The 63,539-nt window shown below is 38.8% G+C and overlaps 1 protein-coding gene across 1 annotated transcript; it reads right to left on the bottom strand.

The window, feature by feature from the left end:
* Positions 1–2,893: 2,893 nt before the first annotated feature.
* On the bottom strand, positions 2,894–31,211 carry ifngr2 (interferon gamma receptor 2). The gene is made up of 7 exons (XM_034185993.1): positions 31,054–31,211; positions 27,329–27,443; positions 26,950–27,119; positions 14,326–14,471; positions 11,252–11,396; positions 5,912–6,045; positions 2,894–3,318 (listed from the first exon to the last, which is right to left on the bottom strand). Exons 1-7 carry the CDS (start codon positions 31,094–31,096, stop codon positions 3,217–3,219), a joined length of 855 nt encoding a protein of 284 aa, XP_034041884.1. The 5' UTR covers positions 31,097–31,211; the 3' UTR covers positions 2,894–3,216.
* Positions 31,212–63,539: the final 32,328 nt, after the last annotated feature.

Raw genomic sequence — 63,539 nt, 5'->3', positions numbered from 1 at the left:
TCACCTCTTGTTTAAAATAAGGTTAGCATGTTCAAAAGGACTTCTATTCTACAGACGTCCATCAGACTCACAAAGACGAGCTACATGATTGGCAGTGATGTAGCGACAAAACTAACAAATCACAACACAAAAGTATCCAACGTTTCCTTAATGTCGTTCCTACAACAGAATGAATTTATTTTCTATATACCATTTAACAAACAGTCAACTTACTTCTCTAGAGAAATACTAGTTCGTTTATCATTTACCCCCCACGCTCACATCAAAATACATCTTAATATGATGAGAAATTGTGATTCAGTGTGGACACTGCACAGTATAACTTGGAGACGCGTCATTTTTTTGGACATGATTTCTGGAAACCACATTCCTTGTCCTATTCACTGGCACAATCTGTGCACACAAGATAAAAATACACTAAAAATGGAGATTTGCATGTATATTTCATTTGCAACAACTGATTTCAATTATAAATAGAAGCTGTAAATTTTTGGTAGCGGGGCAATTACACAGGGCGTTGTTCTACTACAATCGCCTACAAGCCAAAAAAAAGTGTCAAAACAGGATGAAACAGCTTAATTCAGCTTGCCTCCAAACAGGCTGGCTTATAAAGTGCAGACCTGGCAAACAGGCTGGCTTATAAAGTGCAGACCTGGTAGGGTTGCCAACTCTCTGAAAAATAAATAAGGGACACCTCACCACCACGGCCGACCGACCATTGCCTTCACCCTTCCCAGCATCTGTGTGAAATGATTTTTAACCATTTGACTGTTGACTTGACCCTGAATTTAAGTAGATGCATACATGCATTTGTTCTGATATGAACACGTGGAAAACAAATTATTTAGCAATTTATTTTTAGTGCAAAATAAATTTTCACTCACAATTTCAATATGAGCATTGTGTCCTGCTTCAAAGCATAAAATAAAAAAATTATTTAAAAATAAATCTCTCTGTAGTGCTATTGCTTAACTTAAAATTGTATAAATTAACAAAAAAACAATTGAAAATTTGCATCATCCAAAACAATGTAACAGTGCACATTTACACATTTAGTGTAATAAAAAGTGCAAAAAATAAAGTCTGAAAAGTAAACAATACTTAAAATACTAGCTGTTGTCACGCACCTTTTCCACCCAGCCATTTTCCTTTTCTCATTCGCCCCTGTATTTTTGCATTCTTTTTTTTTTTTTTTTTTTTTTTTTTTTTTTTTTTTAGGAGTAGTAGTAACAACGTTACAGACATTGCTGTCCGTAGGCATATCTGCAGTGCCAGTGTCGGTGTCTGCATCGATATCAGCCATGCTGCTTTGTTATTGTCGTCCAGTGACCGTCGTCGGCTCATGACGTCGGTATCTTCTTGCGAGCAGATGTCCCTCGACCAATGAGATAAGAGTGATTCTGTATTGTCAACTCGTGTCTGTCAGCTCATTGGTGAAAAGCAGGAGAGAGGCTGGGATCAAATTTACCGTAAGTTTCCATATAAAGCGCCAGTCAATTCCATTGACATTTTACAGACTTTTTGATTCTCACAGAAATACGGGACAAACTGCGTCCCATTTCAGGTCAATACGGAACGCACACTTTTATTTCCAAATAAGGGACGATTCCATTTTTCAAGGGACGGTTGGCAACCCTAAGACCTGGCAACCCACCCGAGTACAAAAGAAAGGAGCCGCACCCTCGGCCAGGCGTGATCAAAAACTGCAACGGGGTGGAGCTTCCATGCTCTAGGACAAATAGCTTTCCAAAGTTGGCCAAAAACCACATTTTAAAATAATAATAATAAAAAAAAAATGCTGAGATTTTGAAATGGCTGTATTTTCTGAAGTATTAAAGCTACATTATTAAAATTGGGGGAACAACTGTGATTTTTTTTTTTTCACATTTTTTTTTTTTGAGGGGATCATATGGGGACCATTGGTTGATTTGGCATGGAATGACCCATTAGAACTCCTTCTGCCAAGAAACCAAAGGTTCTGGTCACCTTGTGTAGTATGTAGAGGGTTTGATGTACGCCGTAGTGTCAACACGAGTCAGATGCATACGCACTACAGCAAACACACGGCACTCGGAGGGTTTGACTGAAGACTGTGCCTCTCTGCTTTAGACGAAACTTTGATTTGTGTTATTTGGTCGTCTTCATGACACATGGTGACACCTTGAGGCGGCTTTATTTAATTACTGCAGTTTGTGGAAGAAATGGTGGAGAGTTGAATGATGCAGGCACACAAGAGGCGGGGTACGCCCTGGACAGGACACCGGTCTACCGCAGGGCCACAGACAGACAGATTCACACCAGCACGCACACACTTACAGTCAATGTATAGTCCCCATTTCATCCAACCTGCATGTCTGTGGAAATGGAAGGAAGGTGGAGCAACCCGACGGAACCCACGCGAACACGGGGAGAAGATGCAAACTCCACACAGAAAGGACCAGGTGGGAAGTGCTTTGTATTCAGACAGTAACAGAACCAAGAGAGCAGTGCAGTCTCGTTTGAACCCTGTGTGATATTGTGGAATTTGACCACTTATGGGGACAGCTGCTCCCGCTGTGCAATATACGTATACACAATGTAACTTCACGCAGGAAAATGATGTGCTGTTTTGTTTTCGTCTGCAATCACCGAAGCAGTCGTGAAAAGTACAGGTTTTTTTTTTCGGTTCCCAGTGGAGAAGGAAAGACCAGGCAAATGTGAGAGGTTGTGTCGGTAAGTGTTAGCTACTGTGGTTAGCTGTGTAGGCTATGTTCTCTCGCCTGGACAACTGCCTCGACACGTTTGAGCTCCAAGTCAAACAAATTGCAGGACATGTCCACTTTCCACCACACTGTCACTTTTTCTTTACATTTTCACTTTGTGTAGAATTTGCCCAAAAACTCAGAAGATGCTGTGTTTCAGACCCCGGAAGTAGAGAAATTACATCATATACGTCATATTTTACCCCTTTAGTGCCCGCCCTCAAACGAGACTGTGCTGCCCAGTGAGTGAATCCAGGACATGTTTTGCCAACCAACATTGTGGCGCCAACATTCAAGGTCACGTGACTGCACGGAGTCTAAATAATAGGTGCACTTTAAGGGAGCAAAACAGCAAATTTAAAGAAAAAAAAGAGAGAGACTTTTAAAAGCCTTCCATTATCATCTGGACTGGTTCAAACCTCAGACGAGCACAGAGAGGTATCGCGCAGAAGCAGGAGGACGGCCGAGCGACACCTCAAAGCTCTTGGACAACGAAGGAGAGCCTGTCATATCGCTCCTCTTCAGGGCTGCCGGCGGCCATGACACAGTAATTATGAGGAAGTGGCTCACGAATAGACTGCCAGAGGAAAAAACACAGGCTTTCAGTCCACCGTATCATACAATGCATGAAAAACATGACAAATGTGTTAATGAGAGGTGATCAATAAAAAAAAAAAGTCTTGCAGACGGTCATCTCTCAACTTACTGAAATTAGAGTCTGCTTTAATAAGCAATTTTTAAACAGTTATTTGGTTTATTAACTCATTACTCATCCATATCTGTAAATTCTACACTGGTTTTGTGTACATTTCCTGTACATTCACACTGTACAAGTGATGATATTAGCTGGAAAAACGTGTTAAGAAAAAGAGATACATTTTCCCAAAATAAGACATTTTTGCTTATGGGAAAAAAAAATGCTTGACATGACTATTTTTCTATTTGGACAAAAATTAAGTCAAATTTTATTTAAGCAAGTCTTTTTTGTACTTTTTTAGATATCAGTTTTTGCAGTGCACAAATTGGGAAACAATGCACGTAAAATTTAAAATGTTTAATTAATCCTCTTGTAATGAATGTCACATTAGTTCTACTTTCTGAGTATGAAATATGCAGTAAAGGTTCTTTCTACTCACTCAAAATATATCTTTCAGGGCTGTGAAATGAAAATTGTGAAATCCGAGGAAAATTCTCAGGGGGTTTGGGGTCTAGGGCCTTGTGGGGCCCCAGAAACCAAATAAAATTTTCATCTACTGATACATTTTCAACATCTCCTGGAAGAACAAATCTCAAAATTAGTGCATATTTAAATGATCCTAGATTCAATCTTTCATTTGAACCATCAATGATCATGTTGAAATAACAGAATATGATGTGGGAGTAGAACCTGGAATGATTTTCCTTTTAATTGTAAACCAAATTTTGCATTAACTCAGAACAATTAAACTACGTGAAATTCATGAGGACTGTTAAACCATGTCAAAAATCACAGCTAAAGCTTGTAGAATATTTTAAAAATCATGGTAAATTATCAATAACATACCTTATAGTAAAAACCAACACATTCTTGTGTAAATTCCCGTAAATCCAGTGTCTTTTTTCCCATGAAAAGTCTACATTAATAAAAACTAATTTACATTGTTGTGTAAATTCATGTTGCCTAAATTCATTCAAAGCCACAATGTCTTTTTTTTTCCAATGAAAGAAAGTCTAGATTAAAGAAAAAAAAAAGGGCACATAATCTTTTATGAAATCCTGTTTGAACAGCACAATGTTTATTTTCCAGAGAGAGAAAAAAATTCTTACCAGTTCACTTTTCCCGTTTATCTTTCAGGTGTGTTGATGAAGCCAGCAACAATTCCACAGATTCTTGTCCTTATGACACTTTTTCAAACCGTCTTTCTCGCCATCTTCGCTCTGTCTGATGTCGCTCCGTGACACAGACATGCTGCAAAATTCTTCTTTTAAAAACTTGAAAGTTCTAAAAGTGTGCGATGTCCACATGCTACGTTTAGCTAAGCTTCGCACGGGAGCCACACAGTGTCACCGCAGCAACCAACCAGTCCCGCTTTACAACAACTGTTGTAACAGCCAGGCTTTGAGTGGCATGTTTCCTCCGCGAATCTCCGCGGATCCAAGGAAACTGATACGTATCTGTAACACACAGATCAGTGTCCGCGGACTTATAAAACTCGCATGATGTCGTAAAAAAAAAAAAAACGCTTTGCGATAAAAACTCAGTAACGATCACGATTAAAGAGTACAACACTAACAACGCCCCCACCCCCTCCCCATGATGAAATCCGCAGAATCCCACGGATCCGCGGAGTTTTCACAGCCCTGATCTTTTCTGTTCTCATTACAATGACAGATATTCGCCCTCATCTAACTTGGGCGAATATCTGTCATTACGGGTGACTGGGCACGGACGCCGTCCCTCTAAAAATACATACCGCCCTCCAAAAGCATGTTGTTGTATTATTACAAGAGGATTAGTTAAACATTTTAAATTGTACATAAATGACTTAATTTTTGTCCAAACAGAAAAAATAGTTGTGTCAAGCATTATTTTTTCCATAAGCAAAAATGTCTTATTTTGGGAAAATGTATCTCATTTTTTCTTAAGTTTTTCCAGCTAATATCAAGCTGTATTTAACCAGGAACAAGGAAAATCAATGGATTTTAAATCATCCAAGCAAAGGAACAAGATTGTTTTCCTTATTTTAAGAGAGAGGCTAATTTTGAAATAAGAATTCTGTCTAGTTTTAAGGCACATTCTGATCATTCAGTGCCTAGACGTTTTTTGACTTTTGAGAATTCTAACAAAGTAAATTTTTCTTACCCCATTGGCAGATTTTTTTTTTTTTTTTTTTGCTTAATACAAGACATTGTGACTGGATTTCAGATTATTTGTCTTATTTTGAGAGGGACAGTTTTAGCAGTGTGACTTTCAGTCAAATATAAGACTATTAAGAACAGTGTTAAAAATATCGCCTCGTCCTCGTGAACCTATTTGTGTATGGTCTCAAGCTGTAACTTACTTCAGTGTTCGATGGAATAACTGAACCTACCAATCACATTTATTTGATAAACCCTGTGCAGGTGTGCACACCAGTGTGACAGAGGGCTTCAAAGCATTAAATATGTTTAACAAGAGTTTGTGTGTGTACCTCTGGCATCTCGAACGGAGGCCGTAAGCACTGCTTGAATCTTTTCTGCTGGAAGATGATGAGGAAAGCCAGGGATGGTATCAAGAGAACCACAACCACAACCACAACAACCACTGTTATCACGGTCTGATTGTCTGGAAACACACACACACATTCATTATACCTCTTATCTCATTCAGAAGATAAAAGAGCTTGCAAACATTTTAAAGGAACATTCCGCTGGTTCTATAAAGTACCTGTACTCATCCCACTGTGGCTTTCACGTCTTTGTAATATTCAAATGTCTTTAAAAACCTGAAAATCTGTGCAATTAGATAACTGTGAAAAGGTGTGACTAAAAAAAACCCTAAATAATCACTCACTGCACTGAATCTGTGTGCACACGACCATTAGTATGCAGACTTTCCCCTCCATGGGTGCTGTGGACTTTATATATTTTTGGCTTAAAGATAAATAAATAAGAACATAGGAGGGATAAATACACACACTGTTTTTTTCTCCCTTCCCGTCTCTCTCCTGTTTGCCATTGATAGTTTCCTCTCTGTCATTGATATAACTGACTATAAACTCTTTTTCAAATGAAAACACTTCAATCCCATCTCATATTTACAACACTTTCTTGATTCTTTTCCTCTCTCGTGGAAACAAACCTTTCATTTTTTGCAGCCCTTTCTAAGGGTCCACCATTATGCTCCTATATAGAATTCTAATCCAATTACATGTGTTCCACAAATCTGATTTGTTAATCGCTTGAGACATCCGACCATAAAATATCACGCAGACGGTGGCAAAATATTCAACAGTTGCACATTTGATGTATTACTCCGCGCCCTGACCGCGTTGCTACGCAGATGTCAAAAATGGCGCTGTCAGCTGAGAGCGAGAGGAACGATGCTGTTGCTACGGTAAATTTCGCTAACCAAATTACTTACAGAAAAATAAATCGTGCAAATGATAGAATTGGATTAGAACGGGAATAACCCTGCTGTGTCTGATGATTTGCAGATGTTAATGTTGGATTTTCGCAAATTGAGTTTTACCGTCTCTGCTAAGACATCACCGATAAAACTCAATTTGCAAAAATCCAGCAGTAACGTCCACAAATCATCAGACACAACAGGGTTATTCCCTAATTACACACACACACAACTCAGTTGGCAGTGGTGATCATCTTTAAATCAAAAACGGTGACCGCCACTAACACGTCGACATCCAAAGTAATGGAGATTTGTCCGTTGGTGTTATTAACAAAATATTTCTAGTGTGGCTTCTCTCTTCATCTTACAGAGACCAGAGGCCAGCAATCACGCGCCTGACCTACTGAATCACTATTAATATATTAATCACAGATTAATAGTGATCAAGAAAACAATGTGTCCAACAGAAAGGGCTGAGACAGTTCATTTATGACAAAGCGTCTATCAGTAATACAGTTAAAGTGGGAGAAAAGGTGAATAAATATGTTAAAGGATGATTTTTGAGTTGCCCCCTAAATTTTCTACTCGTGCTCCTAAAATTTCCAGTGAGCGGCTACAGTGCTCTATATGGAAAAAAAGTTTGTCTAAAGTCCTGGAAACAAATATCTACAATCTGGTCTTGAGTAAATAACAACATAAAACAACACTCAACTGAATTAATGGGCTACAAGATAAACTGTTCCAACAGTTATGTTGCAGGATGTGCGATGTCATGGAAAGCAAATTAAATGCATCATCCTACTACTTTTTTTTTTTGCTGTTGTTACTTGATTTTTTAAAAATAAAGTGTAGTTTTCATCATCCACGGCTAATCTAAAAGAGAAGTCTGTGTGATTTAACAATTTACGAGTCCACTGGCTGAGGGGGTCCCTGTGAGCATAAGATGTCCCCTAAGTTTTTCTTCATATCTTTAAACTAGACCAGGGGTGGGCAACTTGTTCCAGAAAGAGCCAAGAGGGTGCAGGTTTTCTTTGCAACCACTGACTCCACCAGGTGATTTCACTGATTAATATCACTTTGAGCAGATGGAATCAGTTAATCAGTGAAATCACCTGGTATTTGTCTCAAAATTACCAAATTTACTACTGTAAGCTACATTTTCTTGGACATTCTAAGATTTTCACTTTGTACATGTTTTTGTGATGCTCTGACCCCTGGAGACCTCCTTTGCATATTATTTTGCATAATTATATATATATATATATATATATATATATATATATATATATATATATATATATATGTATATATGTTATTGTTCTCTGATTGATATATGTAGAGATATAGAAATGTGTGTCTCCCTGTGGTGGACACAGTTCAGCTAATCCGATAGCAGATAATTATTGAAGCTGATGTTTTTGCTATCAGATTAGCTTTTCAGATAAGTTTTAAAACCATCATCGGACCAATTATCTAACAATAAATTTAGTTCCGATAACTTTCAGTCCAATAACTTTTTTTTTTTTTTTTTTTTGCTGGTAAAGTTTAACGGTCAAAAACGTTTGTAAACCCTAAAATCAAACATTTTAGTCTGTTTGTTGTGCGTTTGTAGCAGAATGGCTGCCTGTCGCTTGATGATGACATCATCATTAAGTGCAAAACATAACTGGCCGGTCGATGCAGGGAGCATTGTGGGTAGTGTAGTTCAGGTTTACTTTGGACGTTACAGTGACTTGTCCACTCGATACAAAAACAAAACAGACTAATTTTAACATTATTTTATTTTATTTCTTTGTGGCTGTAAAATCGTTTAAAAAAAATTTAAATTGAATGCATTCCTCTATTTATTTTCTATTTACTTTAAATAAGATCCATCTCAGCCAATCAACATGCATCTTTAACTCTTTCATTACAGTGTTACATAACATCTGTTTAAAAGTACCTGATTTAGCGTTGTCAGCAATAAACCGTAGCTTTCATACACGACTATTTTCTAATTGTACTGCTCAGGTTCTTCAACAGACTGGACATTCTGACATGTACAGAAACTAATGCAGGACAGCCCCTTTGCACATCTGATGCTGCCACATTTGTTTGCAATTGCAAATGACTGTATATTTCTCAGGAATCGGCTATACAAAAATACAAAATGGACAAAATGGAGCGGAATGGAGCCTAATAATCACGAAATGGGGCTAAAAAGTAACAAAATGGAGAAGACTGACCCAGACTGACTCCAAATATGATTAAATATGATTCAATGAATTACTTTTGTTTAATTAATTACATTTAATTTAATTAAGTGAAATGGGGACTGATAACAAAACGGGAGTTAAATGTAGCAAAATGGAGCAGAAAAGGTTTCATCTCTTGAACGCCAGATGACGCACCTGCCCCTACTGCATGTACTGAGCGCATCTCACAAAAAACAAAAGCTAAACAATTAAAGTAATTATTTGGAGTCAGTCTGGTTCACTCTTCTCCATTGTGTTACATTTTACCCCCATTTTGTGATTATCAGTCCCCATTTCACCCCATTTCGTATTTTAGTGTGGCCTGCTTCCTTAAAGCTATTCCCCTTATTCAGGAAGTCAGGGTGGGCGGCTCCATTTTGTCAAGCAACTTCCAGTTTGCCACTGCGTTGATGATTATCTACATGGAAAAACAGTACGCTAGAAGTGTCCAAACATGAGCACCATTAATTGTTCAGTTCCTGGGTGCCACAACAACTGGAAGAAGAGGAAACTATCGCTTTCAGAACGATGTTTTGAACATGGAAAGCAGAGATCTGAGTGCTGTGGACGAGCATTTAACTTATTCCCTCCTCCATCAAAAGATGAGGATCTCCGGTGCTGGCTAAAGGCGCTAAATTTGAAAAATCCACCCAAACGTCCTGATGTCTGTTCTTTTAATTTTATGGAGAAAAAAAACCCCCAACACCACTAGATCCTTACCCAGAGAAATGATTGGACTACAGCGCTCCGTTGAAGAAGCCACAGCGGATGCTAGTGAGACAAACGGGTAAGCTGTGTTTGTAGCATTCGCTGCTATGTAATTTACTAATTTTCTGGCATTTGATACAACCAAGCACTGCATGAAATAACACCATACGTATATTAACGTTATGTAATCTTGGCATTAAGGTGGTACTACTTGTTGGGTAGTATTTTAACTTGATTGTGCTTTTATACGACATGAAGCTCGTAGTTCCTCATAGCCAAGCTGTCCACGCCGAGTGACAACATAAAGCAGTTAAAAATAATCGAGGGCCACTTTTTCATGTCATCTTCCCACTCTGTTATGACCCGTGGGTGAGCCAGAGTTGTTCCCATTGAGCTTTTCAAAAAGGTTTTGTTTCTACCCAAGGAATGACTTCTATTGTTCTATATTGAAAACACCGTGCAGCGAAGTCCTAAGACGGAAGTGCCTCTGTTGTAAAAGTGGGCGGGGCTGAATAAGGTGAATAGGCAGTAGGGTCTAGTACTGTTGCGTAATATCCCCTCAGGATGTGCTGCTGTATTGCATGACCTGTTGGGGGAAGCTGCTCCAATGATATACCCTTACTGTGAAGGTATGTGATCTCTTCGCTGATTCATTGTTTTATATCAAATGTTAATAAAATGCTTAATATTTGACCTTTTTCCACAGGACAAAAACTGTTGTAATGGAGATAGTTTTGGCTACATATCTTTGAGATCATTCAGATCAGTAAGTGTGTGCTGCATCGACTTTGTGCTGAGCCAATCACACGCATTTCTCAGTGGATGGGACTCCAAACCTGCAGGGAAAGAAAGAGAGTTGCCTGTGCTCTAAAAGGCAGCAGGAGAAAGCTGCTCTGGGCAAAGGGGGTGTTTACTAAATTACACGTCAAATGGCGACCACGATTTTGCCACAATTTGTTGACAAAACTATTACATTGGTGATTTTGGTTGAAGTGGTTCAAGTGGAAAAACCACTGGTGTATCTATCTACCAGGTAAGTTTTGTGGTTGCTGCAGGCTCGGTGGGTTGATGTAGGTTTAAACTTACTAAACTTTCTCTTATTTCCAGTCCTTCCAATATTGTGAATCCACTTGTTTCTAATTGTTGCATTCTTAGGAAAAACATAGAAGTTCACATGTTTATCCCTGAGATGAGTGTGTCTTTGCATCTACACATTTCCCACAATCCCCTGCATGACCAAAATCCAATATGGTGGGTATGCAAGCCCTCTACTGGCACTAGATCCTGTTGAGAATGACCCTGCCCTGCACACACAGCAGTGCAATACTCCTGTAGGTGCTGGAATCCAGGTGATCGCCCTTTTCTTTCTTAACAACATGAGAACAGCATCTGCACCTGCCTGAAAATGTTCAGGACAGACACCACAGATCCTTAACCCAATAATATAATCAAGGGTGGCACAGCTACAAATGTGAACTTACTTTTTGATGCTGGGATAATTTCGCACTGGATGCAGCTTGGTGGGCCAATGGACCTTCCGTGGAGAAGATGCTGCACCTTCACACAGTAGCGCTGTCCCTCCTCCATCTCTGGGATGGTCACCGAGGAAGCAGCATCGATGTGTTTCTGTTGAAACAGTTGATGAATGTTTTAAAGGTTGCTGCTATGGTGACGGCCCTGTAGCCTCCAGCCTTTGGATGGGTGAAGAAACTTTCTAAATTTTCAGCTGAAAAGGTAACACTTGGTGCAGTTTCACACACAAAATCTACTGAAATGTAAACTTGGAATATGGTCAATTTTCACTGTGATGTTAATACAACCCCTGGCAAAAATTATGGAATCACCGGCCTCGGAGGATGTTCATTCAGTTGTTTAATTTTGTAGAAAAAAAGCAGATCACAGACATGACACAAAACTAAAGTCATTGCAAATGGCAACTTTCTGGCTTTAAGAAACACTATAAGAAATCAAGAAAAAAAGATTGTGGCAGTCAGTAACGGTTACTTTTTTAGACCAAGCAGAGGAAAAAAATATGGAATCACTCAATTCTGAGGAAAAAATTATGGAATCACCCTGTAAATTTTCATCCCCAAAACTAACGCCTGCATCATATCAGATCTGCTCGTTAGTCTGCATCTAAAAAGGAGTGATCACACCTTGGAGAGCTGCTGCACCAAGTGGACTGACATGAATCATGGCTCCAACACGAGAGATGTCAACTGAAACAAAGGAGAGGATTATCATACTCTTAAAAGAGAGTAAATCATCACGCAATGTTGCAAAAGATGTTGGTTGTTCACAGTCAGCTGTGTCTAAACTCTGGACCAAATACAAACAACATGGGAAGGTTGTTAAAGGCAAACATACTGGTAGACCAAGGAAGACATCAAAGCATCAAGACAGAAAACTTAAAGCAATATGTCTCAAAAATCGAAAAATGTACAACAAAACAAATGAGGAACGAATGGGAGGAAACTGGAGTCAACGTCTGTGACCGAACTGTAAGAAACCGCCTAAAGGAAATGGGATTTACATACAGAAAAGCTAAACAAAAGGCATCATTAACACCTAAACAGAAAAAAACAAGGTTACAATGGGCTAAGGAAAAGCAATTGTGGACTGTGGATGACTGGCTGAAAGTCATATTCAGTGATGAATCTCGAATCTGCATTGGGCAAGGTGATGATGCTGGAACCTTTGTTTGGTGCCTTTCCAATGACATTTATAAAGATGACTGCTTGAAGAGAACATGTAAATTTCCACAGTCATTGATGATATGGGGCTGCATGTCAGGTAAAGGCACTGGGGAGATGGCTGTCATTACATCATCAATAAATGCACAAGGTTACGTTGATATTTTGGACAATTGAAAGGATGTTTGGGGATGATGAAATCATTTTTCAAGATGATAATGCATCTTGCCATAGAGCAAAAACTGCAAAAACATTCCTTGCAAAAAGACACATAGGGTCAATGTCAATATGAGCAGATCTGATTTGATGCAGGTGTTAATTTGGGGGATGAAAATTTACAGGGTGATTCCATAATTTTTTCCTCAGAATTGAGTGATTCCATATTTTTTTCCTCTGCTTGGTCTAAAAAAGTAACCATTACTGACTGCCACAATCTTTTTTTCTTGATTTCTTATAGTGTTTCTTAAAGCCAGAAAGTTGCCATTTGAAATGACTTTAGTTTTGTGTCATGTCTGTGATCTCCTTTTATTCTACAAAATTAAACAACTGAATGAACATCCTCTGAGGCCGGTGATTCCATAATTTTTGCCAGGGGTTGTAAATAAAGCAGCCTTTTACTTTATAGAGTTCTGCAACAACACACCGTCTTTTCTTTTCCATCACTGATACAAGTACAGCACTGTGTCAACAAACTTAAGCCCAATCAGTGCAATGCGCACACTTTCATCCTCGTGTACAGTGGTGATGGACTGAACAAATCAGGTGAGTTACTTCTATACTGTATAATTAATGGCAAATGAGCTGCATTGATATAGCACCTTTCCATCTGCATCAGACGCTCAAAGCGCTTTACAATAATGCCTCACATTCACCCTGATGTCAGTGTGCTGCCGTACAAGGTGCTCACTACACACCAGGAGCAACTCGGGGGTTAAGGACCTTTCCCAAGGGCGCTTAGTGATTTTCCAGTCAGGCTAGTATTTGAACCAAGGATCCTCTGGTCTCATGCCCAACGCTTAACCAGGAGACCATCACCTCCCCTAATGTATCAATCATCAGTTTGGAGACAGAATATTCACCGGGAGTACATGTAGGCACTGCTATTCACAAAACTTCCTGTAATGGAAACGCACTGGAAGGACGCTAATTTTATACCAGAGTGGCCAGTTTTAAAATCAAATTGTCTTCTCGCTCATTACAGATCATAAATATAAAGCACGATTTAAACCAATGACACAACGTGCCACAGATAACATCTGCGCACTTCTAGATGCGTCTGCCTCAGCATTTAGCATGAAGCTCAGTAACACTGTCGTAAGCTGAGAAGTCAAATGGCAGCAAAAAAAAAAAAAACTTACCACAACATTGTAAGTTCATTCTTTCATGCTATCCTGGACTCACAGTCACCTAAAAAATAATTACAATTTTCCAAATCGGATTGGATAAGTAGCGATTTCACCCTTGATGTCACGGATATGGCTCATCATAGAAATAAGAAGATAACAAGGTTATGGTGAAAGTATTACTTTTTCATGTGAAAACAGCTGAGTGGTTGTCAATAAAAAATTAATTGTAAGGCAAAAGGTAACTGTCTGTACAACATGAAAACAAACCCAGGTCTCAATCATGTTTTGCACATACACACAGTGAATTAATAATGTCAGTAAATAAGGCAACTTCTAGTGCTATAAGGATTAATCTGAACATGATCTGATTGACAGTCACTCTACCCACTGCCCCACAACCCATAACACCCCACTTAGTGACAAAACTGATCCTTCAACACGCAGAATTTTGTGAATCCACGACAAAATGCCATGCCTGACTGACTCAAGAAACATGGTGTGTTTTTGCAGTCCTACCTTCAGTTGCTGTCCTTCCTTGCCGTAGTAAACCCTGTGCTGTGCGTGGTCCGCATGCTCCAGTGCCAAACTGTGATTTCTGCTCAAATGTACTGTGAGTGCACCAGGTCGTGCAGTCAGACTGAACTCAGGTGAACAGGAATCACCTTGGTGGAAAGAACGACAGTGCTGAGTCAAATTCAGGACCAAATCACAGACCTTCAGTGGCAAGGTGTAAAATCCATAAACAATCCTTCAGACATTATGAGAACAAACAACCTGTGCTGACTGAAGCCATTCATTCACTTGTGTCATATTATGTTTCAACATCAAAGGAGACAAATCAAGCGGAATGTGTCAAAGCAACACTTTTTGCGGACGTAATGAGGACACTTTGCTCAGCACTTGACTGAGTTCACTTGAGTTCCTTTTGATACAGACTACGGAATCAATGTTCCAAAACACTGGTGTTGTAAAGGTTTCAAAGCATCACTAATTTGTAGTACAGACAAAGTTTTGCTATCATACCCAGGCATACATTCTATCCATTCTTTAAATTTCACTTTAACTCTGCCATTGTGTTTTATATTTAGTAATGTTTTTGTCCACATATGCATGTCCCCCCAGAACAGCTGCTTGTGGGTCATTCCATGTCAATTCAAAGAATATTTGAGGGGCCTCATGCACTTTGTCTCAGATTTTCTTTAAATTTTAATCAAATATTCCCAGACTATTCAGAACAACAAATCTGAAGTTTGAGGCCTGTAGGCCAAGTAGTTTCTGAGATATGGCCAATTTAGTGTGCATGAGGTCTGCTGTTTTTTAGGCATAAATTATTGCCATCATTTCTGGAGCCATGTTCAAGGTAGAATATCTCAGCAAATAATGGACTTAGAGGCCTGACATTTTCTGTGGCAGTTGTCATGGACACCCAGACTTGGACTATAGTCAAACAACAGACATTGACACTAAACTGTGAAGTTTATGTATGCTCAAACTACGGAAGATATTACAATGACTATTGCGAGCATCCATGTTTGAGACACTGAAGCATACCATTACACTCAAAGAAGCCTTTCCATTTCTTGGCTCCTTAATGCCAGCTATACTGGCTATGAAATATGTAAATTTGGCATATCTGTGGTAAACAGTTATTGTGGGAGACACCTGAAAAAACATTTTGTGGAACACAAAATTGGTTTGGTAAGCTCATTGACCCTTGACCTCCTTACACAGGTGAATCCAATCATTTAAATCAAATCAATTTTATTTATATAGCGCCAAATCACAACAAACAGTTGCCCCAAGGAGCCTTATATTGTAAGGCAAGGCCATACAATAATTACGGAAAAATCCCAATGGTCAAAACAACCCCCTGTGAGCAAGCACTTCGTTTTAACAGGAAGAAACCTCCAGCAGAACCAGGCTCAGGGAGGGGCAGTCTTCTGCTGGGACTGGTTGGGGCTGAGGGAGAGAACCAGGAAAAAGACATGCTGTGGAGGGGAGCAGAGATCAATCACTAATGATTAAATGCAGAGTGGTGCATACAGAGCAAAAAGAGAAAAACACTCAGTGCATCATGGGAACCCCCCAGCAGTCTAAGTCTATAGCAGCATAACTAAGGGATGGTTCAGGGTCACCTGATCCAGCCCTAACTATAAGCTTTAGCAAAAAGGAACGTTTTAAGCCTAATCTTAAAAGTAGAGAGGGTGGAGGCCTCCCATTCTGCTCTTACAAACCCTAGGAACTACAAGTAAGCCTGCAGTCTGAGAGCGAAGCGCTCTATTGGGGTGATATGGTATTATGAGGTCCCTAAGATAAGATGGGACCTGATTATTCAAAACCTTATAAGTAAGAAGAAGAATTTTAAATTCTATTCTAGAATTAACAGGAAGCCAATGAAGAGAGGCCAATATGGGTGAGATATGCTCTCTCCTTCTAGTCCCCGTTAGCACTCTAGCTGCAGCATTTTGAATTAACTGAAGGCTTTTCAGGGAACTTTTAGGACAACCTGATAATAATGAATTACAATAGTCCAGCCTAGAGGAAATAAATGCATGAATTAGTTTTTCAGCATCACTCTGAGACAAGACCTTTCTAATTTTAGAGATATTGCGCAAATGCAAAAAAGCAGTCCTACATATTTGTTTAATATGCGCATTGAATGACATATCCTGATCAAAAATGACGCCAAGATTTCTCACAGTATTACTAGAGGTCAGGGTAATGCCATCCAGAGTAAGGATCTGGTTAGACACCATGTTTCTAAGATTTGTGGGGCCAAGTACAATAACTTCAGTTTTATCTGAGTTTAAAAGCAGGAAATTAGAGGTCATCCATGTCTTTATGTCTGTAAGACAATCCTGCAGTTTAGCTAATTGGTGTGTGTCCTCTGGCTTCATGGATAGATAAAGCTGGGTATCATCTGCGTAACAATGAAAATTTAAGCAATGCCGTCTAATAATACTGCCTAAGGGAAACATGAATAAAATTGGTCCTAGCACAGAACCTTGTGGAACTCCATAATTAACCTTAGTCTGTGAAGAAGATTCCCCATTTACATGAACAAATTGTAATCTATTAGATAAATATGATTCAAACCACTGCAGCGCAGTGCCTTTAATACCTATGGCATGCTCTAATCTCTGTAATAAAATTTTATGGTCAACAGTATCAAAAGCAGCACTGAGGTCTAACAACAAGCACAGAGATGAGTCCACTGTCTGAGGCCATAAGAAGATCATTTGTAACCTTCACTAATGCTGTTTCTGTACTATGATGAATTCTAAAACCTGACTGAAGCTCTTCAAATAGACCATTCCTCTGCAGATGACCAGTTAGCTGTTTTACAACTACCCTTTCAAGAATTTTTGAGAGAAAAGGAAAGTTGGAGATTGGCCTATAATTAGCTAAGATAGCTGGGTCAAGTGATGGCGTTTTAAGTAATGGTTTAATTACTGCCACCTTAAAAGCCTGTGGTACATAGCCAACTAATAAAGATAGATTGATCATATTTAAGATCGAAGCATTAATTAATGGTAGGGCTTCCTTGAGCAACCTGGTAGGAATGGGGTCTAATAGACATGTTGATGGTTTGGAGGAAGTAACTAATGAAAATAACTCAGACAGAACAATCGGAGAGAAAGAGTCTAACCAAATACCGGCATCACTGAAAGCAGCCAAAGATAACGATACGTCTTTGGGATGGTTATGAGTAATTTTTTCTCTAATAGTTAAAATTTTATTAGCAAAGAAAGTCATGAAGTCATTACTAGTTAAAGTTAAAGGAATACTCGGCTCAATAGAGCTCTGACTCTTTGTCAGCCTGGCTACAGTGCTGAAAAGAAACCTGGGGTTGTTCTTATTTTCTTCAACTAGTGATGAGTAGTAAGATGTCCTAGCTTTACGGAGGGCTTTTTTATAGAGCAACAGACTCTTTTTCCAGGCTAAGTGAAGATCTTCTAAATTAGTGAGACGCCATTTCCTCTCCAACTTACGGGTTATCTGCTTTAAGCTGCGAGTTTGTGAGTTATACCACGGAGTCAGGCACTTCTGATTTAAAGCTCTCTTTTTCAGAGGAGCTACAGCATCCAAAGTTGTCTTCAATGAGGATGTAAAACTATTGACGAGATACTCTATCTCACTTACAGAGTTTAGGTAGCTACTCTGCACTGTGTTGGTATATGGCATTAGAGAACATAAAGAAGGAATCATATCCTTAAACCTAGTTACAGCGCTTTCTGAAAGACTTATAGTGTAATGAAACTTATTCCTGCTGGGTAGTCCATCAGAGTAAATGAGTAAGAGATGAGTAAATCATGAGAAAGGGTATTTAAGGTGGCCATTGGCAAATGTTTCCCCTCTTTGCATCTCTTCTAATGAGTGGCAACATGGGAGCCTCTAAACAACTCTCAAATGACCTGAAAACAAAGATTGTTCAACATCATGGTTTAGGAGAAGGATACAAAAAGCTATCTCAGAGATTTCAGCTGTCAGTTTCCACTGTGAGGGACATAGTGAGGAAATGGAAAACCGCAGGCACAGTACTAGTTAAGGCGCGAAGTGGCAGGCCAAGAAATATCTCAGATAAGCGAAGGGTGGTGAGAACAGGACTAGTCAACACATAGACCTGCTCCAAAGACCTAAAACATGATCTTGCTGCAGATACTGTCTCTGTGCATCGTTCAACTATACAGCGTACTTTGCACAAGCAGATGCTGTATGATGCTGTAATGCAAAGGAAGCCTTTTCTGCGTACACGCCACAAACAGGGTCACTTGAGGTATGCTAAAGCACATTTGGACAAGCCAGCTTCATTTTGGAATAGGTGCTCTGGACTGATTAAACTAAAATTGAGTTATTTGGACATAAGGGGCGGTATACATGGCTGAAAAAGAACACAGCATTCCAAGAAAAACACTTGCTATCTACAGTAAAATTTGGAGGTGGTTCCATCATGCTCTGTGGCTGTGTGGCCAGTGCAGGTACTGGGAATCTTATTAAAGTTGAGGGTCACATGGATTCCAGTCATTATCAGCAGATTCTTGAAAGCAATGTTCATGAATCAGTGACAAAGTTGAAGCTGCGCTGGGGCTGGATCTTTCAACAAGACAACGACCCTAAACACTGCTCAAAAATCTACTAAGGCATTCATGGAGAGGAACAAGTACAGCATTCTGGAATGGCCATCTCAGTCTGCAGATATGAATATTATTGAAAATCTGTGGTGTGATTTTAAGCGGGCTGTCCATGCTCAGAAACCAACAAACCTGAGATGTTTTATAAAGAAGAATGGTCCAAAATACCTTCAACCAGAATCCAGACTCTCACTGGAAGCTATAGGAAGTGTTTAGAGGCTGTTAAAAGGAGGATCTACTAAATATTGATTTTTTTTTTTCTGTTGGGGTGCCCAAATTTATGCACCTGCCTAATTTTGCTCAACGAATTATTGCACACTTTCTGTAAATCCTATAAACTTCATTTCACTTCTCAAATATCACTGTCTGCTACATGATATATTTAACTGAACTTGCTGATCCAACCAACCAATGATTTATAAAGGAAAATCATGGAAATCATCAGGGGTGCCCAAACTTTTACATACAACTGTGCATTTTTGCTATCCAAGTAGCCACTGTAGACAACATTAGCATTCCTTCTGTTGCATACTCATATGGACCTCAAATTGTATATAATACCATTTATTTGAGCTTGTGGTAAGATGCTAAATATATTTCAGTGCCCTTGCATAATAATAATAATCATAACAATATGTTCATTGACTCAAGTGTAATGATTCCAAAGTAGAATAGAAAGCACACTATGGTTTGTGGGTTTCAAGTGTGAAGTGTGTGTGTGTTTGATGCTCCGTGTGGTTCACACCAATGTTTCAACTTAACCACAGGAGTAGAAAGCAGTCAGTCAGCCCCGACTCTGCCATCACTGATGCAACAGGGTTGTCAAATGGCAAAAACTGATATCACAAGTACATACTGGAAATTTTTTCAATAAGCGAATTGTCTGAAGCAAGGTAGCAAAGTAGCTGAACTTGGAAGAGTAATATTTGAAATATGTTAGCTATGTCAGTTTTCATCGGCATGATGAATATCCCAACATATAACCAAATTATACAATGAAAACCCAAATAAAAATGTACAACAGTTAATGAAACCAAGTGTTAGACAGAACTCCAGATCATCCATCCATATATATATATATATATATATATATATATATATATATATATATATATAGTCTCAAAAAAATGTACCCAAAAGTATTTTGACAGCGCAGAAAAAACAATCAATATTATCAGACATTATCTGCATGACCATGTGGCTGAAGCATGTAATTTTTCTCATGCAAGTTTTAACCCTTTATCTTTTACACCACATGATCAATGTAATCACCTCGTGTGAAGTTTCCTAAGAAACAAATCATCAGTCTCCAGTTTTCCGGAAAACCACCTAGCAAATTCAAGTCTCCTTGTCATTTGCTGGGTAGTTAGTTCACTCAGACTGAATTTTGTAAGGAAAGAGATGCAAGTCAGTCCTTAGCACGCACTGCACAGAACTCAATGATTTTTGTCCTCTGAATTAGGGTTAACTGTGGCATTTTTCCTGGACGTTATTGTTTTGCAGAATAAACTTTAAGGTTCCTGAAATGAGAAAAACACCATTATTTCCCAATAAAACCATTTCCTGGTATTGGTATTTCAGAGCACGTTTGGGTACATTTTTTGAGACACCCTATATATAGTTGATAATGACTATGATATTACCACACTTGCTGAAGAAGCCAAAAGAAAAATTGGTTTAAATATTGAGTACAATTGCTTTAACCAGTAGATGTCAGTATGACAATGAGCTGCTGTGGCAACAAATACTAAAGCAGATACAAGATGATTATGTTGGTAAGACCCTTTCAAATAATGATGCTTTTAGTGGCTTCGACACAAAATGGGTTTTAAAAGAAACTGTGTTTAATCTTGCTATATCAAACAACGCTCTGCAACATTTTTTTTTTTTGTAAATTTACCAACAATAACATGTCGCAACGAGCTGTCCTTGAATCAGTTCTAGCAAAGCAATGCTTAATGACAGTCTGACCCTGAGTCGGCTAATGCACACTTTAAACATGACTGCACAGATGGCAGGCTGAAAGACCGTATCTGCTGCAGCCATAGTTCGTTTTTCATACTTAAAACTTTATCTCTGTAGTGATGATACAAAGTAGAAAAACTAGCATAGTCTAATTTTCAGAATTTTGGTATTGACTTGATACCCACGTTTTAGTTCTTGTGATGTCCCTCAACAAAACATTGAAGCCTTCACTTCCAACCATATATTATATTAAATTAAACTTGGAGTTTCCTCTGACCTGCCATAAGACTGGCGTCCTGTCCAGAGTGTACCCCTCCTCACACCCAATGACTGCTGGGATAGGCTCCAGCCCCCCCGTGACCCTTAAGTGGAATAAGCAGGTATAGAAAATGGATGGAAGGACTTGCCTCAGTACAAACCTTTCTATCCAACAAAGTTTGGAACTACAGGTGTGGGTTATTGCAGGTACACATGGATCCCGTGTGTTTGGCCCTGCTGCCGCGTCTCTTCGTTCCACGACAAAAAAAGCTAATCTTCCCAGAACACATAACATTTCTTTTGATCCTTTTTCTTCTTTTCAGTCTCACTGTTCTTTTTCATGCAACAAATGATGACAAATCACTGTCTGCAAATTCTTCTGTGGAATTTATTGGTGATTGGTGACAAACGTGCACGTTACTACCACCAATTAATTGGGGTAAGTAGCACGATCCCCGAGGGGTGCCAAAATTGATTCAACATGTGAAATTTTGTAGTCACACAGCCTAATGACATGCCTGATATTAGGAGAACCAGACCATCCCAAAACATATCCCTGCATACATAGATTTACTTGACAGACAGACAGATAGATGGATAAATAAATAAAAAAATAAACTATCAAATTATCCTCTCCCTGTCATTCTGAAGGTCAACTGTTGACTTACTTGTGATGCATTGGTTCAATGTGCTACATAGGCCCCTCACGTTTTTTAAGTATAATGATGTAATAATTGCTATAGATGAAATAAAAACCTAGAGACATCTGGATTGTCTTGCTATCCCACTAAGCAAAATGAAACATTCTGTGACAGGCAACAGGAATCTGACAATCTCATAATCCTTTCAAGTTATTCCTAAAACATGACAACTGATTTATCAAAAAATACATATAGTTTTCTTTGTTATTGTGGCTCTTGGCCAGTCTACAGACCCGCCAACTTTAAAGGAAGTCTTGGAGAATCACTCTGTGCACACAAAGGGGGGCCAGCCCATGTGCATGCAAGTACGGCTGAAAACAGAAGTGAGGCAAACAGGATATTAGTCTGGTACAAATCACTTCCTCATCCAAGGCCAGTACCCACTGACAGCTGGCCAGACAGACAATGCAGATAAAGCATCTTGTCCAAGAACACAGTTAGTATGAGCAGGATTCGAACCCAGATCTACATGTACATACATGTTGACTGACCAGCTACTTATCCACTCAGCTACAGTGCCTATAAAAACTATTCCACCCTTTGGGCTTTTACACATTTTCATTTTTATGCCATTTCAAAAATATGAAGAAAAAAAAAAAATTCTGCCTTTGCAATATTAAAATGTGTAAAATTATCCTCTTGAGTGACTGTGAAAGGAGACCAGTGAGGGATGCCATCAAGAAACACATGACAACTCTGAAAGAGATCAATTATTCTTTAGCTGCAATTGAGGAAACTGGAAATAGTCCATGTTCTGTATTTTGCATCACCAGTTACACAACATTGTGGTGGAGTGGAGCAGAGAAGGGTTTTCTTAAATATAAGACTTCAAAGTTCAGCTAAAGTTTGCTGGGAGGCACATGGAAGACTCGAGCCTAGATCTGATCTGTGTCCTTGTGTCAAAGTCCTTCTATTTGCACGTCTACAATGAAACTGTAGCTGGAAGTTGCCACAGACCAAATTTGCCCCATGCACGCACACACCAATTCCACCCACAGAACCCTATAACTCCATCAAAGCGTCAGGTGTGTCCTGGTGGCTTCCCTCACTAGTCTTGTCTCTTGCATGGTCATTCAGGTTTTGAGAACTACTACCTCCAGACAGATTTATCATACAGTATCACACATTTGTATTTCTTAATGATTGACATAATTTAAGTCCAAGACATATTCAGTGAACTGAAAATGTCCCTGAATATGTATGAATATGCACATCCCGACTTGTCTCAAAAAAACTGGCTGTAAAAGTAATGATTTGTGTAATATGGGCGGGTGCCATTATGTATGCAACAAATCTTTTTAGCTTTGACTGTTTTTTATATTTATCATATTTTAGAAATATGTTGATGGATAATGTTAGAATTTTCTCATGGAGAAGCCTGAATCTACTGTTTTCTGAAATGGCATGAAGAAATTAAAATGTGTAATAGCCAAAGGCCATAATTTATAGGCACTGTACCCTCTCATTCATAAAAATCTCTCTTTCACCCCCCACGGGGAGGGTAGTATTTGTGTTCCTCAAACTTGGGTCCTCTACCAGAGGCCTGGGTTTGGCGCCATATCTTAGCCGTATCTTCGGGGTTTGGCGCCGTACCTTAAGCCCCTTTCACACTGGGGCTGCTCTCAGTTGCTTCCTGTGGTGTCATGACAACGCAGGAATTTCTGCATCAGGTGCGCGCAGCAGGGGGCAGAGAGGAAGTGAGAAAGCAGCCTGCAGGTTCTCTGTACAGAGAAGTCAGAGTGCACAGTTTGGCTGCAGACAGACTGTGCACTCTGACTTCTCTTCTACTTGTTGTTGTGCTGAGCTGCAGGGCTGCGCTCTGAGTTCTGTTATAGTTTATCTTTCCTCCCTTGACCGCGAGATGCGCGCACGAACTGTCCTTAAGCAAATGTGGAGATGTCTGGAGTTCTACTTGATGTTGACATGTCCTGGACTTATGTCCTTTTTTAACTGTGATGAGAGAGTCTGAGGAGAGAAAGGAACTAACTGCCTGCAGACAATTTTTTTTTCTTTTCTTTCCCCCTTTGACCACGAGAGGCGCGCACATGCGAGTGCAAATGAACCGTCAGGCAAATGTGGAGATGTCTGGAGTTCTACTTGATGTTGACATGTCCTGTCTCAGGACTTATGTCCTTTTTTTAACTGTGATGTGAGAGTTTGAGCAGAGAACAAGGAACTAATGCCTGAAGCCAGACTTTTTTTTTTTCTTTTAATTGTTCACATGTGCGCTCGTGAATTGAACGTCCAGACTAGAGATGTCAGGACTTTTTACTGGATATTTCTGGCAATCAGTCTGCATTTTTTTTTCTGTGGGGTTTTTTTTCTTTTTCAGCATGTAGTTTTTACTGCATTAAGTACACGGTATAAAAACAATCAAGCATGATTTATACTGCGGGAACAATGGAACACAGCAGGAATCATAAATTGGCTTCCGAGTCATGCCGAGTAACGCCTCTTTGCCCCGACTTGCGCTGGAACCACTTCCTTTCTGCGTCGAGCACAGGACGCCAAAAAAAATTAAACAGGTTTAATTTTTCGCCGCCCGACTTGCTTCCTCCTTTGCGCCCCTCGCGCTTTTGTGGCGCCGAGCTGCATCATCTTGGCACTGAGTTGCTTCCACACGGCGTCATCATAATGACACACGGCGCAAATGGGAGCAACTGGGAGCACCCCCGGTGTGAAAGGGGCTTTAGCTGTTCCTGGGACTGCACTCTTTTGGACAGAGACCTCTGATGTTGTGTCTGGAATCTGCTGGAGTCACTCTTCCAATTTGGGGGTTACAGCTCCTCATGCTTCTATTATCACTGGGACCACTTTGGACTTTACCTTCCACATCTGCTCCAGATGTTCCTTCAGCCCGTGACTTCTCGATTTTCTTGTGCTCCTTCTTCCATTATTTAATGCTTTGATCTTAAATATGATCAATCTATCTTTGTTAGTTGGCTATGTACCACAGGCTTTTAAGGTGGCAGTAATTAAACCATTACTTAAAAAGCCATCACTTGACCCAGCTATCTTAGCTAATTATAGGCCAATCTCCAACCTTCCTTTTCTCTCAAAAATTCTTGAAAGGGTAGTTGTAAAACAGCTAACTGATCATCTGCAGAGGAATGGTCTATTTGAAGAGTTTCAGTCAGGTTTTAGAATTCATCATAGTACAGAAACAGCATTAGTGAAGGTTACAAATGATCTTCTTATGGCCTCGGACAGTGGACTCATCTCTGTGCTTGTTCTGTTAGACCTCAGTGCTGCTTTTGATACTGTTGACCATAAAATTTTATTACAGAGATTAGAGCATGCCATAGGTATTAAAGGCACTGCGCTGCGGTGGTTTGAATCATATTTGTCTAATAGATTACAATTTGTTCATGTAAATGGGGAATCTTCTTCACAGACTAAAGTTAATTATGGAGTTCCACAAGGTTCTGTGCTAGGACCAATTTTATTCACTTTATATATGCTTCCCTTAGGCAGTATTATTAGACGGTATTGCTTAAATTTTCATTGTTACGCAGATGATACCCAGCTTTATCTATCCATGAAGCCAGAGGACACACACCAATTAGCTAAACTGCAGGATTGTCTTACAGACATAAAGACATGGATGACCTCTAATTTCCTGCTTTTAAACTCAGATAAAACTGAAGTTATTGTACTTGGCCCCACAAATCTTAGAAACATGGTGTCTAACCAGATCCTTACTCTGGATGGCATTACCCTGACCTCTAGTAATACTGTGAGAAATCTTGGAGTCATTTTTGATCAGGATATGTCATTCAAAGCGCATATTAAACAAATATGTAGGACTGCTTTTTTGCATTTACGCAATATCTCTAAAATTAGAAAGGTCTTGTCTCAGAGTGATGCTGAAAAACTAATTCATGCATTTATTTCCTCTAGGCTGGACTATTGTAATTCATTATTATCAGGTTGTCCTAAAAGTTCCCTAAAAAGCCTTCAGTTAATTCAAAATGCTGCAGCTAGAGTACTGACGGGGACTGGAAGGAGAGAGCATATCTCACCCATATTGGCCTCTCTTCATTGGCTTCCTGTTAATTCTAGAATAGAATTTAAAATTCTTCTTCTTACTTATAAGGTTTTGAATAATCAGGTCCCATCTTATCTTAGGGACCTCGTAGTACCATATCACCCCAATAGAGCGCTTCGCTCTCAGACTGCAGGCTTACTTGTAGTTCCTAGGGTTTGTAAGAGTAGAATGGGAGGCAGAGCCTTCAGCTTTCAGGCTCCTCTCCTGTGGAACCAGCTCCCAATTCAGATCAGGGAGACAGACACCCTCTCTACTTTTAAGATTAGGCTTAAAACTTTCCTTTTTGCTAAAGCTTATAGTTAGGGCTGGATCAGGTGACCCTGAACCATCCCTTAGTTATGCTGCTATAGACGTAGACTGCTGGGGGGTTCCCATGATGCACTGTTTCTTTCTCTTTTTGCTCTGTATGCACCACTCTGCATTTAATCATTAGTGATCGATCTCTGCTCCCCTCCACAGCATGTCTTTTTCCTGGTTCTCTCCCTCAGCCCCAACCAGTCCCAGCAGAAGACTGCCCCTCCCTGAGCCTGGTTCTGCTGGAGGTTTCTTCCTGTTAAAAGGGAGTTTTTCCTTCCCACTGTAGCCAAGTGCTTGCTCACAGGGGGTCGTTTTGACCGTTGGGGTTTTACATAATTATTGTATGGCCTTGCCTTACAATATAAAGCGCCTTGGGGCAACTGTTTGTTGTGATTTGGCGCTATATAAAAAAAATTGATTGATTGATTGACTTAGTTGACATAAAGAGTTCAGCCGTTAGCTGCACTTATATTCTGAAGCTTAGCCTCAGAAATGGGAAATGGAAGCCTTAACTTTTCTTAACCAAACAAGCTCATCTGTGTGCTTTTCAAAAGGCACAGACGATGGCAGACTTGAGCTTTTTTTTTTTTTTTTTTGCATAGTTTTGAATGACAAATCATACGAGTCTAATTTGATTTAAAAAATGCGTGCCTCTTGTGCAAAATACGTACAGGTCAGTAGGTCTGAGTCTGATGCCCACTGGCCAGACTTACAGGTATCTCAGGTCTTAGTGTCTCACCTTGGTTGCTACAGGCTTCAACTGCTTTTGAGGTCAGCCCCTGCCTCTCTGCTTGGACACGAAGCATGATGCAGAAATAATCTGCAGCCGATTTGGTGGCAGTGATGTCACAGGATGTCAGCCGCGTATGCAGGCAGGTGGATACATTTATCCACTTTGCGGTGTTAAAGCTGGTCATAAGAAAAAGAAATGACTCAGTTAGAGGAGCTTTACATTAGACTAGACCCTGTATTTTTACTAACCACAATATTGGCTGTCAGCTACTTCAGTACGAAGACATAAATGTCTTTAGTCACAGAAAATGATGAATAAAAAAAAAAAAGATAATTAACTACGTAAGGCATGAACAAATAACCATGTAAACCATGTGAGATCTCACCTGCGGTACTGGACAGTGTAGGTGACATCTTCTTGCTCAGTGGGAGGAGTCCAAGTCAGCAGCCAGTTCTTAATAAAAATGTCCTGTGGCGGTTCTGGTGCCACTGCAGACAGTGCTAAATATGACACAAATGAACAAGTCAGCAATCAAAAAGAACTCTGTTCTGACATGCATTCAAATTTCTTTTAAGTTTTGAACAATTCTAATGTTACTCAAGATGGTACCTTAAAGAACACGTTGGACCAAAATCATAAGAATTAAGATTTAGGCTGTTAGTGACCATCCGGTGATCCACCGGGATTACTTTGTGCACTTCCGTGACAGGTTTCAGCTACGAGACGTCCGACAACAAAGTACTCGTGACTATTCGTGTGTTTCTAACAGTGGTGACGTGACTATTACACGCGTCCCAGTGCATGCTTGAATGGAATGTAGCGGCTAACGTTAAGAACTGAGGAACAAATTAATTCTAAAATTTACTTAAATGTGATTTCATGTTATGAGGACTCGCTTTTAAGTGGTAATTGTTCATTTTGATGCAGTCACGGTAAAAGCAGCAGCCCTGAGAAGGTTTAGTGCACCTGCAGCCATTAGTCATAAATGCAGCCTGTTAAAATCAAAACAAAATGCTTATAAATCTTGCATTCAACTGTGAAAAATCTAATATACATATAAATATATATATACACATCTGTGTGATCAGCTTGTGAAAAACGTCACGGAGACATTCATGTCCATGTACACAGTGGCAATAAAACAGTGCGCTGCACCTCTCAGTTGTTTATTGTCGCTGTAGACATGGGACGTGAAATGCACAGATGTAAACACATGTAATCACAACTGTGTGTGCAATAACTGCTGCAAAATGTCTGTGTTAGCTCACAGTCGTCACAAGCTTCTCAAAACTGGTATGGAAGATTGAAAAAATGTTGCCTGGTAGTGTTAGAATCTAACTGCTCAATGGTATCATGTTATTATTGAAGCTAGAATCATTAATGGAGTACTGATGTTAATCAACTATTAAATTAATCAACAACTATTGTGATTATTGATTCAACATTTTGATCATCACTTTTAAACCAAATATCTAAATTCTATGATTTTAGCTTTGGAAATGTGAATATTTTCTGTTTTACTTTACTATTTTCTTCACTCCTGTGTGATAATAAATGGAATATCTTTGGGCTGTGGATAAAACAAGGATATTTTAAGATAATCTTGGGCTCTGGAAAGCACTGATCAAACTTTTTTCCCCAATTTTCTGACATTTTAACAAGAACTGATTAGTCTATCAATTATTTTTGTTAAATAATTCTAAAAATGTGTAGTTGTAGCTCTAGCCAATATGGACCATGTTTCCAGTACTTTGTTGAATGTATACCACATTATGCATAGATTATTCAAGGGGTTCCACAGGCAAAAGGGGGTCCAACCCAGTTCTAGCAAGGTCTGCCTATAAATGAAGTGGCCAATGAAGGGTACAGAAAATGAACACAAAACAGCACAGAAAAGGGCTGCAGCTATCAATTTTTTTTTTCATTATTAAAAATGACTTGAAATAAGCATCTAATAACTGCACCATCCATAACCATGACCAATGCCCTGGACATTTGGCCAAGATCTTATTACAACATACACTCCTGTGAGTTTAGGTCAAAGGTAAACCCCGAAGATTGCAAATGTCAAAGTTATGGTGAACAATGCTGCAATAATTCTAATTCTAGTTTATGGTTTGAAACAAAATAATCCAATCAACAGTTACGTATCTTCAAAGTATTCATCAACATACAGTAGTGCAAAGGGATATTGTAGTTTCTGATTCAAAACCATTTAATTCAGCCATTAAACAGAAACATAGCTACTGGCAGCATGGTGTCTTACTGGTTAGCACAGTTGCCTCACAGCAAGAAGGTCATGGGATCGATTCCCACCTGTGGCCTTTTTGTGTGGAGTTTGCATGTTCTCCCTATGTTTGCGTGAGTTCTCTCCAAGTGCTCCGGCTTCCTCACACATACAAAGACATGCAGGTTAGGTGAACAGAAAACTTAAGAATTGTCCAGGTCTCCCTTGTGAATGAGATCTTGATCTCAATGGGACTAACCTGGTTAAATTTATATTTACTTGCACAATGTTCTTTGCTTTAAATTCCTATTGTATACAATATATTAAAGTGAAAAACAATATATTAAAGTGAAAAGACTAACATAAAGTTAAAGAAAGCACACTTAAGGCCTAGTTCAAAAATAATGAAGCCAAAGTGTGACATAACCATCAAAATTTAAAAGTGGTCTTTTTTTGTGAAATGTTACCATTTTAGGTACGGTTATATATCAGAGTTTCAATATTTCTATTGGTCTCGGTTCAGTCATTGCTAGAAATTATCAGTGCATATATACTATAATGTGCTAGAGCGTAACACTTGCGACAACAGTTGGAGGTATCTTCTTTAGTCTGCAGAAGCCTGAAACAAAGAAATTCTGTCCATTAGTTCCTGGTATTATTGAACAAGTAATATAATTATTCTATTGAAGCAGAATAGGAGATATAGCTAAGGTTTTGACACAAATAACTCAAGGACTTATTCTCAGCATTACGCTTGCGACAGTTTTACCTTGCTTTAGAAACATGAAGTTTTTTGTAGGAAATGACATTTCTACCTTTACGAAAATGTATTACTGTGTGTTAGTATGAAGCACAAACAAACAAACTGACAAAATACAAGGTTATTTCTTTAACATTCAACTTTAAATGATAACGCTTAATATCAATGTCAAACAAAATTGATGAAAAAAAATGCTATTTTTGGGGCAAACTTCGTGCATATCTCTGGAACCGTGTGGAATTTTTTTCCATGAAAATTTCAGTACCTATCAAAGAGACTATAGGCAACTCACAGATAAATCTGGATGTGCCAAATAAAATAATGGCTTGTTCATGACAAATGCAATGAAAATCAGCAGTTAGGCTTCATTATTTTTGAACTAGGCCTTATATTTCAGTCCGCATGACTCCACAAAAACCGTAATATGAACTAATCGAAATGTTATAAAATCATTACAAAATAGTTTTGCCTGAGGGTTTTGTTTCGTCTTAAAAGCCATTCTTTTCATTATTTTGGAACCATCTTCGTTTAATGGTTTTTAAATCATGCTTAATTTTCCACAGTAAACAAAAACAGCTGTAAATCCTAAGTCACTTTATTTATTAATTTTGTAGTTTTGTTATTTGAACGCTGAATTGTGTTTAAAATGGAGACTCGTGTGGTGGACGGTCTTTGACGATTTTACCATTAGATTCATATATACATATGCTTGTTTGTAAGTCATACTGTAAATATTGTTACTGTCTGTCGACATAAACTTCTCGTCAGGCGGTTGGATTTGAGCGTACGTCGATGTCACGTACTGAGAAAACTCCCGTACCAGATTTGTGCATTTGTTATCTGCGCATGTGCAAAAAAAAAAACGAGACGTTTGTTCTGTACCGAGTTTACCTTTTTTGTATGCAGAAAGGAGTGAGAGCTGGTTCCAATTTATGGAGAAAAATAATCCGCATGATTTTGTTCGGTACAAAGAAAGGGTAAACTCGGCACAGAACGGTTTTTCTCGCATGCGCAGATAGCGAAAGTACAAATGTGGTACGAGGGTAACCTCAGTCCGTGACACCGAACTAGCGTTAGCCGCTAACGTTAGCTTTGGCTAGCAAACCATTTACTTGCAATTTACCTTTACCGACGACTTGAAGGAACACCAAAATGAAAAACTTCATCGTCTATCATTTCACACGATATGAGCAACCCACTAACGGATTCATTGCAACAAAAAACGTAACAGTTTAAAAAACAAAACCTCTTTTGTGCTTCTGTCCGCTTCCCTAAAACCTGGGAATACTTTTTTTTTTTTTAACTTTGGCCAAACGTGACAAACTTCCTGCAACGCCCCTTAAGGAAACCGTGTCCATTATTATTATTATTATTATTATTATTATTATTATTACATTATGCAATGCGTGTTCATGTTTTGGATTGAATTTCCATTTTTTCAAATTTTAGAGAACAAATCAAAGCGTAAAGATTCACAAAACAAGCAAAAATTTGTCCTCATTTATGTCAGTGCAGACATTCAGTGTTGTAAAATGTGTTTTGATTCTGTGCTATCTATCTTGTAGAGTTACTTCAGTTTTAAATGGAGCCGATTTCAATTTAATTTCAATTTATTTTCATTTATATAGCACCAAATCACACAAGTAAGGTCTAACCTTACTAACCCCCAGAGCAGCAGGGGTAAGGAAAAAACTCCCTCTGAGGAAGAAACCTCAAGCAGACCAGACTCAAAGGGGTGACCCTCTGCTTAGGCAATGCTACAGACACAAATTACAGAACAATTCACAAAACGAATATACAGGAAATGCTGTTGGTGCACAGGACAGGAGGGTCTCCAGCACAACCATCTCTGGATGCAGCTGCACCTTAAACAGAGAGAAAAAACAGAATCAGGCATCAGAAAGACAAGAACTACAGTATAATTTGTCAGCATTAAACAAGAAAAACAGGAAATATTAAGGTGATCGCCAGCCACCAACCCTAAGCTTCACTAAAAGACCCAGAATTTAAGTAAAGTTGAGGCCGCGGCCCACTCCGTGTCCTAATAAAATGAATTAAAAGAGTAAAAAGCGTAGAACTATAAGCTGATGGCTTACCTGCTTTGATTTATCTTTATTCAATAAAAGTACATTGTGCTACTGTTTGATGTGTATTTCTATTCATGTGGGATGCATATTTTATATGTAGTCTTTGGGAAAGTGTAACTTCTCCAATGATTGCAGCATCATCTAAAATGATCATTTATCTAAAATGATTGAAATGAATGATTACAGGTGTTTAAATAATGACAGGTAGTTGAATCTGATGCCAATGTGTAGTGGGAGTGGAAAAAGTATTGGTTTCCGTTTGTGGTGACAGCTGACTGAGGCGATGAGATTAAATAGATCCTGGACCTGTGCCTGGTCTGGAGCAGACTCACCCCACAAAATAACAGAATAACTCTCCATGGTGACGTATGTCATAGTCCACTTTCCACTATCCCACTTTTGTGCAACTGTCTCACAAATAAACTGAGCCAGGATAACCAGGATATCCCAGCTTAATCTCTTATCCTACTTTTGTGCAACGGGCCCCTGATCTCCACAGGTCAGGAGAGATGACTGAGAGCTGTTTGTACTCACAAATTGTCTACAAGTCTAACTGGATTAAATTAATCTGCTAGCAGTTTCTAGAAAAGGCTAAACTTCCAGACAGTTTTGGAAATTTAACCTTGACATGTGGTGGTGAGAGAAATGTGTTCAGATCAGTTCGACGTGTCTGAGAATAATGGTCATTTCCTGCAAGGTGCTTTCTGGACCATCCGTGTGTTCTTTTTGTTGGTGTTTCATCATTCAGCTGATCAGTCTCACAATCTTTGTAAGACAGCACCTCGTGTGCTGAGGTCACGTCCCGACTGAAAGGTCAAAAGTGACCATGCAGCTGTCACAGGGGGTATAGCTCAGTGGTAGAGCCTTTGACTACAGATCAAGCAGATCAAGGTCAACCGAGTCAACTTTTTACAATTTCAACACAGACATCATTTCAGGAATGTTTTTTTTTTTTGGGCTTTCCATATAGGCTTCTTTTTTTTTATCTTATTAGCCTTGATCAAATTTAAGCTTTTCTTCTAAATTTTTCCCAGGTGCTTTTTATTCCCCTGGTTTGAAATACAGGGGGGGATATAGCGATCAGCGTGTCCGTCTCTCTATCTGTCCGTCAATTTTCACTTGTTAGTGTGATATTTCAAGAAGCAGTCAACTAATTTCAGTCATATTGAGCATAAGCGTGTACTTGGGTGGTCCTGCAACACCAGTGGATTACAGTGACCTTTGGGTCACTATGTTTTAACATATATGTTAATTTTCTTGAAGGTGGACTAAAATGACCGAGCTATATCCCTTGAGGCTGAGGGCTGATCCTCCAAGTGCACGTTATAATTCTTGATAAAGCATAAGTTATGTCCATCTTGCCAGCTTTGCGCTGAACTTCTTGATGTGAAAGTGAATAAAAGAATGGAAATGAAAAGGAAAAAGACTGAGTATCTTTTTCATGTCATCAGGCTGTTCATTACATTATAGTGAGCTCAAGCTCTGTTGTGTTTAATATGAATTGGCCATGACTATATTCACACCATCTCTATCATTTGTATTTTTTTTTTTTTTTTAACCAGACTTTGATCCTTTGGGATTCTGGTTGTGATTGTTACTTGTATTCTGCTTTGGGTCATCACTGTGCCAGTTATATTAATAGCCAATAATATTAGTAGCCATAAGGGCCCATAGTCATTATGCTACCCCACACCGCCCTCCACTGGAAGTACAATGAGTTGCAGTAAACTACATTTTAGCAATCTACTTCTGCAGTTATTTTGGTGAAGGTACCTCAAAAGTAATGCAGAATGATAATGCATTTTAATTCAGAGACAATTATACTGTAATGTAACTAATTACTTTGAAATAACAATAACTAGTAATCTATAATGTAATATGTATGTGTCGCAGACATGAATGAGTGAAGCTCTTCAGCATCTCATCATGTCATTTAGGTCCTTCAGACTTTTTTTTTTTCAGTAAATGCTTCTGGGGAGCATTAGCATGGCTAAAAACCTTCAGACTGCCAGACCCCCTAAATACAGCCCTCTTAACCCCTGCCACTTTAAGCATTTAAAAAAAAAAAAAGTAGATTAAATTAATATTCATATTTTCAGATCGTTGACAGTACGGCTACACAATATGGTCAAATTATCGTATCTCAATATTGATGCCAAAAATTATATCTCTATCGATATATGACTTGACTATGACTTCACACAAAGTGCAGCAACAGTGAAAATTAAGCATTCTTAAACAAAACAGTAATAATACCACACTCATTTTGCATTTTGGATCTAAATGACATAAATACACACCAAATTATGAATAAGTGTTGTATGTAAATTACTAAGCTGCTGTAAATGAACAGGATAAGGTGTTCAAATTGAAATCACTTAATCAAAAGGGCAAACAGTAAGTACACAACCTATTTCCATCTGGATTTACTGTATCTGAGTAAAATATTGTAAAGCAACATGAAAATATCACTGAAATAAAAAGTTTTTACATTAGCAGAATTGAATTAAGTCCTGATGCAGGTGAGAAAAACCAAACAGTAACTTTCTTCTAACACTCATAAGGCCACAATCATTCAGGTTGTTAAAAAAAAAAAAAAAAAAAAAAGGTTTCTGGTCCTTTTAAAAAACTGTACTTTGAGTACATTTGGGTTTCCATTTATTTAAACTCTGAATACCAGAAAAAAACATCAAAGATAGCATTTTTGCTAAAACTGTTGAGAAACATATGATGTGCATGTTGCATTAAATATTAAGTTGGTTCCACTCCTCCAGTCAAGGCAAAGGAGTCGGTATCGGGTTGACTTGTAGTCAGGATTCTGACATTTTGCTGATTGGCTGAGACACGCAGCTCTCTGATTGGCTGCAGCCTTTGTTTACACCGTGGCACTGGTACCACAGTCTCTGGAGTAGTGGAACCAACTTACATTTTCGGCGGTTACACCACAGCCAATCACAGAGCGTGACGTGATAGCCAATAGCGGCCGATGTATCAGATGTCTCCATGGTAACCAGACAACAATTCATTTGCTGAGCATAAAACTGAGAAAACACACAGACTTAATTCAGAAGCACATCAACCACCAAACTGTTGACACCTTTGGAGAAATAAGGAACATTTGTCTCTCAATTTTGTCAAAAAGGTAAACTGAAATGATCTAAATGACATAAATACACACCAAATTATGAATAAGTGTTGTATGTAAATTACTAAGCTGCTGTAAATGAACAGGATAAGGTGTTCAAATTGAAATCACTTAATCAAAAGGGCAAACAGTAAGTACACAACCTATTTCCATCTGGATTTACTGTATCTGAGTAAAATATTGTGAAAGCAACATGATAATATCACTGAAATAAAAAGTTTTTACATTAGCAGAATTGAATTAAGTCCTGATGCAGGTGAGAAAAACCAAACAGTAACTTTCTTCTAACACTCATAAGGCCACAATCATTCAGGTTGTTAAAGAAAAAAAAAAAAAAAAAAGGTTTCTGGTCCTTTTAAAAAACTGTACTTTGAGTACATTTGGGTTTCCATTTATTTAAACTCTGAATACCAGAAAAAAACATCAAAGATAGCATTTTTGCTAAAACTGTTGAGAAACATATGATGTGCATGTTGCATTAAATATTAAGTTGGTTCCACTCCTCCAGTCAAGGCAAAGGAGTCGGTATCGGGTTGACTTGTAGTCAGGATTCTGACATTTTGCTGATTGGCTGAGACACGCAGCTCTCTGATTGGCTGCAGCCTTTGTTTACACCGTGGCACTGGTACCACAGTCTCTGGAGTAGTGGAACCAACTTACATTTTCGGCGGTTACACCACAGCCAATCACAGAGCGTGACGTGATAGCCAATAGCGGCCGATGTATCAGATGTCTCCATGGTAACCAGACAACAATTCATTTGCTGAGCATAAAACTGAGAAAACACACAGACTTAATTCAGAAGCACATCAACCACCAAACTGTTGACACCTTTGGAGAAATAAGGAACATTTGTCTCTCAATTTTGTCAAAAAGGTAAACTGAAATGATCTAAATGACATAAATACACACCAAATTATGAATAAGTGTTGTATGTAAATTACTAAGCTGCTGTAAATGAACAGGATAAGGTGTTCAAATTGAAATCACTTAATCAAAAGGGCAAACAGTAAGTACACAACCTATTTCCATCTGGATTTACTGTATCTGAGTAAAATATTGTGAAGCAACATGATAATATCACTGAAATAAAAAGTTTTTACATTAGCAGAATTGAATTAAGTCCTGATGCAGGTGAGAAAAACCAAACAGTAACTTTCTTCTAACACTCATAAGGCCACAATCATTCAGGTTGTTAAAGAAAAAAAAAAAAAAAAAAGGTTTCTGGTCCTTTTAAAAAACTGTACTTTGAGTACATTTGGGTTTCCATTTATTTAAACTCTGAATACCAGAAAAAACATCAAAGATAGCATTTTTGCTAAAACTGTTGAGAAACATATGATGTGCATGTTGCATTAAATATTAAGTTGGTTCCACTCCTCCAGTCAAGGCAAAGGAGTCGGTATCGGGTTGACTTGTAGTCAGGATTCTGACATTTTGCTGATTGGCTGAGACACGCAGCTCTCTGATTGGCTGCAGCCTTTGTTTACACCGTGGCACTGGTACCACAGTCTCTGGAGTAGTGGAACCAACTTACATTTTCGGCGGTTACACCACAGCCAATCACAGAGCGTGACGTGATAGCCAATAGCGGCCGATGTATCAGATGTCTCCATGGTAACCAGACAACAATTCATTTGCTGAGCATAAAACTGAGAAAACACACAGACTTAATTCAGAAGCACATCAACCACCAAACTGTTGACACCTTTGGAGAAATAAGGAACATTTGTCTGTCAATTTTGTCAAAAAGGTAAACTGAAATGATCTAAATGACATAAATACACACCAAATTATGAATAAGTGTTGTATGTAAATTACTAAGCTGCTGTAAATGAACAGGATAAGGTGTTCAAATTGAAATCACTTAATCAAAAGGGCAAACAGTAAGTACACAACCTATTTCCATCTGGATTTACTGTATCTGAGTAAAATATTGTGAAGCAACATGATAATATCACTGAAATAAAAGTTTTTACATTAGCAGAATTGAATTAAGTCCTGATGCAGGTGAGAAAAAACCAAACAGTAACTTTCTTCTAACACTCATAAGGCCACAATCATTCAGGTTGTTAAAGAAAAAAAAAAAAAAAAAAGGTTTCTGGTCCTTTTAAAAAACTGTACTTTGAGTACATTTGGGTTTCCATTTATTTAAACTCTGAATACCAGAAAAAACATCAAAGATAGCATTTTTGCTAAAACTGTTGAGAAACATATGATGTGCATGTTGCATTAAATATTAAGTTGGTTCCACTCCTCCAGTCAAGGCAAAGGAGTCGGTATCGGGTTGACTTGTAGTCAGGATTCTGACATTTTGCTGATTGGCTGAGACACGCAGCTCTCTGATTGGCTGCAGCCTTTGTTTACACCGTGGCACTGGTACCACAGTCTCTGGAGTAGTGGAACCAACTTACATTTTCGGTGGTTACACCACAGCCAATCACAGAGCGTGACGTGATAGCCAATAGCGGCCGATGTATCAGATGTCTCCATGGTAACCAGACAACAATTCATTTGCTGAGCATAAAACTGAGAAAACACACAGACTTAATTCAGAAGCACATCAACCACCAAACTGTTGACACCTTTGGAGAAATAAGGAACATTTGTCTCTCAATTTTGTCAAAAAGGTAAACTGAAATGATTTAAATGACATAAATACACACCAAATTATGAATAAGTGTTGTATGTAAATTACTAAGCTGCTGTAAATGAACAGGATAAGGTGTTCAAATTGAAATCACTTAATCAAAAGGGCAAACAGTAAGTACACAACCTATTTCCATCTGGATTTACTGTATCTGAGTAAAATATTGTAAAGCAACATGAAAATATCACTGAAATAAAAAGTTTTTACATTAGCAGAATTGAATTAAGTCCTGATGCAGGTGAGAAAAAACAAACAGTAACTTTCTTCTAACACTCATAAGGCCACAATCATTCAGGTTGTTAAAAAAAAAAAAAAAAAAAAAAAAGGTTTCTGGTCCTTTTAAAAAACTGTACTTTGAGTACATTTGGGTTTCCATTTATTTAAACTCTGAATACCAGAAAAAAAAAATCAAAGATAGCATTTTTGCTAAAACTGTTGAGAAACATATGATGTGCATGTTGCATTAAATATTAAGTTGGTTCCACTCCTCCAGTCAAGGCAAAGGAGTCGGTATCGGGTTGACTTGTAGTCAGGATTCTGACATTTTGCTGATTGGCTGAGACACGCAGCTCTCTGATTGGCTGCAGCCTTTGTTTACACCGTGGCACTGGTACCACAGTCTCTGGAGTAGTGGAACCAACTTACATTTTCGGCGGTTACACCACAGCCAATCACAGAGCGTGACGTGATAGCCAATAGCGGCCGATGTATCAGATGTCTCCATGGTAACCAGACAACAATTCATTTGCTGAGCATAAAACTGAGAAAACACACAGACTTAATTCAGAAGCACATCAACCACCAAACTGTTGACACCTTTGGAGAAATAAGGAACATTTGTCTCTCAATTTTGTCAAAAAGGTAAACTGAAATGATTTAAATGACATAAATACACACCAAATTATGAATAAGTGTTGTATGTAAATTACTAAGCTGCTGTAAATGAACAAGGATAAGGTGTTCAAATTGAAATCACTTAATCAAAAGGGCAAACAGTAAGTACACAAACCTATTTCCATCTGGATTTACTGTATCTGAGTAAAATATTGTGAAGCAACATGATAATATCACTGAAATAAAAACACTTTTACATTAATGACAGTAAATTAAAATAAATTAAGTCCTGTTGCAGGTGAGAAAAACCAAACAGTAACTTTCTTCTGTTTGGTAACACTCATAAGGCCACAATCATTCAGCTTGTAAAAAAAAAAAAAAAAAAAAAAAAAAAAGGTCTGGTCCCTTTAAAAAACTGAGATCAAACAAGTTTTTTAAAATATATTAATGACAGTAAATTAATATGAATTAAAATAAAATGTTCCTGTTGTCCAGGCAGCAGGTGAGAAAACAAAACGTAATAATATCATTTTAATGTTGGCACACTAAACATTTATAGCAGTGACACCCAAAATGAAGGCAATTAGGATTAAAAACAATGTGAATAAAATGTAAATTGGCCAACACAAAGTGTTGAAGAGACACATAGAGATGTATTTGTTTCTGAATTCGCCTCATTTGTCATGACATAAGCTAAAAAATAAATTTCTTTAAATTATTTGCTCATGTTCAGTGGATTTCACTTTGTAATTTGCTGTAGGAACTCTGAGCTCAAGTAAGGTGATCTAAAAACAAACTTATTTCTCAACTTTTCCACATTTATCAGAGGCGAGTTTTCCCTACTCTGGAAAAATATCTATTTTAAAGTATCATTTATGAAAACAACATCAAGATCTGATCAAGATTGACCCTGACTTGAAGGCAAATCTAAAGCTGTCTAATGTGAAAAATTAAGCTTTACTAATATTGAGCCTTTACAAACTATAATTCATCCAGTTAATGTAATCACATGTTTGCATTACACATTTGTATTTGGACCAGTTCATTGTAGTCGAAAACACCTTCAAAATAAACCTTTACACAATTAGTTCAAACGCATAGATTCAGTGGTCAAATACTGCATGTGTTTGTGTTTTATTCTTATCTGATCAGGTTTCATCTCTGCTTACTATAATCTGACACTGAATTTCATTTTTCCAGCAATTTCCAGTAAAATTATCTCAGTTTACACATACAAATGAAATGGGCCTAAAAGATTTGCACAGTGTTGCACGTGTGTAGAAGGGCCAGAAAAAAAAAGAAAAAAAATCCCAAAGACAAAACCACGCCTATTCTTCCAAATATGTGTGCAGAGCCTGACCTCTGCTGTCTGTTTCATGCAACTGCAGGTTCCCATCTGGTACTTGGTGAATTTCTCAGAAAACAGATTTGTGATTTTTCTGTAGTTGTTTCTCCATTAACCAGTGAGGAGGATGAAGGTGTAACATCTGCACCTCTCCACAAGGGCGTTGCTGTAAATCTAAAAGAATTTTGTCAATATGTTTTGCACAGATGGTTTTTACATCAGGGAATATTAGAATTTTGAGGAAGATCCAAATTTGCCTCAAGATTTTTTTAATCCCTTTTTCTTTAACATTGTGAAATTGGGTTCTTTCAGGAGTTCTCTTAATGATATCTTAAACTCAGTAAATAAATATCCAGCTGAATTCAGGCTTAAAAATAATTTTAATCCACTGGCAGAAGTGTACACACACACACACACACACACACACACACACACACACACACACACACACACACACACACACACACACACACACACACACACACACACACACACACACACACACACACACACACACACACACACACACACACACTCTGAGTGCCCTGTTAGTTTCTTGCCATTAAAGTTGAGCTATTTTGTGCACTATATTAAATTTGTTGTTACTTTTCTTCAGGGGTTTATCCAAGGATCCTCTGCTCTCAAGCCCATCACTTAACCACAAGACCATCACCTCCACCACAAAACAGACTACAGGGACATTAAAACCAGGTGAAGGTTGGTCTTTATTATTCACCTGAGTCATGTTCTGCCCAAGTGCTTTTTTAGTTTTTACATTGAAATTTTAGCTTGAATTGTCTTTGTAGCTCATTTAAAGTAATTTAAAGTGTTTCATTTTTCACATTAGTTCCATTTGTATTAATCTTGTTTTATGGTCATTTAGATTTTAAACTGTTGTATTTGATGTTTTTCTGAAATTTCCTATAAGTAAAATAATCATCATTATTGATGTTGTGTTCTGACTCCAGTGGACATCATGGATTGTTCCCAGACTTTCTTCGTGGATTTGCTTCATCATGACGGAGAAACTGACCATTTGGTGCACATGGTCGAGGTCATGATGAAGTGTTTCCGAGATCCCAGAGACCCCAAACACACAGCGCCTCCTTCTGCTCCTCCAGTGGAAGAACAGGTAGAGTTGGACCCAACACACAGTCAACAGGAGTATTTTGTCATTACATCATAAATGAAAAGTTACAAACAATTTAAAGTGTCATAAACGCAGAAAGTTTGTCTTCAGATTAAGAATTTTAATGAATGGAGAGATGGATTTGTGAAAATGTGGACAGATGACATCTTGTAATCACTGGTTGTGTTTGTTTGCATCTCCAGGATCAGGATCCCGTGATCATGGACCTCGGAGGCCCTCAGACTGTCAGCAATCCTGGTCCACAATCTACGCTGTTGCAGGTTGCTCCTCCCACATGGTACCCTGCTCCCTGCACCGCTGCCCCTCCCACACTGTACCAGGCCCCCTCCATCCCTGCTGCTTCTACCTCCATTGCTCCTCCCAGTCCTCCAGCCCCTCCAGAACCAGACGTCTCTCCCAGCACTTCTGACCCCAAACCTTATATTAAAAAACCCCCCAATGCCTTTATGATTTTTAGGAAGGAGCAGCACCCTCTCGTGGTGGCACAACATAAAGTTCGAGACTGTGCCATCGTCAATAAACTTCTGGGGCAGATGGTGAGTGTGTGTGCACGTGCATGTGCACCATCTGGCGGTGGTGTCAGTGAGCGTGTTAACTGACCGTGTGCTGTCTTGTCTTTGCAGTGGCATTCTCTTTCTGCAGCAGAGAAGGACAAATACTATGAAGAGGCAAGAAAAGAAAGCCAGCTGCATTACCAGCTCCACCCAACGTGGAAGCCCAACAGGAAGGTGAGGAAAGAGTCGGAAAACACATGTTGGATGTTGTTCTGCCCCTCCAGTGGAAGACAGAACACAGTCAGCAGGAGTATTTTGTCATTACATCATAATGAAAGTTACAAAACAATTTAAAGTGTCATAAACGCAGAACGTTTGTCTTCAGATTAAGAATTTTAATGAATGGAGAGATGGATTTGTGAAAATGTGGACAGATGACATCTTGTAATCACTGGTTGTGTTTGTTTGCATCTCCAGGATCAGGATCCCGTGATCATGGACCTCGGAGGCCCTCAGACTGTCAGCGCTCCTGGTCCACAATCTACGCTGTTGCGGGTTGCTCCTCCCACGTGGTACCCTGCTCCCTGCACCGCTGCCCCTCCCACACTGTACCAGGCCCCCTCCATCCCTGCTGCTTCTACCTCCATTGCTCCTCCCAGTCCTCAGCCCGTCCAGAACCCGACGTCTCTCCCAGCACTTCTGACCCCAAACCTTATGTTAAAAAACCCCCCAATGCCTTCATGATTTTTAGGAAGGAGCAGCAGCCTCTCGTGGTGGCACAACATAAAGTTCGAGACTGTGCCATCGTCAATAAACTTCTGGGGCAGATGGTGAGTGTGTGTGCACGTGCATGTGCACCATCTGGCGGTGGTGTCAGTGAGCGTGTTAACTGACCGTGTGCTGTCTTGTCTTTGCAGTGGCATTCTCTTTCTGCAGCAGAGAAGGACAAATACTATGACGAGGCAAGAAAAGAAAGCCAGCTGCATTACCAGCTCCACCCAACGTGGAAGCCCAACAGGAAGGTGAGGAAAGAGTCGGAAAACACATGTTGGATGTTGACGTCACACAGCTGATGCCATGTGGAAAGTCATAATATGTTTCTTTATGTTTCTGTGTGCAGATTAAAAGGTCAAACAGCCTCAACCCTGACCTACAGGCAGCCTGCGGATCATACAGTCAACTTTATTTTTTTATTACCTGTAAATATGTCATTTTAATAAATTGTCTTTTTAACATAAAATGTTTGGTTTGTTTTGTTTTTGTGCATTTTCAAAGAACCGACGGGTCACTGATTTCATTCTTACTTCAGATAAAAAGTAAAACCTGATCAATTTAAAGGACGAGTTGTCCAGAAGTGAAAGTCCATGTCTCCTGAAAATAACAGATTCCTGACTTCTTCCAATGTAAGAAATACAGCTACATTTTCAGGCAGCCTGTAAAAACAGTCTCATGCTGGAGTTTCAGCATGTTCTCTCCGTGTTCACATGGCTTTTCTCTGAGGAGCGAGTGGGAGGAGTCACAACAGAAACACAACGCAGGCGAGAGGGAGTACACAGGGCCGTATATAGGAATGTGAAAGGGGGGTTCAAATCCTTGAGTTGGGGCCCCCGGTGGGGTCGAGGGGCAACGCCCTTGTGGGGGGCTCAGGTGGGCGAAGCCCCCGAAGCAGAAGCTTTTTGAGGATTTCGAGGGGTTAAAAGCTACATAAATTTCATTTGAAACCCAAAATGTATCATTTTAGGAAATACATTTTATATACAAATAGTCCTTGCTTGGGATTGGATCAGTTGCCATAAGAACCACCCAGGAAGAACCAAGGTAACATTAATGCAAACTTTATACCTGCCTGTCAGTTGTGAATGACGCAACCGACAGGCGTGAAAAAAAACTCACACATGCCCACGAAGGTTCAAGCTTGGCTGATGCAAGCGCACGATTCAAATCCATATAGTTTTTGCAAAAAATAAAAAGGTCGGATCGTTTTCTAACAGACCTCGTATTTAGCGGTATTAATATTCGCATTTACATTATGAATATGTACGTATATGTACATTATGTATTAAAATAGCAGCATTTAATTTGGTGACCTTGTTTAACTCGCGAAATTCGCATAATAAATCCCACGCGAATATTTGCACCTTTACAGTATTTGCAACAGGAAGGAGAAGCTCCCTTTATTTCTCAGCTTATACATAAAAACATGTTTTTACAAACCAGACAAGTGTAATTGTGTGTCTACATGGGTATTTACAAGCCTACTAATCTGTTTGATATCAGAGGAGGATAGGGACCAGGGAGCAAAAATTCTCAACCGCCATGGGAAAAGTTTATCTAACAGTTTCCCCTTTCATCACTTAAGGGATTACTCTGGCAGAGGAAATTGAAACTTGAGGGTGTGTGATAATAGCTGTGTAACAGTTAGTGCTTGTTGCTTATTATCAATGAAAAGAAAAATACATAACGTTAATATCCAGATCAGAAAAAAATCAACAGAAAAAAAATCAGCAGAATTCCCCTCTATATACGGACATGGTACAGATGCCACACACGCTAGGAGGTGAACCAGAAACTTTACAGTTTTTGTCAATTGCTTTGACACTAGTTTCAGAACCTTGATGACACAAAAAATGAGGTGGGCTTCATAGATAATTGGCAAAGCTTCTGGGGAAAACCTGGTCTTGTTAGGAGAGACGGCATCCATCCCACTTTGGATGGAGCAGCTCTCATTTCTAGAAATCTGGCCAATTTTCTTAAATCCTCCAAACCGTGACTATCCAGGGTTGGGACCAGGAAGCAGAGTTGTAGTCTTACACACCTCTCTGCAGCTTCTCTCCCCCTGCCATCCCCTCATTACCCCATCCCCGTAGAGACGGTGCCTGCTCCCAGACCACCAACAACCAGTAAAAATCTATTTAAGCATAAAAATTCAAAAATAAAAAATAATATAGCACCTTCAACTGAACCACAGACTAAAACAGTTAAATGTGGTCTATTAAACATTAGGTCTCTCTCTTCTAAGTCCCTGTTGGTAAATGATATAATAATTGATCAACATATTGATTTATTCTGCCTAACAGAAACCTGGTTACAGCAGGATGAATATGTTAGTTTAAATGAGTCAACACCCCCGAGTCACACTAACTGTCAGAATGCTCGTAGCACGGGCCGGGGCGGAGGATTAGCAGCAATCTTCCATTCCAGCTTATTAATTAATCAAAAACCCAGACAGAGCTTTAATTCATTTGAAAGCTTGTCTCTTAGTCTTGTCCATCCAAATTGGAAGTCCCAAAAACCAGTTTTATTTGTTATTATCTATCGTCCACCTGGTCGTTACTGTGAGTTTCTCTGTGAATTTTCAGACCTTTTGTCTGACTTAGTGCTTAGCTCAGATAAGATAATTATAGTGGGCGATTTTAACATCCACACAGATGCTGAGAATGACAGCCTCAACACTGCATTTAATCTATTATTAGACTCTATTGGCTTTGCTCAAAAAGTAAATGAGTCCACCCACCACTTTAATCATATCTTAGATCTTGTTCTGACTTATGGTATGGAAATAGAACACTTAACAGTATTCCCTGAAAACTCCCTTCTGTCTGATCATTTCTTAATAACATTTACATTTACTCTGATGGACTACCCAGCAGTAGGGAATAAGTTTCATTACACTAGAAGTCTTTCAGAAAGCGCTGTAACTAGGTTTAAGGATATGATTCCTTCTTTATGTTCTCTAATGCCATATAACAACACAGTGCAGAGTAGCTACCTAAACTCTGTAAGGGAGATAGAGTATCTCGTCAATAGTTTTACATCCTCATTGAAGACAACTTTGGATGCTGTAGCTCCTCTGAAAAAGAGAGCTTTAAATCAGAAGTGTCTGACTCCGTGGTATAACTCACAAACTCGTAGCTTAAAGCAGATAACCCGTAAGTTGGAGAGGAAATGGCGTCTCACTAATTTAGAAGATCTTCACTTAGCCTGGAAAAAGAGTCTGTTGCTCTATAAAAAGCCCTCCGTAAAGCTAGGACATCTTTCTACTCATCACTAATTGAAGAAAATAAGAACAACCCCAGGTTTCTTTTCAGCACTGTAGCCAGGCTGACAAAGAGTCAGAGCTCTATTGAGCTGAGTATTCCATTAACTTTAACTAGTAATGACTTCATGACTTTCTTTGCTAACAAATTTTAACTATTAGAGAAAAAATTACTCATAACCATCCCAAAGACGTATCGTTATCTTTGGCTGCTTTCAGTGATGCCGGTATTTGGTTAGACTCTTTCTCTCCGATTGTTCTGTCTGAGTTATTTTCATTAGTTACTTCATCCAAACCATCAACATGTTTATTAGACCCCATTCCTACCAGGCTGCTCAAGGAAGCCCTACCATTATTTAATGCTTCGATCTTAAATATGATCAATCTATCTTTGTTAGTTGGCTATGTACCACAGGCTTTTAAGGTGGCAGTAATTAAACCATTACTTAAAAAGCCATCACTTGACCCAGCTATCTTAGCTAATTATAGGCCAATCTCCAACCTTCCTTTTCTCTCAAAAATTCTTGAAAGGGTAGTTGTAAAACAGCTAACTGATCATCTGCAGAGGAATGGTCTATTTGAAGAGTTTCAGTCAGGTTTTAGAATTCATCATAGTACAGAAACAGCATTAGTGAAGGTTACAAATGATCTTCTTATGGCCTCGGACAGTGGACTCATCTCTGTGCTTGTTTTGTTAGACCTCAGTGCTGCTTTTGATACTGTTGACCATAAAATTTTATTACAGAGATTAGAGCATGCCATAGGTATTAAAGGCACTGCGCTGCGGTGGTTTGAATCATATTTGTCTAATAGATTACAATTTGTTCATGTAAATGGGGAATCTTCTTCACAGACTAAAGTTAATTATGGAGTTCCACAAGGTTCTGTGCTAGGACCAATTTTATTCACTTTATATATGCTTCCCTTAGGCAGTATTATTAGACGGTATTGCTTAAATTTTCATTGTTACGCAGATGATACCCAGCTTTATCTATCCATGAAGCCAGAGGACACACACCAATTAGCTAAACTGCAGGATTGTCTTACAGAAATAAGACATGGATGACCTCTAATTTCCTGCTTTTAAACTCAGATAAAACTGAAGTTATTGTACTTGGCCCCACAAATCTTAGAAACATGGTGTCTAACCAGATCCTTACTCTGGATGGCATTACCCTGACCTCTAGTAATACTGTGAGAAATCTTGGAGTCATTTTTGATCAGGATATGTCATTCAAAGCGCATATTAAACAATATGTAGGACTGCTTTTTTGCATTTACGCAATATCTCTAAAATCAGAAAGGTCTTGTCTCAGAGTGATGCTGAAAAACTAATTCATGCATTTATTTCCTCTAGGCTGGACTATTGTAATTCATTATTATCAGGTTGTCCTAAAAGTTCCCTAAAAAGCCTTCAGTTAATTCAAAATGCTGCAGCTAGAGTACTGACGGGGACTAGAAGGAGAGAGCATATCTCACCCATATTGGCCTCTCTTCATTGGCTTCCTGTTAATTCTAGAATAGAATTTAAAATTCTTTTTCTTACTTATGTTTTGAATAATCAGGTCCCATCTTATCTTAGGGACCTCGTAGTACCATATCACCCCAATAGAGCGCTTCGCTCTCAGACTGCAGGCTTACTTGTAGTTCCTAGGGTTTGTAAGAGTAGAATGGGAGGCAGAGCCTTCAGCTTTCAGGCTCCTCTCCTGTGGAACCAGCTCCCAATTCAGATCAGGGAGACAGACACCCTCTCTACTTTTAAGATTAGGCTTAAAACTTTCCTTTTTGCTAAAGCTTATAGTTAGGGCTGGATCAGGTGACCCTGAACCATCCCTTAGTTATGCTGCTGTAGACGTAGACTGCTGGGGGGTTCCCATGATGCACTGTTTCTTTCTCTTTTTGCTCTGTATGCACCACTCTGCATTTAATCATTAGTGATCGATTTCCGTGGTGGTTTCCGTTTGTGGTGACAGCTGACTGAGGCGATGAGATTAAATAGATCCTGGACCTGTGCCTGGTCTGGAGCAGACTCACCCCACAAAATAACAGAATAACTCTCCATGGTGACGTATGTCATAGTCCACTTTCCACTATCCCACTTTTGTGCAACTGTCTCACAAATAAACTGAGCCAGGATAACCAGGATATCCCAGCTTAATCTCTTATCCTACTTTTGTGCAACGGGCCCCTGATCTCCACAGGTCAGGAGAGATGACTGAGAGCTGTTTGTACTCACAAATGTCTACAAGTCTAGCTGGATTAAATTAATCTGCTAGCAGTTTCTAGAAAAGGCTAAACTTCCAGACAGTTTTGGAAATTTAACCTTGACATGTGGTGGTGAGAGAAATGTGTTCAGATCAGTTCGACGTGTCTGAGAATAATGGTCATTTCCTGCAAGGTGCTTTCTGGACCATCCGTGTGTTCTTTTTGTTGGTGTTTCATCATTCAGCTGATCAGTCTCACAATCTTTGTAAGACAGCACCTCGTGTGCTGAGGTCACGTCCCGACTGAAAGGTCAAAAGTGACCATGCAGCTGTCACAGGGGGTATAGCTCAGTGGTAGAGCCTTTGACTACAGATCAAGCAGATCAAGGTCAACCGAGTCAACTTTTTACAATTTCAACACAGACATCATTTCAGGAATGTTTTTTTTTTTGGGCTTTCCATATAGGCTTCTTTTTTTTTATCTTATTAGCCTTGATCAAATTTAAGCTTTTCTTCTAAATTTTTCCCAGGTGCTTTTTATTCCCCTGGTTTGAAATACAGGGGGGGATATAGCGATCAGCGTGTCCGTCTCTCTATCTGTCCGTCAATTTTCACTTGTTAGTGTGATATTTCAAGAAGCAGTCAACTAATTTCAGTCATATTGAGCATAAGCGTGTACTTGGGTGGTCCTGCAACACCAGTGGATTACAGTGACCTTTGGGTCACTATGTTTTAACATATATGTTAATTTTCTTGAAGGTGGACTAAAATGACCGAGCTATATCCCTTGAGGCTGAGGGCTGATCCTCCAAGTGCACGTTATAATTCTTGATAAAGCATAAGTTATGTCCATCTTGCCAGCTTTGCGCTGAACTTCTTGATGTGAAAGTGAATAAAAGAATGGAAATGAAAAGGAAAAAGACTGAGTATCTTTTTCATGTCATCAGGCTGTTCATTACATTATAGTGAGCTCAAGCTCTGTTGTGTTTATATGAATTGGCCATGACTATATTCACACCATCTCTATCATTTGTATTTTTTTTTTTTTTTTAACCAGACTTTGATCCTTTGGGATTCTGGTTGTGATTGTTACTTGTATTCTGCTTTGGGTCATCACTGTGCCAGTTATATTAATAGCCAATAATATTAGTAGCCATAAGGGCCCATAGTCATTATGCTACCCCACACCGCCCTCCACTGGAAGTACAATGAGTTGCAGTAAACTACATTTTAGCAATCTACTTCTGCAGTTATTTTGGTGAAGGTACCTCAAAAGTAATGCAGAATGATAATGCATTTTAATTCAGAGACAATTATACTGTAATGTAACTAATTACTTTGAAATAACAATAACTAGTAATCTATAATGTAATATGTATGTGTCGCAGACATGAATGAGTGAAGCTCTTCAGCATCTCATCATGTCATTTAGGTCCTTCAGACTTTTTTTTTTTCAGTAAATGCTTCTGGGGAGCATTAGCATGGCTAAAAACCTTCAGACTGCCAGACCCCCTAAATACAGCCCTCTTAACCCCTGCCACTTTAAGCATTTAAAAAAAAAAAAAGTAGATTAAATTAATATTCATATTTTCAGATCGTTGACAGTACGGCTACACAATATGGTCAAATTATCGTATCTCAATATTGATGCCAAAAATTATATCTCTATTGATATATGACTTGACTATGACTTCACACAAAGTGCAGCAACAGTGAAAATTAAGCATTCTTAAACAAAACAGTAATAATACCACACTCATTTTGCATTTTGGATCTAAATGACATAAATACACACCAAATTATGAATAAGTGTTGTATGTAAATTACTAAGCTGCTGTAAATGAACAGGATAAGGTGTTCAAATTGAAATCACTTAATCAAAAGGGCAAACAGTAAGTACACAACCTATTTCCATCTGGATTTACTGTATCTGAGTAAAATATTGTAAAGCAACATGATAATATCACTGAAATAAAAAGTTTTTACATTAGCAGAATTGAATTAAGTCCTGATGCAGGTGAGAAAAACCAAACAGTAACTTTCTTCTAACACTCATAAGGCCACAATCATTCAGGTTGTTAAAAAAAAAAATAATAATAATAATAAAAGGTTTCTGGTCCTTTTAAAAAACTGTACTTTGAGTACATTTGGGTTTCCATTTATTTAAACTCTGAATACCAGAAAAAACATCAAAGATAGCATTTTTGCTAAAACTGTTGAGAAACATATGATGTGCATGTTGCATTAAATATTAAGTTGGTTCCACTCCTCCAGTCAAGGCAAAGGAGTCGGTATCGGGTTGACTTGTAGTCAGGATTCTGACATTTTGCTGATTGGCTGAGACACGCAGCTCTCTGATTGGCTGCAGCCTTTGTTTACACCGTGGCACTGGTACCACAGTCTCTGGAGTAGTGGAACCAACTTACATTTTCGGCGGTTACACCACAGCCAATCACAGAGCGTGACGTGATAGCCAATAGCGGCCGATGTATCAGATGTCTCCATGGTAACCAGACAACAATTCATTTGCTGAGCATAAAACTGAGAAAACACACAGACTTAATTCAGAAGCAAATCAACCACCAAACTGTTGACACCTTTGGAGAAATAAGGAACATTTGTCTCTCAATTTTGTCAAAAAGGTAAACTGAAATGATTTAAATGACATAAATACACACCAAATTATGAATAAGTGTTGTATGTAAATTACTAAGCTGCTGTAAATGAACAGGATAAGGTGTTCAAATTGAAATCACTTAATCAAAAGGGCAAACAGTAAGTACACAACCTATTTCCATCTGGATTTACTGTATCTGAGTAAAATATTGTGAAGCAACATGATAATATCACTGAAATAAAAACACTTTTACATTAATGACAGTAAATTAAAATAAATTAAGTCCTGTTGCAGGTGAGAAAAACCAAACAGTAACTTTCTTCTGTTTGGTAACACTCATAAGGCCACAATCATTCAGCTTGTAAAAAAAAAAAAAAAAAAAAAAAAAAAAGGTCTGGTCCCTTTAAAAAACTGAGATCAAACAAGTTTTTTAAAATATATTAATGACAGTAAATTAATATGAATTAAAAATAAAATGTTCCTGTTGTCCAGGCAGCAGGTGAGAAAACAAAACGTAATAATATCATTTTAATGTTGGCACACTAAACATTTATAGCAGTGACACCCAAAATGAAGGCAATTAGGATTAAAAACAATGTGAATAAAATGTAAATTGGCCAACACAAAGTGTTGAAGAGACACATAGAGATGTATTTGTTTCTGAATTCGCCTCATTTGTCATGACATAAGCTAAAAAATAAATTTCTTTAAATTTATTTGCTCATGTTCAGTGGATTTCACTTTGTAATTTGCTGTAGGAACTCTGAGCTCAAGTAAGGTGATCTAAAAACAAACTTATTTCTCAACTTTTCCACATTTATCAGAGGCGAGTTTTCCCTACTCTGGAAAAATATCTATTTTAAAGTATCATTTATGAAAACAACATCAAGATCTGATCAAGATTGACCCTGACTTGAAGGCAAATCTAAAGCTGTCTAATGTGAAAAATTAAGCTTTACTAATATTGAGCCTTTACAAACTATAATTCATCCAGTTAATGTAATCACATGTTTGCATTACACATTTGTATTTGGACCAGTTCATTGTAGTCGAAACACCTTCAAAATAAACCTTTACACAATTAGTTCAAACGCATAGATTCAGTGGTCAAATACTGCATGTGTTTGTGTTTTATTCTTATCTGATCAGGTTTCATCTCTGCTTACTATAATCTGACACTGAATTTCATTTTTCCAGCAATTTCCAGTAAAATTATCTCAGTTTACACATACAAATGAAATGGGCCTAAAAGATTTGCACAGTGTTGCACGTGTGTAGAAGGGCCAGAAAAAAAAAGAAAAAAAATCCCAAAGACAAAACCACGCCTATTCTTCCAAATATGTGTGCAGAGCCTGACCTCTGCTGTCTGTTTCATGCAACTGCAGGTTCCCATCTGGTACTTGGTGAATTTCTCAGAAAACAGATTTGTGATTTTTCTGTAGTTGTTTCTCCATTAACCAGTGAGGAGGATGAAGGTGTAACATCTGCACCTCTCCACAAGGGCGTTGCTGTAAATCTAAAAGAATTTTGTCAATATGTTTTGCACAGATGGTTTTTACATCAGGGAATATTAGAATTTTGAGGAAGATCCAAATTTGCCTCAAGATTTTTTTTAATCCCTTTTTCTTTAACATTGTGAAATTGGGTTCTTTCAGGAGTTCTCTTAATGATATCTTAAACTCAGTAAATAAATATCCAGCTGAATTCAGGCTTAAAAATAATTTTAATCCACTGGCAGAAGTGTACACACACACACACACACACACACACACACACACACACACACACACACACACACACACACACACACACACACACACACACACACACACACACACACACACACACACACTCTGAGTGCCCTGTTAGTTTCTTGCCATTAAAGTTGAGCTATTTGTGCACTATATTAAATTTGTTGTTTCTTTTCTTCAGGGGTTTATCCAAGGATCCTCTGCTCTCAAGCCCATCACTTAACCACAAGACCATCACCTCCACCACAAAACAGACTACAGGGACATTAAAACCAGGTGAAGGTTGGTCTTTATTATTCACCTGAGTCATGTTCTGCCCAAGTGCTTTTTTAGTTTTTACATTGAAATTTTAGCTTGAATTGTCTTTGTAGCTCATTTAAAGTAATTTAAAGTGTTTCATTTTTCACATTAGTTCCATTTGTATTAATCTTGTTTTATGGTCATTTAGATTTTAAACTGTTGTATTTGATGTTTTTCTGAAATTTCCTATAAGTAAAATAATCATCATTATTGATGTTGTGTTCTGACTCCAGTGGACATCATGGATTGTTCCCAGACTTTCTTCGTGGATTTGCTTCATCATGACGGAGAAACTGACCATTTGGTGCACATGGTCGAGGTCATGATGAAGTGTTTCCGAGATCCCAGAGACCCCAAACACACAGCGCCTCCTTCTGCTCCTCCAGTGGAAGAACAGGTAGAGTTGGACCCAACACACAGTCAACAGGAGTATTTTGTCATTACATCATAAATGAAAAGTTACAAAACAATTTAAAGTGTCATAAACGCAGAAAGTTTGTCTTCAGATTAAGAATTTAATGAATGGAGAGATGGATTTGTGAAAATGTGGACAGATGACATCTTGTAATCACTGGTTGTGTTTGTTTGCATCTCCAGGATCAGGATCCCGTGATCATGGACCTCGGAGGCCCTCAGACTGTCAGCAATCCTGGTCCACAATCTACGCTGTTGCAGGTTGCTCCTCCCACATGGTACCCTGCTCCCTGCACCGCTGCCCCTCCCACACTGTACCAGGCCCCCTCCATCCCTGCTGCTTCTACCTCCATTGCTCCTCCCAGTCCTCCAGCCCCTCCAGAACCAGACGTCTCTCCCAGCACTTCTGACCCCAAACCTTATATTAAAAAACCCCCCAATGCCTTTATGATTTTTAGGAAGGAGCAGCACCCTCTCGTGGTGGCACAACATAAAGTTTGAGACTGTGCCATCGTCAATAAACTTCTGGGGCAGATGGTGAGTGTGTGTGCACGTGCATGTGCACCATCTGGCGGTGGTGTCAGTGAGCGTGTTAACTGACCGTGTGCTGTCTTGTCTTTGCAGTGGCATTCTCTTTCTGCAGCAGAGAAGGACAAATACTATGAAGAGGCAAGAAAAGAAAGCCAGCTGCATTACCAGCTCCACCCAACGTGGAAGCCCAACAGGAAGGTGAGGAAAGAGTCGGAAAACACATGTTGGATGTTGTTCTGCCCCTCCAGTGGAAGACAGAACACAGTCAGCAGGAGTATTTTGTCATTACATCATAAATGAAAGTTACAAAACAATTTAAAGTGTCATAAACGCAGAACGTTTGTCTTCAGATTAAGAATTTTAATGAATGGAGAGATGGATTTGTGAAAATGTGGACAGATGACATCTTGTAATCACTGGTTGTGTTTGTTTGCATCTCCAGGATCAGGATCCCGTGATCATGGACCTCGGAGGCCCTCAGACTGTCAGCGCTCCTGGTCCACAATCTACGCTGTTGCGGGTTGCTCCTCCCACGTGGTACCCTGCTCCCTGCACCGCTGCCCCTCCCACACTGTACCAGGCCCCCTCCATCCCTGCTGCTTCTACCTCCATTGCTCCTCCCAGTCCTCCAGCCCGTCCAGAACCCGACGTCTCTCCCAGCACTTCTGACCCCAAACCTTATGTTAAAAAACCCCCCAATGCCTTCATGATTTTTAGGAAGGAGCAGCAGCCTCTCGTGGTGGCACAACATAAAGTTCGAGACTGTGCCATCGTCAATAAACTTCTGGGGCAGATGGTGAGTGTGTGTGCACGTGCATGTGCACCATCTGGCGGTGGTGTCAGTGAGCGTGTTAACTGACCGTGTGCTGTCTTGTCTTTGCAGTGGCATTCTCTTTCTGCAGCAGAGAAGGACAAATACTATGACGAGGCAAGAAAAGAAAGCCAGCTGCATTACCAGCTCCACCCAACGTGGAAGCCCAACAGGAAGGTGAGGAAAGAGTCGGAAAACACATGTTGGATGTTGACGTCACACAGCTGATGCCATGTGGAAAGTCATAATATGTTTCTTTATGTTTCTGTGTGCAGATTAAAAAGGTCAAACAGCCTCAACCCTGACCTACAGGCAGCCTGCGGATCATACAGTCAACTTTATTTTTTTATTACCTGTAAATATGTCATTTTAATAAATTGTCTTTTTAACATAAAATGTTTGGTTTGTTTTGTTTTTGTGCATTTTCAAAGAACCGACGGGTCACTGATTTCATTCTTACTTCAGATAAAAAGTAAAACCTGATCAATTTAAAGGACGAGTTGTCCAGAAGTGAAAGTCCATGTCTCCTGAAAATAACAGATTCCTGACTTCTTCCAATGTAAGAAATACAGCTACATTTTCAGGCAGCCTGTAAAAACAGTCTCATGCTGGAGTTTCAGCATGTTCTCTCCGTGTTCACATGGCTTTTCTCTGAGGAGCGAGTGGGAGGAGTCACAACAGAAACACAACGCAGGCGAGAGGGAGTACACAGGGCCGTATATAGGAATGTGAAAGGGGGGTTCAAATCCTTGAGTTGGGGCCCCCGGTGGGGTCGAGGGGCAACGCCCTTGTGGGGGGCTCAGGTGGGCGAAGCCCCCCGAAGCAGAAGCTTTTTGAGGATTTCGAGGGGTTAAAAGCTACATAAATTTCATTTGAAACCCAAAATGTATCATTTTAGGAAATACATTTTTATATACAAATAGTCCTTGCTTGGGATTGGATCAGTTGCCATAAGAACCACCCAGGAAGAACCAAGGTAACATTAATGCAAACTTTATACCTGCCTGTCAGTTGTGAATGACGCAACCGACAGGCGTGAAAAAAAACTCACACATGCCCACGAAGGTTCAAGCTTGGCTGATGCAAGCGCACGATTCAAATCCATATAGTTTTTGCAAAAAATAAAAAGGTCGGATCGTTTTCTAACAGACCTCGTATTTAGCGGTATTAATATTCGCATTTACATTATGAATATGTACGTATATGTACATTATGTATTAAAATAGCAGTATTTAATTTGGTGACCTTGTTTAACTCGCGAAATTCGCATAATAAATCCCACGCGAATATTTGCACCTTTACAGTATTTGCAACAGGAAGGAGAAGCTCCCTTTATTTCTCAGCTTATACATAAAAACATGTTTTTACAAACCAGACAAGTGTAATTGTGTGTCTACATGGGTATTTACAAGCCTACTAATCTGTTTGATATCAGAGGAGGATAGGGACCAGGGAGCAAAAATTCTCAACCGCCATGGGAAAAGTTTATCTAACAGTTTCCCCTTTCATCACTTAAGGGATTACTCTGGCAGAGGAAATTGAAACTTGAGGGTGTGTGATAATAGCTGTGTAACAGTTAGTGCTTGTTGCTTATTATCAATGAAAAGAAAATACATAACGTTAATATCCAGATCAGAAAAAAATCAACAGAAAAAAAATCATGCAGAATTCCCCTCTATATACGGACATGGTACAGATGCCACACACGCTAGGAGGTGAACCAGAAACTTTACAGTTTTTGTCAATTGCTTTGACACTAGTTTCAGAACCTTGATGACACAAAAAATGAGGTGGGCTTCATAGATAATTGGCAAAGCTTCTGGGGAAAACCTGGTCTTGTTAGGAGAGACGGCATCCATCCCACTTTGGATGGAGCAGCTCTCATTTCTAGAAATCTGGCCAATTTTCTTAAATCCTCCAAACCGTGACTATCCAGGGTTGGGACCAGGAAGCAGAGTTGTAGTCTTACACACCTCTCTGCAGCTTCTCTCCCCCTGCCATCCCCTCATTACCCCATCCCCGTAGAGACGGTGCCTGCTCCCAGACCACCAACAACCAGTAAAAATCTATTTAAGCATAAAAATTCAAAAAATAAAAAATAATATAGCACCTTCAACTGAACCACAGACTAAAACAGTTAAATGTGGTCTATTAAACATTAGGTCTCTCTCTTCTAAGTCCCTGTTGGTAAATGATATAATAATTGATCAACATATTGATTTATTCTGCCTAACAGAAACCTGGTTACAGCAGGATGAATATGTTAGTTTAAATGAGTCAACACCCCCGAGTCACACTAACTGTCAGAATGCTCGTAGCACGGGCCGGGGCGGAGGATTAGCAGCAATCTTCCATTCCAGCTTATTAATTAATCAAAACCCAGACAGAGCTTTAATTCATTTGAAAGCTTGTCTCTTAGTCTTGTCCATCCAAATTGGAAGTCCCAAAAACCAGTTTTATTTGTTATTATCTATCGTCCACCTGGTCGTTACTGTGAGTTTCTCTGTGAATTTTCAGACCTTTTGTCTGACTTAGTGCTTAGCTCAGATAAGATAATTATAGTGGGCGATTTTAACATCCACACAGATGCTGAGAATGACAGCCTCAACACTGCATTTAATCTATTATTAGACTCTATTGGCTTTGCTCAAAAAGTAAATGAGTCCACCCACCACTTTAATCATATCTTAGATCTTGTTCTGACTTATGGTATGGAAATAGAACACTTAACAGTATTCCCTGAAAACTCCCTTCTGTCTGATCATTTCTTAATAACATTTACATTTACTCTGATGGACTACCCAGCAGTAGGGAATAAGTTTCATTACACTAGAAGTCTTTCAGAAAGCGCTGTAACTAGGTTTAAGGATATGATTCCTTCTTTATGTTCTCTAATGCCATATAACAACACAGTGCAGAGTAGCTACCTAAACTCTGTAAGGGAGATAGAGTATCTCGTCAATAGTTTTACATCCTCATTGAAGACAACTTTGGATGCTGTAGCTCCTCTGAAAAGAGAGCTTTAAATCAGAAGTGTCTGACTCCGTGGTATAACTCACAAACTCGTAGCTTAAAGCAGATACCCGTAAGTTGGAGAGGAAATGGCGTCTCACTAATTTAGAAGATCTTCACTTAGCCTGGAAAAAGAGTCTGTTGCTCTATAAAAAAGCCCTCCGTAAAGCTAGGACATCTTTCTACTCATCACTAATTGAAGAAAATAAGAACAACCCCAGGTTTCTTTTCAGCACTGTAGCCAGGCTGACAAAGAGTCAGAGCTCTATTGAGCTGAGTATTCCATTAACTTTAACTAGTAATGACTTCATGACTTTCTTTGCTAACAAAATTTTAACTATTAGAGAAAAAATTACTCATAACCATCCCAAAGACGTATCGTTATCTTTGGCTGCTTTCAGTGATGCCGGTATTTGGTTAGACTCTTTCTCTCCGATTGTTCTGTCTGAGTTATTTTCATTAGTTACTTCATCCAAACCATCAACATGTTTATTAGACCCCATTCCTACCAGGCTGCTCAAGGAAGCCCTACCATTATTTAATGCTTCGATCTTAAATATGATCAATCTATCTTTGTTAGTTGGCTATGTACCACAGGCTTTTAAGGTGGCAGTAATTAAACCATTACTTAAAAAGCCATCACTTGACCCAGCTATCTTAGCTAATTATAGGCCAATCTCCAACCTTCCTTTTCTCTCAAAAATTCTTGAAAGGGTAGTTGTAAAACAGCTAACTGATCATCTGCAGAGGAATGGTCTATTTGAAGAGTTTCAGTCAGGTTTTAGAATTCATCATAGTACAGAAACAGCATTAGTGAAGGTTACAAATGATCTTCTTATGGCCTCGGACAGTGGACTCATCTCTGTGCTTGTTTTGTTAGACCTCAGTGCTGCTTTGATACTGTTGACCATAAAATTTTATTACAGAGATTAGAGCATGCCATAGGTATTAAAGGCACTGCGCTGCGGTGGTTTGAATCATATTTGTCTAATAGATTACAATTTGTTCATGTAAATGGGGAATCTTCTTCACAGACTAAAGTTAATTATGGAGTTCCACAAGGTTCTGTGCTAGGACCAATTTTATTCACTTTATATATGCTTCCCTTAGGCAGTATTATTAGACGGTATTGCTTAAATTTTCATTGTTACGCAGATGATACCCAGCTTTATCTATCCATGAAGCCAGAGGACACACACCAATTAGCTAAACTGCAGGATTGTCTTACAGAAATAAAGACATGGATGACCTCTAATTTCCTGCTTTTAAACTCAGATAAAACTGAAGTTATTGTATTTGGCCCCACAAATCTTAGAAACATGGTGTCTAACCAGATCCTTACTCTGGATGGCATTACCCTGACCTCTAGTAATACTGTGAGAAATCTTGGAGTCATTTTTGATCAGGATATGTCATTCAAAGCGCATATTAAACAAATATGTAGGACTGCTTTTTTGCATTTACGCAATATCTCTAAAATCAGAAAGGTCTTGTCTCAGAGTGATGCTGAAAAACTAATTCATGCATTTATTTCCTCTAGGCTGGACTATTGTAATTCATTATTATCAGGTTGTCCTAAAAGTTCCCTAAAAAGCCTTCAGTTAATTCAAAATGCTGCAGCTAGAGTACTGACGGGGACTAGAAGGAGAGAGCATATCTCACCCATATTGGCCTCTCTTCATTGGCTTCCTGTTAATTCTAGAATAGAATTTAAAATTCTTTTTCTTACTTATGTTTTGAATAATCAGGTCCCATCTTATCTTAGGGACCTCGTAGTACCATATCACCCCAATAGAGCGCTTCGCTCTCAGACTGCAGGCTTACTTGTAGTTCCTAGGGTTTGTAAGAGTAGAATGGGAGGCAGAGCCTTCAGCTTTCAGGCTCCTCTCCTGTGGAACCAGCTCCCAATTCAGATCAGGGAGACAGACACCCTCTCTACTTTTAAGATTAGGCTTAAAACTTTCCTTTTTGCTAAAGCTTATAGTTAGGGCTGGATCAGGTGACCCTGAACCATCCCTTAGTTATGCTGCTGTAGACGTAGACTGCTGGGGGGTTCCCATGATGCACTGTTTCTTTCTCTTTTTGCTCTGTATGCACCACTCTGCATTTAATCATTAGTGATCGATTTCCGTGGTGGTTTCCGTTTGTGGTGACAGCTGACTGAGGCGATGAGATTAAATAGATCCTGGACCTGTGCCTGGTCTGGAGCAGACTCACCCCACAAAATAACAGAATAACTCTCCATGGTGACGTATGTCATAGTCCACTTTCCACTATCCCACTTTTGTGCAACTGTCTCACAAATAAACTGAGCCAGGATAACCAGGATATCCCAGCTTAATCTCTTATCCTACTTTTGTGCAACGGGCCCCTGATCTCCACAGGTCAGGAGAGATGACTGAGAGCTGTTTGTACTCACAAATTGTCTACAAGTCTAACTGGATTAAATTAATCTGCTAGCAGTTTCTAGAAAAGGCTAAACTTCCAGACAGTTTTGGAAATTTAACCTTGACATGTGGTGGTGAGAGAAATGTGTTCAGATCAGTTCGACGTGTCTGAGAATAATGGTCATTTCCTGCAAGGTGCTTTCTGGACCATCCGTGTGTTCTTTTTGTTGGTGTTTCATCATTCAGCTGATCAGTCTCACAATCTTTGTAAGACAGCACCTCGTGTGCTGAGGTCACGTCCCGACTGAAAGGTCAAAAGTGACCATGCAGCTGTCACAGGGGGTATAGCTCAGTGGTAGAGCCTTTGACTACAGATCAAGCAGATCAAGGTCAACCGAGTCAACTTTTTACAATTTCAACACAGACATCATTTCAGGAATGTTTTTTTTTTTTGGGCTTTCCATATAGGCTTCTTTTTTTTATCTTATTAGCCTTGATCAAATTTAAGCTTTTCTTCTAAATTTTTCCCAGGTGCTTTTTATTCCCCTGGTTTGAAATACAGGGGGGGATATAGCGATCAGCGTGTCCGTCTCTCTATCTGTCCGTCAATTTTCACTTGTTAGTGTGATATTTCAAGAAGCAGTCAACTAATTTCAGTCATATTGAGCATAAGCGTGTACTTGGGTGGTCCTGCAACACCAGTGGATTACAGTGACCTTTGGGTCACTATGTTTTAACATATATGTTAATTTTCTTGAAGGTGGACTAAAATGACCGAGCTATATCCCTTGAGGCTGAGGGCTGATCCTCCAAGTGCACGTTATAATTCTTGATAAAGCATAAGTTATGTCCATCTTGCCAGCTTTGCGCTGAACTTCTTGATGTGAAAGTGAATAAAAGAATGGAAATGAAAAGGAAAAAGACTGAGTATCTTTTTCATGTCATCAGGCTGTTCATTACATTATAGTGAGCTCAAGCTCTGTTGTGTTTAATATGAATTGGCCATGACTATATTCACACCATCTCTATCATTTGTATTTTTTTTTTTTTTAACCAGACTTTGATCCTTTGGGATTCTGGTTGTGATTGTTACTTGTATTCTGCTTTGGGTCATCACTGTGCCAGTTATATTAATAGCCAATAATATTAGTAGCCATAAGGGCCCATAGTCATTATGCTACCCCACACCGCCCTCCACTGGAAGTACAATGAGTTGCAGTAAACTACATTTTAGCAATCTACTTCTGCAGTTATTTTGGTGAAGGTACCTCAAAAGTAATGCAGAATGATAATGCATTTTAATTCAGAGACAATTATACTGTAATGTAACTAATTACTTTGAAATAACAATAACTAGTAATCTATAATGTAATATGTATGTGTCGCAGACATGAATGAGTGAAGCTCTTCAGCATCTCATCATGTCATTTAGGTCCTTCAGACTTTTTTTTTTTCAGTAAATGCTTCTGGGGAGCATTAGCATGGCTAAAAACCTTCAGACTGCCAGACCCCCTAAATACAGCCCTCTTAACCCCTGCCACTTTAAGCATTAAAAAAAAAAAAAAGTAGATTAAATTAATATTCATATTTTCAGATCGTTGACAGTACGGCTACACAATATGGTCAAATTATCGTATCTCAATATTGATGCCAAAAATTATATCTCTATTGATATATGACTTGACTATGACTTCACACAAAGTGCAGCAACAGTGAAAATTAAGCATTCTTAAACAAAACAGTAATAATACCACACTCATTTTGCATTTTGGATCTAAATGACATAAATACACACCAAATTATGAATAAGTGTTGTATGTAAATTACTAAGCTGCTGTAAATGAACAGGATAAGGTGTTCAAATTGAAATCACTTAATCAAAGGGCAAACAGTAAGTACACAACCTATTTCCATCTGGATTTACTGTATCTGAGTAAAATATTGTAAAGCAACATGAAAATATCACTGAAATAAAAAGTTTTTACATTAGCAGAATTGAATTAAGTCCTGATGCAGGTGAGAAAAAACAAACAGTAACTTTCTTCTAACACTCATAAGGCCACAATCATTCAGGTTGTTAAAAAAAATAATAATAATAATAAAAAAAGGTTTCTGGTCCTTTTAAAAAACTGTACTTTGAGTACATTTGGGTTTCCATTTATTTAAACTCTGAATACCAGAAAAAAAACATCAAAGATAGCATTTTTGCTAAAACTGTTGAGAAACATATGATGTGCATGTTGCATTAAATATTAAGTTGGTTCCACTCCTCCAGTCAAGGCAAAGGAGTCGGTATCGGGTTGACTTGTAGTCAGGATTCTGACATTTTGCTGATTGGCTGAGACACGCAGCTCTCTGATTGGCTGCAGCCTTTGTTTACACCGTGGCACTGGTACCACAGTCTCTGGAGTAGTGGAACCAACTTACATTTTCGGCGGTTACACCACAGCCAATCACAGAGCGTGACGTGATAGCCAATAGCGGCCGATGTATCAGATGTCTCCATGGTAACCAGACAACAATTCATTTGCTGAGCATAAAACTGAGAAAACACACAGACTTAATTCAGAAGCACATCAACCACCAAACTGTTGACACCTTTGGAGAAATAAGGAACATTTGTCTGTCAATTTTGTCAAAAAGGTAAACTGAAATGATCTAAATGACATAAATACACACCAAATTATGAATAAGTGTTGTATGTAAATTACTAAGCTGCTGTAAATGAACAGGATAAGGTGTTCAAATTGAAATCACTTAATCAAAAGGGCAAACAGTAAGTACACAACCTATTTCCATCTGGATTTACTGTATCTGAGTAAAATATTGTGAAGCAACATGATAATATCACTGAAATAAAAAGTTTTTACATTAGCAGAATTGAATTAAGTCCTGATGCAGGTGAGAAAAACCAAACAGTAACTTTCTTCTAACACTCATAAGGCCACAATCATTCAGGTTGTTAAAAAAAAAAAAAAAAAAAAAAGGTTTCTGGTCCTTTTAAAAAACTGTACTTTGAGTACATTTGGGTTTCCATTTATTTAAACTCTGAATACCAGAAAAAACATCAAAGATAGCATTTTTGCTAAAACTGTTGAGAAACATATGATGTGCATGTTGCATTAAATATTAAGTTGGTTCCACTCCTCCAGTCAAGGCAAAGGAGTCGGTATCGGGTTGACTTGTAGTCAGGATTCTGACATTTTGCTGATTGGCTGAGACACGCAGCTCTCTGATTGGCTGCAGCCTTTGTTTACACCGTGGCACTGGTACCACAGTCTCTGGAGTAGTGGAACCAACTTACATTTTCGGCGGTTACACCACAGCCAATCACAGAGCGTGACGTGATAGCCAATAGCGGCCGATGTATCAGATGTCTCCATGGTAACCAGACAACAATTCATTTGCTGAGCATAAAACTGAGAAAACACACAGACTTAATTCAGAAGCACATCAACCACCAAACTGTTGACACCTTTGGAGAAATAAGGAACATTTGTCTCTCAATTTTGTCAAAAAGGTAAACTGAAATGATTTAAATGACATAAATACACACCAAATTATGAATAAGTGTTGTATGTAAATTACTAAGCTGCTGTAAATGAACAGGATAAGGTGTTCAAATTGAAATCACTTAATCAAAAGGGCAAACAGTAAGTACACAACCTATTTCCATCTGGATTTACTGTATCTGAGTAAAATATTGTAAAGCAACATGAAAATATCACTGAAATAAAAAGTTTTTCCATTAGCAGAATTGAATTAAGTCCTGATGCAGGTGAGAAAAAACAAACAGTAACTTTCTTCTAACACTCATAAGGCCACAATCATTCAGGTTGTT

Source organism: Thalassophryne amazonica, chromosome 14 (assembly GCF_902500255.1).
Source record: "Thalassophryne amazonica chromosome 14, fThaAma1.1, whole genome shotgun sequence".
In the NCBI taxonomy this organism is placed as follows: domain Eukaryota; kingdom Metazoa; phylum Chordata; class Actinopteri; order Batrachoidiformes; family Batrachoididae; genus Thalassophryne; species Thalassophryne amazonica.
The sequence above is the reverse complement of the archived record's forward strand: the minus strand, read 5'-3'. Positions and strand labels throughout refer to the sequence as shown.

What these genes read in the sequence shown, in the direction of transcription:
- ifngr2 (XM_034185993.1), bottom strand. Translation starts at nt 31,096, where the DNA reads ATGAAGTTTTTCATTTTGGTGTTCCTTCAAGTCGTCGGTAAAG. An exon ending in CCTTCAAGTCGTCGGTAAAG is followed by an intron (nt 27,444 to 31,053) that starts GTAAATTGCAAG and finishes TGTCATATTTAG; the next exon opens with CACTGTCTGCAGTGGCACCA. An exon ending in AGGAAGGACAGCAACTGAAG is followed by an intron (nt 11,397 to 14,325) that starts GTAGGACTGCAA and finishes CTGTTTCAACAG; the next exon opens with AAACACATCGATGCTGCTTC.